The sequence below is a fragment of the Colias croceus genome, chromosome 21 (assembly GCF_905220415.1).
Source record: "Colias croceus chromosome 21, ilColCroc2.1".
In the NCBI taxonomy this organism is placed as follows: domain Eukaryota; kingdom Metazoa; phylum Arthropoda; class Insecta; order Lepidoptera; family Pieridae; genus Colias; species Colias croceus.
This window is the reverse complement of record NC_059557.1, coordinates 5,197,670-5,269,758: the sequence shown is the minus strand read 5'-3', so window position 1 is coordinate 5,269,758 and position 72,089 is coordinate 5,197,670. Positions and strand designations below refer to the sequence as shown.

At 32.1% G+C, this 72,089-nt stretch overlaps 1 protein-coding gene across 2 annotated transcripts; it reads left to right on the top strand.

Moving 5' to 3' along the window:
• Window positions 1-18,081: 18,081 nt before the first annotated feature.
• LOC123701307 (U8-agatoxin-Ao1a-like) lies at window positions 18,082-61,109 on the top strand. Of its 2 annotated transcripts, none has more exons than XM_045648734.1 (4): window positions 18,082-18,190; window positions 58,757-58,865; window positions 59,844-59,922; window positions 60,241-61,109. In XM_045648734.1, the coding sequence occupies exons 2-4, from the start codon at window positions 58,784-58,786 to the stop codon at window positions 60,374-60,376; spliced, it is 297 nt and encodes a 98-aa protein (XP_045504690.1). In that variant the 5' UTR covers window positions 18,082-18,190; window positions 58,757-58,783; the 3' UTR covers window positions 60,377-61,109. The 2 variants fall into 2 exon arrangements, with proteins under 2 accessions (XP_045504690.1, XP_045504689.1); XM_045648733.1 differs by having other exon boundaries at window positions 60,214-61,109.
• Window positions 61,110-72,089: the final 10,980 nt, after the last annotated feature.

The window sequence follows — 72,089 nt, the reverse complement described above, 5'->3', positions numbered from 1 at the left end:
ACATTTTAGATACATCGGAACTCTTCTTCATTTTCACTTTCCCTACAGCCATCACCTGTGTAAATCATTTCATCGATTAATTCAATTCACCTTTAAAAACAAAACCAAGAAGGGTACGTAATAGCAGCTCTATATAATTCCACACAGAGAGAACACGTGCAGTCACCACCAATATTTAAAGACAACTGACGGATTTTTGAGTTTTTTGACTGACAGGCTACCGTCACCTACCGCCCGATTTGTTTTTGATTATGTATGACCGTGAATTGACTTCTATTTCTTTTGAACAAGGTGTAAAATGCAAGTTCGTTGTTTAGGGCTCTTACGATTCAATGATTCGAGTGTCTTTGGAAAAACGACAATTAGCGAAGATTTGCATGTGCATTATTAATTTTGGATTACTGTACATCATATTCGCTACGTTCACTTGCTTTTAATGCGTCGTATTTTCCTCACATTACAACTTTAAATTAAATTCTAACACAGCCATAATTACGCCAATAAAAACGATATAACATTTTCAACCTAATCTCGTAGAATCAGAGTCTAAAAACGGAATACCAAATTAGACCACTTTATATTCCACAATCGAGTTCCTTTTCAAATTTATTTATGAACTAGTATTGATTGAAGCAGTTCGTCAAGATCAAAGGTATTTACGTCGGTTGCAGAAATAGACCGGTCGATGGAAAGTGACCATGAGTGTTCGTGTTTCTGGTAACCAATTTCCATTATTAATTCAGTATTTGTGGATGCGGAACAGTTGTTTGAAAGGTTTGTTATAAGTAGGGGTTATAGGATGGAGGTATAATTATAAAACATATAATTAGTATTGATAAGTTTTCTTCGCAGCTGAAAATGATAAGGACGATGTCCATTGTAAAACAATAATTAATCTATAATAATAATAAAACACGCTCATGAAATTATTGCATTGTCAGCGATCCTATTGAATCTGTCCGTTTTAACGTTACATATTATTATAAACTAACGTTTTTATTAAACATGTCGGTTTCATACAAACATGCAGATGAAGCTATTACTAAACGGGCATGAAAATGGCACCCGCTTCCCGCTTGTTAACAAAATCAATCAGTGAAAGTAATGAATACAATTTCTTATCGAAGTACAGTTAAATTGAGATTTAAAGAGAGAATTTAAAGACTTGGAGAACCTGCACAAATGGTGAATTTATTTGAAAAGAAAGAAAGAAAGAAAGAAAATACATTTAATCCAACACACAAAAATACAAAGCAAAAACAACAAAGTAACTTGCAATGAACAAAAACAATTAAATAAAATTACAATTTATAAAAGAAGTAGGTGTATGGTCTCGTTTGTACAAGTAAAAAAATAAAAATAAAAAAAAAACATAGGTATTATATTATGTGGTTGGCTATAGTATGTGTGTTGGACAGGGATACCACTCAGGAAATCTGTGGCTTAATAGCCGCAGCACTGATTTTCAGTGGTTCCCATATCGCAACTGACGTTTGCAGTGATATTTACAAATACTAAAATAATAAAGTTCCAAATAATACATATCTTACATATAATATTTTAATATATTACACATCCATTACATAAATATGGAATAACAGATACTATATCCATTCAAAAATGCTACATATATGCGTACTATATCTACTATAATACAAGATACTCATATTAATATCATACCATTTACATATATATATATATATAAATATATACAAATATTATTATGAATACGATAAAACATTGAATAAACTGGCAAAAATAAAAAAAAAAACTGATTAGATAAAATAGACTAAAATTTTTTAAAAGACCAACTAAGGTTGGCTGATTTGTCGTTGAATTATTAGTTTTTTTAATTCATTACGAAAGCTCGGCACGCTGCTTTTATTGCGTAATGGTGGGGGCAAATTGTTCCAACACTTAGTTGATCGGTATTTAAAAGCACCTCTGAATGCCATGGTGTGGTGTCGAGGCATAGCCAGACTAAACAAAGACGCCCTTGTTCTGTATACCGTGTCCGAATTTCCCAACCAAGATAGTTTTTCGGAGAGGTATGAAGGTACATTGGACCGTATAACTGCAAACAGTAGAACAGCAAAATGCAGCCTTCGCCGATTTTCCATATTTAAAATCCTGGCATTGTTTAGGTATGGCGATATATGGGATCGGGGGGGCACAGTGGAAGTTCCAAGTTCCTTATGTCGGTTTAAATTGTATTCCTCGGTCACCTAGGTTTTTTGTATTACAAAAATGTTTTAAATTAAGATTCTGTGGGATTTAGTATTGCAAAGTTTACAGATATACATACATACGTACATTTCAGTCACAACAACAGTTATAGAAAGTGCTATATATTTTTAAACTAGCTGCGCTCCGCGGTTTTACCTGTAGTGCTCCGCTCCTGTTGGTCTTAGCGAGATGATAATATATTATAGCCTATCGCCTTCCTCGATAAATGGGTTATCTAACACCGTAAGATTTTTTCAAATCGGACTGTTTAAAGTTTTGGGGAATTTTTCTAAAACATAACTGTTTTTAACAGAGAATTCCAACCTATAATTGCCAATTTTATTAGATGTATAATCAGCTCCGATTCTTTTATATAAAAATAATTATAAACAATCTTACATAAACCGAAAAAGTAACTACAAAAATAGTTTTTTCCTAGAATAACAATTTCCACGAATTAGAAACAATGCACAGTATACATTATTATGTATACTGTCGAAGTGTTAGCATAGCTCCTTAGTCATTTTCTTTCTGAAATATGTCATGAAAGACTCAGTTTTTAAATTGTTTATTAATATAGTAGTATTATACTAGCTTACCGCCCGTTGGATCGAACTGCACATGGTGTGCGAATTTTATTATAATCGATTAAGTGGTTTAGGAGTCCATTGAGGACAAACATTGTGACACGAGATTTATTGTATATTAAGATTATGTGTATTAATAAAGAACTAGCTGGTATTGGCTGGCGTTAATATTATGTGACTATTTAAATATTAAATAGGCATATTTATACACTGTTCTGCGAAGGAAGGAATACTTTTCTGTGAACAAAGGTCTCAAAGGTCAGGAACTCGATAAGCAAAACAAACATTAATTGTTAATCAGCTCCAAACTTAATTTCGGAATGTTTTTGTTTTTAGCAGCTGTGATTACATCTGATATAGGAAAGCAAAAAGAAAAACAATTGTTTAGCTACATTTATGGTAATAAATAAAATTTGAAGCGTATGACTTTCCTAACAAATAAATGAATTTCGACTCTCTACAATGTAGATTTGACCCGCTTTATGCCTAAGCTTAACCATGCCACAGAATACATAATACTAAACGCTACAGAACGGACACTCTCCGCCTCCCGCCAAAATTAAACACTTACCTCACCCCGCACGATCAGACATAAAATGGTCCATATTTTTCTACAGGGACGATACGCAACGAAGAATGACAATATTAATCAAATTGACTTAAAGTAATTTTATTATTTTGGATTTGTAATTATTATCGTTTTTCGTAGAAAATGGTTAGATATTGTGCTGTTTACGGATGTATTTCATCAGAAAAACGCTAATTTTTTTTTACGCTAGTCAAAAATGTGCCAACCATAAAGCGTTAACACACACATTTGCAGTGTCTACAGTGTGACTGTCAAAACGATAATTTTGTATGGAGTGTCCGGGGTGTGACCATGCGTTGCTGTCATGAGACAATGTCGTGTTAGGTGTTCAATCAAGTAATGATTTCAATGCAACATTTTGGAATAGAACATCGAAATACGCGGAATATGTACTATTATTTTCTGTAATTATTAGCTTTAGTAGCTGTTTCAATAGAATACAATTATTTTGTACTAGCGGTCCGCCCCGGCTTCGCCCGTATTTCGCAATAAAAGGTTGCCTATGTTCTATCTCAGGGTCTAAACATTGTCTGCGCCAAATTTCATCAAAATCGGTCCAGTAGTTTATATGCGTGAAAACCATACATACATACATAATTACAAACCTTTCCTTTTCCTCTTTATAATATTAGTATAGATAGATTTCGTGTCATTCGTAGCTAGTACATGTAGTAGTTATGTTAATTAAATATAACATGGGTGTCAGTGTCTAATTGCAATACGAAACTTCAATTACGTCAGTCTTCCGCAAGCACGCTCAAGGTGCATACCTTGTTAACATTTTCAACACATATGCTGCTGCTGATTTGTATTCGAAGCCACAAACTATGTGCATACAAATTTACAAACGTAATATTTAGCATATCTCAGAGTAAAACACATATATAAAGTCACACTTACCGCCGATTTCTGCATTGAGAATTTGACTTTAACTACGTTACCATACTCGTATTTAAATTGTCTAACACAAATAATAATATATTAATTATGTTGCTTTCATAAACTTACACGTTTAACAATATTTAAGTAGTTTTAAAGAAGAGATCTAACGTTTAAGATTGTTAAATAATGTAAAATATAAATGCTTTATTTATTTACTTAAATATTTTCTTGTATTTCACATAAGCTTTCTCAAACCTAAATAAAACAATTCAGAAACCGGTCTATACTGTTTAATTTAAAGTATAAATCTAGCTTCGATTTATTTATATAAAAATATACATTTAACAACAATAACAATGTTCAGGACAGCTATTCTGTGTGAATATTTTACATTCTTTCTACCTGATGCATTCAATAAGTACCTAGCCTCATCGCCAGAGGGTGCTATTGTTTCAATATAGGTTTACCACAGTGTAGCTCATTCTTTTTTAATTATTTTTTTAAATTTTCATTCCAATCCCTTCATTTGTTTTAATTTGACAACCTATGGAAGCGAACGTGTCGATCGGTTTTACAAAAATGGAAAAAGAGCAATATCGTTCGGTGATTCGATTCCTATTTTTGGACGGGAAAGAGCGTATCGAAATCAAAGACCGCTTGGTTGCCGTGTACGGTGACTCTTCTCCATCGATAGCCACCGTCAAGAATTGGTTCAACGAGTTTGCACGTAGCCTTACGTCGCTTTTTCATGAACCATGTCCAGCTGCACAAAAACAGCTGCTACGGAGGAAAACATTAAAAAAATCCATGATCTCGTATTGACAGATCGCTAATTGAAAGTTCGGGAGCTAGCTGAGACTGTAGGCATTTTAGAAGGAACAGTCAATCATATTCTTCACGAGCAACTCGGCATGAGAAAGCGGTCGGCGCGATGGGTGCCGCATTTACTCACACCGGAAACAAGCGCAACCGTGAGTCCACGTCGGAGACGTGTTTGGCGCTGTTTAACCCGCCATTGGTGACGTGAATTTGACTTACACCGTTGGTGACCCCGGTCTCACGCACCGGGGTTTTTGACTACGAGTTTTTCTGTAATTTACAGTTCATGCTACTTTTTATTGGGATAGATATAAAATTTGATGTTTTGTTGTCAATAGAACATAGGTATTTCATAAATCCTCATCATCCGCCAACCCGCACTTGGCCAGCGTGGTGGATTATGGCCTGTACCCTCATAGGAGGCCCGTGTCCCAGCAGTGGGAACGTATATGGGCTGATGATGATGATGATGATGATGATTTCATAAATCAAATATCTTTTATTAGCATAAGACAATATCTTTGAAATAACTAAAATTTTCAAGTATTTTAACAAAGGTTTTTTAAATCTCAAAAAAAAGCAACAATCTTAATTATTTAACAATAAAATTAGGCTTAGTCAGTCTTATGACATTGAAAACATAAAATGAAGTAACATAAATGGTAATATTTCGACAAAAAAAAATTAATATACAATACTAAAATCACTCATCTTCAACAGCCAAACAACTAGAGCAAGTTGGTACCTACTACGTGCGATCTGGTTCGAAATTATCTGGTTCGAAGTCACTTCCAGATTCAATTTCCAATGACGTTTGTAATCTATCCTCATCAGATACTGCTTCTTGCAAAAGAGCCTCGAGACGACGCTGATTTCTTTCGTAAGACATGCTGAGACAATGTTCACAATTTGAACAAAAAACACAGAACTTCTTGTAAAATATCGATCAAATCTAGCAAAACGTTTACTAATAATAGAATTATATGATTAAACTATAAATTAAAACAACAGCTTTATCAAAATGAGTAAAATAAAAAAAAATACACAATAACCATTTGAATTACTTAGTTGGTGACGCCGGTCTCACGCACCGGGTTGGGGCCAAAACTCTGTAACCTGGGCCTGCGTCGCTCTCGCGGGATAGACTAGCGGTAGGGGGCACGAAATTAGGCAGCTACTCGAAACCACAGTGTAATTCGATAAACGATGACAAAAATATTTGGGTTTCTTTAACTGCCCGGTCTCACAGACATATAAGGTCACCAATGGCGGGTTAAGCGGAATCCAGGGGAGTTTTTGCGTCGTTTTGTGACGGTCGATGAAACTTGGATTTACTGGTACACACCAGAGACCAAGGAGCAATCAAAACAATGGATCCAGAGCGGGGAACGTGCTCTAAAGAAGGCGAAAACTGTAAAATCGGCCGGAAAAGTTATGGCCACCGTTTTCTGGGATTCACAAGGAGTTGTCTACATGGATTACCTCGAGAAGGGTAAACCAATTACAGGGCTTTACTATGCCGATTTATTGGACCGATTCGACGCCGAATTAAAGAAAAAGCGACCCCATCTGGCTAAGAAAAAGGTGCTGTTTCACCACGACAACGCACCGGTTCACACGTCTGCCGTTGCCAAGGCCAAATTGGTCGAATTAAGCTACGAATTGCTGCCTCATCCACCGTATTCTCCAGATTTGGGCCCTGGTGACTTCTTTCTGTTTCCTCATCTGAAAAAATCCCTCGCCGGGAATAGATATGGATCAAATGAAGAGGTTATCGCTGCCACGGAGACCTATTTTGCAGAGTTTGAGAAAACCTATTTTTCGGACGGGTTAAAAAAGTTGGAGCATCGCTGGGCTAAGTGTATCGAACTAAAAGGAGACTATGTTGAAAAATAAATTGCCACTTCTCCAAAATTTTCGTATACTTTTTGTAGGCTAAGTATTTATTGAATCGCCCTCGTATCTTGATGTCATGGAATGTAAATCAACGACGACCAACCGTATTTAACGTGTTTTATTGGAAACACGATTAATTCACACGTTAAAATTTCTCGAAATACGTTGATACATCACCAATTCAAAAGGTTACCTAATTATTCATGGTTAAACAATTTTCAGGAATCTGCTTAATTCAAATCCGGCCTTTCGGAACTAACAGTAATCCTTATCAATAGAAGGTTTTGTCCAAATTCATTGTGGTCTCATTTGAATTCACTATATCTCGTATAATTTGTGCTTGAACAAAGCTTTACTAAATGCTGTTAATATCATACGAGTATACAAAATTTTCATTACTTAAAAAAATATATATATATTTTCAACCGTTCATTATGAGCATTTTTTCGTAAGTACCGACTGTAATTTTGAAAAGAAACTAATGCAGTTTAGTTGCAGAATAGTACAACTTTGTTCTTTATTTCACTATGCTCTAACGGCAAGTAAATGTTATTTTATCTGTCTTCCCGTCTCTTTACCTTGCCAGCATATTAGCAGACGTTATATTTTAAATACATTATTGTTATACGTTTATTCTAAAAATTATTTTTGCACAACCTACATACAAAGTTGATTTTAAACGCATTATTCCATCGTTAATGACATCGTACAGGCAGCTGCCATCGCTCAATGTTCCATTAAATCTATGTCATTTTCTCGCAAAATGGTTGAATGCTTGCGCAGTTCTTTCTCGGAATATATCCATATTTTGTTATGACGTCATAGAGTAATCGAATCTGAATAGTTATCTTTGGAACATGTTTTTCCATTTTCATCAAGGTGAACTATTTTGAGAGTACTAGCGAACTATTGATAAAACATGTAACTTAATTAAGAGGTGTCCTTGTATGGATAAGCTTGAGTGTTATTGGAAAAATTCTAGTCCCTTTAAAACTAAGAAAAAGCAATAAAACAGGGCTGGAATGCTTTCTTACTCATAAAGTTAATCTGGCTCATGTCTGATATTAACTTTTTGAGTGGGAAAGCCATATAATATTCCATATTATATGAAGATACAATATTTAAATCGTTAAAAAAGTGTATACCATATTGGGATAGACAAAAGTGAGGTTTCGAATGTCACTTATCGTTAAGCGGGCTACTCACACAATTGCCGCAGGGATAATCGCGGTTGCACGGTAGTTGGAGCAATTAAAAACCCAAAGAGGCCAATTTAAAAATTGCCCCTGCTTACTACACTACTTGATACACATCACATTTAAGGAGGCAATTAAGGGTGCAATTCCAATATTGCCCCTGCAGCAGGTACGTGAGTAGCCGGCTTAACAAAAACAAGAACGAAGAAAGAAATATAACAAAGTCCCAGTACTAAAAGCTATCATATCGCTCACAAGTTATCTCTATTATAGTTAAGTTAACCCTCTTAGGTATGTCATACTACGCTTTATGCCTCTAGCCACTATGAAAGTATAGGTAGGTACTAAAACATTTTTAGTGTTATATTTTCTTTACAGTTCGTTTTTTTCTGTATATAACTGCCATATAACTGATATGTAAAATTTGAGTTTATAAGATTGGAATCAATACAACAAAATAATACATACAATCAAATAAGTTTGAAATACATGTTTCTTTATAGATATATCTTCTTCATATTCCAATACAGTAATTATTTAAAAAACAGAGCTGTTTTTAACCTTTACATAATTATTATTAGTTATATTAAAATAAAAACATCAGTCATTCATTATATTATTCTGTATTATTAATACACACAAAATATGCTTTTAAACGCTGCTATTGAATTTTCAAGTTTACAAATGCATCCACTATTGGTATTAAATCAAACTCGGAGTCGAGTTAAAAGCCTATGATTCGACCTTCAACAGAATTAAACAAGGACTTTATAAAAGCCTTTTATACCGTAATTGATTATGGTGACACATTTAGGTCATTAACCGACTTCAAAAAAGGAGGTTTACACTTTATTTTTATGTGAGCATTGTTTATAGAATCTATTAATATATTGGATATGATAAAGCTCAGTATCAAACAGAGGATAATCAAAAGTTATAATGTGAAGAATTCAATAATTAATAGTTTGTGAAGATTGGAAACACAATTAGTTCGGAATGTACTATAATCTATGGAGTGCCCCAGGGTAGTGTACTAGGCCCAACACTATTTTTAGTGTACATTAATGATCTATGCAACCTATCTATGTCCAATGGTCACGTGGTCAGTTTCGCTGATGATACGGCTCTTGTTTTCACTGGCAGTAATTGGATGAAGGCTAAGCAATCAGCTGAAGCTGGCCTATCCAAAGTTATGACTTGGCTAAATGAAAACGTGCTTACATTAAACTTGGATAAAACCAAATTTATGACCTTTTCTTTATATAAGTCTACACAACCAAAGGACTTCACCATTACAGCACATACGTGTAACACCCACGAAAATAAAGCATGTAACTGCAGACAATTAATACGCACTGCCACCATTAAATATCTGGGTGTACACTTAGATAATCAGCTCAACTGGAAGCACCATATCCAACTACTGTCGTCACGTATTAGAAAACTTATGGTTATATTTAAAAAGCTTCGCTCAATTGCTGACCAAGATGTTTTGAAAAAAGTGTACTATGCAATATGTCAATCAGTGCTTTCTTATTGCATTCAATCGTGGGGTGGGGCGACTAAAACACAAATGCTGAAAGTCGAAAGGGCACAAAGAGCAGTATTAAAAGTAATGTTGAGCAAACCTGTATACTTTCCCACTACAACTCTTTATAATGAGTGCAAAGTTCTCTCCATTAGGAAGCTTTTCATATTAAACTGTCTTGTTGCTACTCATACGCAAGCGAACTGGAATGATCTGAAGACTATAAAAAGGCGTAGGGACAGAGTTTTTAACATACCGTTTGTACACACCGCAGCTGCAAAACGTTTTCACGGTTACTTGGGTCCTTTTCTCTACAACAGAATCAATAAAGTTTTAAACACTCGTAATTTAACACTATCTGATCTGAAGAATAAACTAACAAACTTGTTACTTACCTTAACTTACGCAGAGACTGAGGATCTTATGAAAGCTTAAAGCCTTACATTTTAGAATAACCGCATATCAAATTTATATACACATATTCGTACATACGCACCCTGACACACACACACACACACACACACACACAGCCACGCTCACAATCTCATACTCATACATACATTGCATGCCTAATATTTTATTTAATACGTACCTTGTTTCTAATCCCAGCCTTTGTTTCTTTATTTTTTTTTGTAATTTATAATATTTATTAATGTAGTTATTCAATTTTTGTGCAGTACTATACCGGCTATGTCTTGTGTGAAAGGCGTCGGTCGCCTCTAGCAGGTTTATACCTACTTGAGGCGATCGTCGAGTTCAAATTGTATTGTGTTATGTATTACTTAGTACTAAATAAACGATTTTTATTTTATTTATTTATTTATTATAGTAATAATTATACATAAATTGGTTTGTATTGAAGTTTAGATTTCTTCTTCTGTTATGTTCTTCTGTTATAAGCTGGAGCCATGTTACTACTATTATATAATATAGGTGGCAAAATCTTTAAGAATTAATAAGATTTATAATAAACTAGCTTTCCACACGCAGCTTCACCCGCACAGTCAAACAAAAACAATCACAGTTCCCGTTCCCGTGGGATTTCCGGGATAAAACCTTTCCTATTTCCCGGGGTAAAAAGTAGCCTATGTCCTTTAGTATCAAAATATCTCTATACCAAATTTCATGCAAATTGGTTCAGTATTTAAGGCGTGATCGAGTAACAGACAGACAGACTTACTTTCGCATTTATAATATTAGTATGGATTTATACGACATAACTATTTACATGAATGATTTCATCAACATAATATTTTAACACAGCACGGCGCGGCGCCCTATCAAAAACGGGTTCAGAAAACCGCTGTCAAAAGCTATGATGACGTGAAAAGCGGCCTTTTATTGAAAATATGAATATTATTGTGGCAAGAGACAATGAACTTTAATAACATGAAAATAAGCTCTGAAACGCATTAAGATATACAACACAGAGGTCTGCTTAACTAATTTTGAACCTTATTTCAAAGACTTTAGAGTGATTTTAGATTACGCAGACTCGATTGTTTGTGTTAGTATCATCATGGACAACGAATCTGATACCAGTTATTAATTAAGTGTATTGTAATGTGTTAATAACAAGATATCGATAGATGGCTAACATTATGTTCCCTTAATGTAATTGAATGATACAGAAACTTGAACTAGATATTATTAGGGTACATATACACGTGTATGTGAAGTTTTCTTGTGTATGAAACTCATAACGTTACTAATTTATATATAACACTTTTTTGTACGAAAACGTATGGTAAATTTACAAATTTACAAAAATAAATAACTAAAAGACATTGCTAGTGTATACAAGGCCTTATTCCTTAAGAGCCAGGAAAAATAGTTACGCAAAGGAGAAACAAAGAAGATACATACAATTAATTTCTGCAACTAAAATATTTTGCGGCATTTATCTACAATTCACAAAATACATGTTCAATAGTTAGTGTAACAATTTATTCTGTTCTGAAACAGGACATAAAATAGCCAACCGCATTGAGTATTCATGAATACATTGTAATTAACAATATACTGGACAATTCGTTTCTAGCAATGGAATGTATTTTTTACTTTTACGTTTGTCCACACAAAATATTCACAGTGCTACGAAATTCGTAGCAAATTTCGTAGCTATTGTAGATAGTGAAAAGTGCTACGAGTATTGTAAAAAGGTTATTATTTCTTGTCTATTTGGACACATTATTAAATATTCTGTTAGATATACCTATTGAAATAAATGTGATAATAAAGTTTATTTATTTATATAAGTAAATATTATCGTAAATTATTAAGGAACCATTAAAAATATCTTATAAGTTCCCATTCTTATTACTGTGAAATAAACCGCTTCAGGGATAAAACAACTCAAAATAGACTCGGTTGAAATGGGATTGTAAAAGAAATTCCATAATCCTAGTATAATAAATATATTATTATGTTATAAGCCGCAAATAAAACAATTCTTTTTTCCAACATAATAAACGTATAATAAATGCCGTAGGCCCAAAAGTAATCCTTGTTTTTATTAGAATGGCCTTAATAAATAAAATTTATTTTAATATTAAGAATAGCAATTACCTTTGTATATTTATGTACTTCGAAGTAGACAATGCCGCGGGCGTTTCTTGTTTATCAATATAATATCATTTTAAGGTTAACACCCACATGTGAGCGTGGGTTTTGTTTGTCGAGCCCCTTAATGACATGGCTTTTTCATGTCAATTTTGATGCTATTGTGTTTGAATGGAAGCGAAAATAGATGTTTCTAGAAACGAGTAGTTCAATTGTGTTCTAGTGCAATGTTAAGATTAGTTATTCGTTTGTTTATAGCGATTTAGATATGAGAGCTTTTGGAACATGATTTGATGTTCTAAATATAAAGGTTATTTTTGGCGTAAATACTATTTGTGTATATTTATAGTTTATCAATGGAAATAATGAATACATAGATAGATACATATTCATTCTGTTTTTCTTCATTTTTGGCTAAAAAAAATAGTGTTTTCATTTTGATTATATTCTTCAATATATCCCTTAGTTTGTCGTTCATAAATAAATAAAAATAAGTATCTCCAACATTGCTCGCAGGAATTGACGAAACAAGCCGGTGAAAGAATTATTTCATTTTAACTTCAAAGAATTTTTCAATAGATCTTCAAGAGTTCTGTCTATCTGACTACAATCTTAAGAACTTTGTCGACGTTTTTTTCGTTTATTTGGAAGTAAGCCAATATATTGTTGTCTTGAGGTTCCTTTCAATTCAATTTACTTCATTAACTCTCGTCATTGTAGTGTCTCTCTAGAACGGGACACTAAAAAGTATAAATATCTAAAAAAACTGTAAATTAAGCTTGTAACAAAATACAATATGAAACAGAAGAATTATAAATAATAATATTAATGATGACGACTACTACTACTATCTATATGTAAATCACGTAACATCTGTTGCTTAAACCAAAAATAAGAAGAGTTTTACCATCGATTTTAATTATAGTTTACAACACTAAAAAGAAAGATGTACTTAGATTATAAAAAAATAAATTTGATGTTGTAGTTTTAAGTGATAATAATTCACTCAATTAAGTACTGTTCATTAAATGAAGCCGCTTATTTATTAATAATTGCCGCATCTCTTTATTATATTAATAAGCCTCCCACGTTAGCCACATTGTTCTCAGCTCACACCCACTGCCCATAAACGCCATAAACAACGTAAAGCCTTGAGCAAATACCAAAACGAAATTCTTTTAAATATTCCGTGTACCATAATGTAGTTAAATCATAACAAAATTCTGGTTATGTGACGCAAAATAACTTTATTTAACCCGACAAAGGTTGCGGTACTTTGTGAATTCCCCAAGTTTGCGAGGAATGCGAGGCGCCTGCGTTGTTTTGCTGGATTTACTCAGTAGTCAGTGGCAAAATATGTCACTTAATTTTTCAAAGGAGAATTTTTAGATGAAGAATTTTTCTACCTTGATGTTAAAAGTATGTTTTGGGTTGTTTAAAATGTTAATAAGCACTAAGAATTTATATTCTCCTTGTGTGCGAATCATGGTAGGTGGAATTTGGTTCAAAGATTTTATTACTGTCTCAAAACTGTTCTTCATTTGTGTGAACAAGAAGAAATAGTTTATTCTTTCTTCTTCCTCATATTTGTTCATAATTATATGGTCGAGTATTATATATATTTATAACTCGACAAACGTTGTTCAATCTTCGCCATCTATTGTTTATGATAATCAGTAATTGTTTAGCAAGAAAATATTTATTTTTTTGCCATTCACGAAACATTCCAAAATGATATCGAAAGTATGATTATTGTTATTAAAGTCCCAGTACATCTCTGTAAAACAGTAGCAAATAACATTGTTCAATATCTCATTTCTAGATACCAATAATACGATGAGAACAAATATTACATTGAAATTATTGAAATAATAAAAAACAAATAAAATTGTTATTGCAGTGGAAGTTAATAACGTTCGATTGCTTTCAGATAATTGGATTGCACATCAAACAGTCCAGTTATTATATAAGGCGCGGTGATGCGCAAAATGTCGTGCAAAAGTTATTGAAATAAAAGAATTTTCATTCATATAACTCGCTATGCCACGCGGTTTCACCCGCATTGCTCCGCTTCTGTTGGTCTTAGCGTGATGATATATAGCCTATAGCCTTCCTCGATAAATGAGCTATCTAACACCGAAATAATTTTTCAAATCGGACCAGTAGTTCCCGAGATTAGCGCGTTCAAACAAACAAGCAAACAAACTCTTTAGCTTTATAATATTATAGTATAGATTATATTTTTACTAAAACTAAACCGCTTTGAAATGGTCAGAATATGATAATGTTCAATTGGGACCAATCAGAAATAGCTTTCAAACAAAAAAAGAATCTTCAAAATCGATTTACTATGCCGAAAATTAAAAAAAAGTACAGTCGAATTGAGAAACTTCTCCTTGTAGAAAAGTGATTTTTTTATTTGTTTTAATGTAAATTACTACCGTCTAACAATAAAACTGTATAATGCATCTAAACAGAACACTCTTAGACTTTATGATTTCATAAATACCCTAATTTCGTTGTAAAATTTTAGGGTTAACATTTACACGGATATAGAGATATGAAAACTGAATGCAAAGCGAAGCTACAAACTTGTTCCAAGTGTAGTTGTGGCTAAATATAGAAATTAGAGAGTTTATAATCAACTAAATATGATTAGAACCACCTACATCGAAATATAGCAGGTTTTCAAAACAAACATACCTAATAACTACAGATTAAATTCAAATAAAATTCTTTATTATTATCAATTGTACAAAGTAATAATACAAATTTGTATTTGAGTCTCTAGTACCAATTCCTATACTAATAATATAAATGTGAAAGTTTGTGAGGATGGATGTATGAGTATGTGTATCTTATATATTTGTTACTCTTTCACGCAAATACTACTGAACCGATTACAATGAAATTTAGCACACATATAGAGAGTAACTTGGATTAACACATACGTTTTATCCCGTAAATTCCACGAGAACGGGAACTATGCGAGTTTTTCTTTGAAAAAGCGGGTGAAGCCGCGGGCGGAAAGCTATTAAAAATAAACTACTAGATTACATTTTTCATTTCTTTCTACACGTTGAAATTTAAAACACATTCAGGCTTTCATAAACATAAAAAACGCAGGCATTTTTAATTCGAGGTAAAAAGGGCTCGTAATACCATTACGCTTTAACCCGGAAAGCAATGTCATTTAATAATGAGTTTCCCGCCAAATGGTAATTTTTTAATTGGTTTTATCTGACAGACAGCCTGTCTTTCTGTTTATGATAACAGTTTTTATCATCCTTCTTTTAAATTTGAAAGGAATTAAATAAAGTGGAATGGCATCAGTATATTCATAATGCATGTAGCCGCGTGCACATAGTATGTAACTCCGTTTTGTTTTTATTTTTCTATAAATGTATGTATAGTTATTAAATTCAATGTACGCTTTGGTATAATTACTGTAAGTACAATGAATAATTCTGTTTCAATAAATAAATAAATAAATTCACCAATTATAAAAATATTCTTACAACAATGCAAATTGTATAATTTTTATGTAGGTATAGATATTTTTATCTTCATAATTTCCGTTCAGGAGCGACTATGAACACTGAGAGGCCTTGAGCGTACCCCGGTAATGTTTTTATGTAATTTATTATATTAAGTGGAAATTTTTGTTTTATTTTTTTTTTCTAATTTATTTTAATGTTAGTTTGTATTGTGGTCTATGAAATATATTCATATATTATAGATGGATACATAGTTCCTGTGTGTCATCTATTTGAGGATTAACTTTATATTTCCGTTCAACAACTAGTTCAACTAGGTAGTTAGTATATTACAATGATAGAGAGAAAGTTTTAGAATATCTAAATAGGTTTTGGTATGAGCTGTGATACCTATTATGCAATATTTAATTTATGTGATTTTACAAAATATTATAAAAACTAAATGACCCTAGGCCTTTTGAACTGAAACTTTTTTTTGTTAGACTATTAAAATAGCTTTTCCTAAATACAATCGGTTCTAAAAGCACAGTAAAAACTTATCTACCTTTTCGTTTCAAAACTTTGTAATGCCAAAATTTTACCTTTAACGTTTTTGAATAGAACTTTCCATCCGTGATAAGTACTTAACCCTACTTTACTCCAACACGAGAGGACATTTTTTGTAAAAAAAACCCCTATTAGTTAAGATTCATTTTGATCCAAGAGCTTGAATTTCTGCGTTAGTGGAGCCATTCTACAGAATGGCTTACTACAGTGGGTCGCCGTTGGTTCTTGACTGCTCGAGCCGTCGCTACCAACCGCTCGAGCCGTTGATTTTTTGACTAGTCGCGTCATTGATTTTCAGGGGGAGAGGAAGCCGTCGACGGCTCTAGCGCAGTCAACGGCTCGAGCAGTGAGTGTATGCCTCACGACCGCTCGCGAGCCGTCAACGGCACGATGGAATTTCGTCATGCAGTTGACGGCTTGAAGCGGTCGCGACGGCTCGAGCCGTCACGTGTACGGCGGTGAATGAATGCCTATAGTTCACCGCGCGGTCGCGGCTTCAAGCGGTCGGTCTCAACTCGCTTGAAGCGGTCCGTGTACGGCCGCCCATAGTGTCATTATGAGAGGGGGGCGTGGTACCTTTGTGGATAAAATATTATTACCACTGAACGTTATGTGAATGGAGATCTATTTTCAGGCTTAATTGTCGTCGCTATATCTTGTTTTGTTCACGTTTCAAGTATGTGAATATAACGTGACCTATAAATAAATCATTTTTAATAATACGTCACTTCTATTTGATTCTTATTCATTGGGCCGATTTTTCAATCCATAGTTAAAAATTATCCGCCCAATAAAGTATTACACGATAATATTAAAATGTCACCCGTAAACTGTCATACGGCCAAAGAATACATTTTTGAAATGGTAGTTTAGTATGTTAATCGACGAATAAGTGTTAACCAAGGATTGAAAAATCAGCCCTAAATAAAAGACATAATATCCGTTAATAAAAATAGAACTTCATTATTTCCTTGGTGCATTAAATAGAGAGCTTATACTTATGTATTGAATGAAGATTAATTTCTCAAGCCTACACAGTACCGAAACTCATGAACAATAAAGAAACTCCATGAAAATGTATATTCTTTAACTTAATATAATTTAATTTAATTATCTCTTTATGTGTTCGTATCTTAACATTCATAACAACCTAGTTAAATATCCGTTATTAAAACGCAGTTAAAAACAACAGTATCAAAAGCCCGTAAAAATTCTGCACAAAGCGAATGAAATTAGAAAAAGCATGAAAAAGTCCATCCACTCGAAAACAAACGCTTTCATTACAAGACGAAACCAAGCAATAGCATTCATTAAACGAAGTTTCGAATTTTTCATTTGAAACCCTTTGATATCCGATACGGTTCGAATGAAAAAGTAAAATATCGGTTACAAATGGCATCTTTGTTATGCAGTTTGAGAATTTGCAATTCAGAGGTTAACATTCGTTTCCTTCGCATTTTTCCGCGCGGGCGTGGACGACTAATAACATTTTGTTGACAACCGCCGCTGTGTGACAGGGACGACAGCGGTTCTAATTATATAGAGTTGTTATTAACAATGATTAAAATTTTAACACACTACACTAACAGCACGGAAATTGATTCAGCACCTAAAGAGAAGTGGTACTTAGCATTGTAAAGAATGAGTCGTTAAGTATTGAGTGTTATTATAAACAATTCCCTTATAAAACGTGTTTTGTGTACGTTGTATCAGCTCTATATAATTCCATCCACGGTATCTCGTCGGGGTTGAGGGCGCACGTATAAGGGCGACCGTACGGCTCCTGCATTCATTCGCGCTCTGAACCGCCACCCGACTAGGCGGGGTGGCGTCAAATACACCGTTCGACTACGACCGCGCGCGTATGTATTTTTTTAGTGTTCTTAATTTTAAATGTGGAATTAGAATATAATTTATTTTTTATCTGTGTGTGTGCCTGTCCGGTGAGTTTGAAATTTGAATTTGGAATGGTGAAGTTTTATTAAATTTTAACTTTTACGACGTGTTCAAAAATGGATTGATAAAAAGATAATTACTGTTTTAATTTTATTGCACGAAAAATAAATTGAATAAAAAATATTGCATTATATTACGTTAATGAATTATGTGACAACGCTGAATTTGATATTTTAATTTCACGATTGCTGTTATGAATAATAATTAGAAGGACCATGTTCTGAGTAATGAAATTATATCCTAAGTTTTTATAAAGCTTTTTACATGTTTTTACGGCTCATACAAAAACCTGTTGTTTAAATGTCGTCTTTTCAGTGTAGGTTTTATAAAATCTATTTAGAAAAAATAGAAAATATTTATTTATTCGGCTAAAATACTGATACACTTTATGCCTTCATTTTTTTTTGACCTAAGGAAGCATTTAGCGTATTTTTATTTTCATGTAAATATAGCTAATATAAGGCGTAATTTTACAACTTTTATGTAAAATATTTGTAGGCGAAATCAGCGATTCTTGTTTTATAAAAAACTAGCGGTCCGCCCCGGCTTCGCCCGTGGTACATGTTTACGTTTTCTCTACATAAGAACCATCCTCGTACTTCAAGGAATATAATAAAAAAAGAATTATCGAAATCGGTTCAGCCGTTCTCGAGTTATGGAATTACAACGAAAAGTGGCATTGATTTTTATATATTAGATTGACTAATTATATTATTTATTACCTATATAAAAAGTGTCACATGATACATGCGCCTACCTATCGCTCCTCCATCAGCATTTTCACAAATAAAAGTAATATCAATTGATTCTCCATCTTTAAAAGCAAATAATAATATCCTTATAATATTCAGATTTCAAATAAGAAGAAATATCAAAGAAATGGAACAAGATATTATTGAGGTCAAGGTTTGTTTTGCAATAAACGTGGAATACATAAATATTGGAAATGATACCAGAATATTTTGTAGGCTAATACGGCTTAGATATCCATTATATTGACAAAAAACGTTAAGTATGTCGCCGTAATATTGTAAAAATCGTTACATTAAAAACTAACTCGCGAGAATGCAAGCTGTTGAAAAATTGCGACATGTGTTTGCAATTCAACGCATTTTTTTCTTTAGTTTATAATGAAATTATATTGCAGTTATGTATTATGCCGAGAATTTACTTTTCCCAAACGTTAAGGTGCAGGAGGCGAGCCGACAGACTCCTATTTCTATGTAGTATTTAAATAAACCGAATACATCATAATATCCAAGGCCCATTGAAACAGTTATAATCTACCAAATAATAATCCACCGAAAAATTGTTTAATAGCGTTAAATTGTAAGCATGTAAATCATAATATGTACAATGTACAAATTCATTATTTCATCTCGTTTAAATATAGGGTTGGATCGTATTTATAACGGTAACAATTGCTAACTATAGATAAAATTAATCATGATTTAAGTTATTTTGATATTGGTATGCCCCTATACCAAATATGTAGAATGACAATTTGATAAGATTTTGATTGACAAACACGTCCAAAACTTTAGCAATTACATTATAATCAGGATATAGTAAAATTAATTAAAGTGTAGTAAGCCAGGTGGATAATTCGTAATTATTAAAACTATCCAATTATATGGTTGGAGTTATACTCTGGGGGTTCACTTCTGTTTTGCTAAATTATGTTCACGCGTAGGTACAATTTTGTATTTTAGGATAAAGTTTAATGTTTCGATTTGCATAATTTCAAAAATTTCATTTTATGACGTATGTTTCCTCTCATAACTTAAAAAGCTTGGTGATCGCACATTTTCGTTTATTGAACACTCGTTTTCCGCCCGGGATGTGCCCGTAGCACCCGTAGTGCGAATATTGGTATCAAGGTATTACGTACATAAGTAACGAAAATTTAGCGCGTTTAAACAAACATACAAACGGTCTATATTATTAGTACATACAGTCGTCGTTCGTTAGTGAATCAGAATAGACGTGTATTACTTTTTACTATAAAGTGCTTTGCGATTTTAATAATTATTTACATGATAATAAGAATTCAAGTTGCATAATTAGTGTTTGGTATTTATATCATTTCAATTTACGTTCGAAACACAGCGAGCGTTTCAAGCGGGAGCAAGACAATTGCAATTTTTTGTCCTGCACGCACCGTAGAACGACTCATATTCGTGCACAAATTATCCATTGCGGAGTAAATATGAGTGTACGCAGATCGCCAACACGTTTAACCAGCAGTGGTGCAGTGGGTACTGCCGGTGGATCGCATCCCGATCTATCGAAGCTAAGTTCGTTTTCAACGAGTTCTACGCCAACTGATACTCAAATCACTTACAGAAAACGGAAACAACCGCTAGAACAAGATTGCAGATGTAGTGATGATATGAAGGATATTCGCTCGGAGTTGAGCCGTATTAGTACATTACTTGAAAAATATGTTTGCTCAAACGAACAAATAATAAACAAAATTCATGAAAACATTTCTGAGGTAAAAACACAAATTACCGAAATTAAATCGTCCAACGAACAATCCTTGAATTTAATTCGCCAAAATACGAATCAAATCAATGAAATTAAGTCATCAGCATGTATGATAATTACTGAACAAAACATATTGAAGAGTACTATTTCTCAATTAGAATCCCAGATCAACCAGGGTGAGAGTAAAATAAAATCACTGGAGTTAAATCTTCAATCAATAAATCAGTCATCCAATCCATCGGGTTTTACGTCTAAAAATCAACTACATATAAATGAACACTTAATCAAGGAACTACGAGACAGAAAAAGCCGCGAAAAAAATGTAATTTTTGCTGGTTTCCCAGAATCGACATCTCATCATAACTCAGAGGAGAGGATATCTAAAGACAACTACGAAATTTTAAAAATTACCTCGCTAATAAGTTCAGACCTACCGAAGCCAGTAAAGATATATAGAATTGGCAAGTATTCACCGGGGAAAAATCGTAGAATAAAGGTTTGCTATGACACAATTGAATCTGCTAAAATAATCCTACGTAACAAAAATAAACTACCCAACAATATTAAAGCTTTTAGTGATCAAACGCCAGCTCAGGAAAAATATCTTAAAAGTTTACAGGATGAACTAAACCGTCGCATTGGTGAAGGAGAAACAGATCTCACAATAAAATACGTTAACGGAATGCCTACTATAAAGAAAATTATGTCAAAAAACTAGAAATAAATTTAAAGACAAACAACCAAAATATCAACTCCTACGAAATACTAGACAGCTATGAAAATTTGCAACTCTCCCGATCCAGGCTTAGATTTATATACTTCAATGCGCGAAGCATAAGAAAAAAAGGTAAACTAGATGAAGTAAAATGTATCCTGAGCTCATTAATAAAACCTATCCACGTAATTCTAATTACTGAAACTTGGATAAATTCTGATGCGCAAGCTTCAGAATTAAATATTGATAATTACACACATTATTTTAACTACCGGACTGACGCAAGAGGAGGTGGAGTCTCAGCATACATCCACAACGATTTAAAACACAATCTTATTGAATCACGATACGAGGAAGGGAACAATTACTTATGGATAAGTTTAGAACGATGTAAAATTGATGTAGGCGTTATCTATAAACCGGGCTATACTAACTGTCAAAAATTCCTTGAAGTGTATGAATCGCAATTACAACAAAGGCACAGAGCTATTATTTTTGGAGATTTTAATATCGACTTGTTAACAAAAGATAAAAATACCAAACTATACAAATATACTCTTAAGTGTAATGGACATATATTACTCAATAAACTAACTAAAAAATACAGCACAAGAGACTCCTCAAAAAAATCTATCATTGACCATGTAAGTACGAACCTTCAAAATGATAATTTTCATTTCGCAATAATAAACTCATGTATTTCCGACCATAAGCACATATACGTAGAATTAAAAAAATATTTACCCCCAAAAAGTGTTAAAACTCAATATAAAGCAATTAATTACGAAAGATTATCATCCCTGTCTGACTCCATAGTTGATACTGAAATAAACAAAGATTATACAATATTAGAAAATAAAATTAAATCTATTATAGATAAAAGTAAGATTACTAAAACTAAATTTCTAAATCTGCCCCGAAAAGACTGGATAAACAAAGCAATTTTAACAGAAATTAACGAAAGAAATTTATTATGGTCTCAACTAAAAAACAACCCTAAAAATAAAAACCTTCAAATAAAATTTAACACTCAAAAAATAAAGGTAAAAAAATTTATTCAAGACACAAAAGATTCTTACTATTACCAAGAATTTACAAGGAATATAAAAAAACCCAAGAAATTATGGACTTTAGTAAATAAATTAGCTAATAACAAAACTGTAAAATGTACTTTACCTACTAAATTACTTATAAATTCTGAATATATTACCGAGCCAAATGAAATATGCCAGATATTTAATCAATATTTTTCTACAATAGGATCTCGTCTAGCAAATTTAATACCCCTACAATATCAAACCAACTCTTCCTCAACCTTACCTAAATCACCATCAAAAAAGTACGAATTATCCACTTTTGATCCCTGTACACCTAATGAAATTTTAAAAATTATAAATAACCTTAATTCAAACTGTAGTACAGGTCTTGATGGTATTACCACAAAAGCAATTAAATGCATTAAAGAAAAATTAAATCATACCTTAAGCGATTGTTTCAACCAAGCTATAAGTCAAGGACGTTTTCCGGATTCGTTGAAAATAGCGAAGGTAACTCCTATCTATAAGAGTGGTTCAAAATTTGAACCTGGTAACTATAGGCCAATTTCGGTGTTGCCAGTGTTGTCAAAAATATTAGAGAAAATTTTACACACGAGATTAGAAAAATATTTAGACTCATTTAATTTTATTTCAGTGCGTCAATACGGTTTTAAGCCAAAAAGTAACACTCTGTCAGCGACTATAGACCTGACTACTAAAATAAAACAGAACATTGACGCAAAAAATTTAGTTTTGGGAGTATTTATTGACCTACAAAAGGCCTTCGATACCGTTTCTCACGAACTTTTAATAAAGAAATTAGCATCCATTAACATTACTGGTAAAGCACTAGACATGCTGAAATCATATTTAAAAAATCGATCACAAATCGTTAAAATAGATAACTACAATAGCATTCCCTTACCAATTACGTGTGGCATACCACAAGGTTCGATTTTAGGCCCATTGCTTTTTTTAATTTATATTAATAATTTACAAGATTTAAAACTAAATGGTCATCTAACACTTTATGCGGATGACACCTGTCTGTTTTATTTTGGTCCCTCTATACATGACATGATAAAGCAAGCACAAAATGATTTAAATAAATTAAATAAATGGTTTCAATACAATCTACTAACAATAAATATATCTAAAACGTGTTATATTAAATTCAAAGCTCAGAACAAAATTATTCCACCACACGCTCCACTTAAAATTAATGGTGTTGTATTAGAACATAAAACCCACGAGAAATACCTAGGTTTGCGAATCGACAGCTCTCTAAAATGGAATTATCACATCGACCACCTAAAAAATAAATTATCAGCACTTCTTAGATCTCTGCGTAATATCACTTCTTGCATTCCTCATAAATTACGCCACACCATCTACAACACGTTAGTCAAACCTCACCTAATGTATTTAATAGAAGTATGGGGTAGCGCTTACAAAAATAAATTAGCGCCACTACAAATTTTACAAAATAAAATTATTAAAACCATTTTTAAATATCCTTTTTTAACTTCTACAAATAAAATCTACGACGATACTAAAATAATGAATTTAAAACAATTATACTTTTATAATACGTGTATGTTCATCCACAAAGCGCTACATAAAAACATAAATACAAATATAATATTCTCAACATCAAATCGCCACTATCCTAATAGACGAGCTAGCTATCTTGCCCTCCCGAAGATCCGAACGAATTATGGAAGGCGAACGGCAACATACGAAGGAGCACGTTTCTATAACGGATTGCCAAGCAAATTAAAAAGTGTAAACTCATTCATTGTATTCAAAAAACAATTAGCGAAACACATCCTGGAAGACCACACGCTCAAACTTTGAATGCAATGAATGAGTACCTAACCTAAACTTATGTTTATAGTATGTAACTTACTCTAAATTTTTATCTAACGAATGATATTTTTTATAAATACCTATGTTTAAAATTTAAGTTTCTCATGTAAGTGACTTTATGTCTTAATGGGAATAAATGTCTTTAAACCTTACATGTTTTTTGTCATAGCAGTACTATTAACTTTTCTGTGGTGATAGTTCGTGAGCATTGTTACTAAATCGTTGATAATAATTGAGTAAAAATGAAAAGCTTTATTTTGCACCAAAACTGTTTTGAATATATGAATACAAATTATATAGTTTATTGCCCGCGCCTTCGTTGTTTTACCTTATCACACACTATTTGAAGTTCATTATAATACTAAATATACTAAGTGTTCCCCGCAGTGTCGCCTGATCTTATTCACCCTTTACTCATTTATAATTAAATACATTTATGAACGTTCTATAGTTGAAAGCTTTCATTATTTGAGTTACAATTATTTCGGTAAACATTAATTTAGATATCTCAGAGATAACAAGTGGCTCATTCTAAATAGAAATTAAATTTACTATTATACTATATCAATAACAAGCCTACATCACTATGATACTCGTTTACTCAATGAATATAAATGAAAAGCGAATATATAATAATTATATTCAACTTCTCCGGGGGCTCGTAGGAATTAATACAGCCAAGCCCTATTATTTATTTACTAATGTATTTAGTTCTCTTATTTCGTGTGTCCTTAAGTCGTAATTGGCTGACCTTTAGGCTTCTTATGGTTAAAACATTGGCCCGAATGTAGGTACGGGTTTAATTTTCGAAAGTAAAGAATAATTGTTTTAGGGTTAACTGGAGTTTTAGGATAGTAGTTTAATGAAATGTATGGGTTTTTAGTTAAGGTGGTTCAGAACGTTAATGGGTAGCATAAATTGAATGTAATTGTTATTAAAAAACGTGGTTAACATATTTATTTTAAAACAATAACACTATGTCTTTTAACATCAGTTTTTATCTGCCTTTTTGCTTGCTTTTGCATAAAAAATAGATATTCAAGACTTTTTGAAGGAATTAGAAATGATTTCTGTTAAAACATCTATCCAGAATATTGTTATAAAATGAGTAAGTACCAAAATATATTAGGCATTCAAATTAAACTTTTGAAATTAATAATCGTATCAGACAGGATCATACCACTAGATACCTACTTATTACTCAAATTTTAACACATAAAACATAAGCACATGAGTAAATAACTCATATGGAATAACTGCGCGGCTTTATTATACCTCCATATAAAATAATTCCCTGTCACACACTAAACAGTCCGCCATCTTAACAATATCATTCGGCCATTACGTGGCTGGCTTTACTCACTTTATGAGCATCTGTTGATAATCCTTTATAACTCATCAGTTCTTCAAGTTGTTTTACTAGCATTATAATTGAGGTTTATTAAATTTTTTAATTATCTTTTTCTTTTGGTAAATGAGTTTTAAGATAGGTAACGAGCAAAATTGGAAATCGTTTACAGCTTTATAAAAATAAAAAATAAATAAAAATAAAATTAAATAATCAATTAATTAATTATTAATAAAATTCATTGGATATTGACGGTATTAGGAACATATCATTACTAATATCTAAAGATTTTACTATTGCTGTAAGGGTATGAACTGGTATGAACCTATATATTAGGGGTATTTTTAACGACAATGCCAGTATTTTAGGGAAAATTCGATTGATGTCAGGCTGTACACTGTACAGTGTACAGTATACTGATAAATTGCGTTTAAAATCCGCCGAAGCTCTTGAATTTATATCTTCCATGATTTAACAATTCAATAATAAAGAGCGACATGTTCTATAATAAATTAATTAAATTCCAAGCTTCATTACCAAAGTTAAAATGCAGTTTAAGTTGTGGAGCACAAAGTCGAAAATTAATTAATCTCCAACTGTTATAAACAAGAGAATTCTCCTGTGGTTTATAGTGGATAGATTTAACTCGGGTTTAATCCTCTGACAGATCACTGTTAGCAAGTTTACAAAGTTGTACTTCGAGAAACTAAAGTCTAGTCTTACGTCTAGTTGGCTGTATAAAACGCTGATTAACTATATTCTATGAACAAAGTTGGGTATATGCAGTACTCGTAAACTTTACCTCAAAAGTATAACACTATTTTGCTCGGCAATTTGATACAGACAGTATTATATCGATATCAAACGTTTATATATTCTAATTTGTGTATTTTAAATAGTTACACAAATAAATAAAACATTTTTATATACTATCTACTATAACAGAAGGTTAGCTAATTATATTATATGTATAAACTATCTGTGGTTAGCTATACAACAACAGCAAAAGCTTTCAACTACGGACTTCTTAAATTATGATTTCCATTGTTAACACAGAACTGAAATTTTATTCCACAGAATCTCAACACCATCAAATCTAACTATTAAAAACCATAGAAACTATGAAAATAATACACATATTTACACGACATCGCGATCATTCCCGCTACTATACAAGGTATCGAATTTTTCTATCCTTTTATCTATCAAGGACATCTTCGAATAACATGATATTTTTAACAAGGCACACAATGTTATTTTAACGTACTTTAACTTCCATTATTAAGGAACATATTTATAAAATATTGTGACTGATAAAATTTTGAACTTTTAGAGTCTATTTGTTGTACTCGTGGTCCTTAATAGAAAATAAATTGTTACCCAGTTGTTTGATCTGCGGAAAAATTTTGACCAATTTTTACTTCAAAGACAGCTAATGTTTTTTAAAAGTACTTTTAAGTCTATAGGTACTTCCTTTTTATGAGAGTTCCACAATATACATGTTGATATACATCTAATATATATTATAAAGGCGAAAGTTTGTAAGGATGTATGGATGTATGGATGTATGGATGTTTGTTACTCTTTCACGTAAAAACTACTGAACCGATTACAATGAAATTTAGCACACATATAGAGGGTAACTTGGATTAACACATAGGATAGTTTTTATCCCGGAAATCCCACGGGAACGGGAACTATGCGGGTTTTCCTTTGCAAACGCGGGCGAAGCCGCGGGCGGAAATCTAGTATACAATATTAAATGGTAGCCGTTGACCCAACAAACATATTTGACAAAAAAAATACTTTCATCTCTTTACTTTTAATATAATGGTTAGAACATATTGTATGACGTCACTTTAACACTCCAATCGCTACTCAAATACAGTGTGATCGATCCGATCATAAAACTGTTATCCAGGTGTAGTTTCACAAACTAATAATAGATATCACAATAACCTACATACAACTTTTATTGTTGTTCATAAGTTGATGGATAGAGTAGTAACGCGTAGTTAACGCGTTAACTTTCCTATATAAATATAGAAGTCTAGTTTTAGCACGCGGCTTGTTAAAAAGTAGCCATTTTTTTAATGGGAATGGATCTTAGTCGTGTGCCTAATTTCATACGGCTTTGATGAACCATTTTTCATGAACTTTCGCATATTACTTTTACATTCGATGTTTAATTTTCTGATCCGCCTGCTCAGTATTCATTGAATTTGATCCACGGTGGTGACATAAGAAATTCAAACAAGTCGATGATCGGTAAAGTTTTTTCTCTTTAACCCAAATAATAATATTTTACTCCACCGGGAAATATCGTTATTTTCAGTTACAATCTTCAAAAGAATTATATCAAAGAAACATTTATATGTAACAGTTCACAGGAATCCATTACATAAATACCTATGCCGAAAAAAAATAATGAAATTCACACCTCCACAAACGTCATATAAAGGGCCTTGGAATGTATTTGAAAGAAACCGCTATGTAGGTTTAAATTCTTTGTACACGTGTACGGTACTCTTTATTTATTTTACTTCGTGTTAAATTCTGAGAATCCAGTCATTCAACGAATAATATGGTAATGAAATGTCACCACATCAGTACCTTCTTATTTCTACCTATGTAATTATAGTAATATGTAATTATATTGTATTCCGAATACAGAATGATTGAAACAATACTTCAAATATATGACAATATAAATAAGGTACAAAAACAAAACCTAATAATAAAATTACGCTACGAATTCAGCACTTCATCTATTCAAATTTTAGTCTAAGTTCTTATTGTTTTAAAGTTTATTTAGACCTAAGAAGACTTGGGTTTGACGCTGATTTCAATAGCCTAAAGTTTATAAACAAAGATCCTTCCTACAACCAAAGCTACCCTCTTCAAACTACTTGATTCAATCGACTCGGATTGGATACAATTGAAGCATGGTGTAAACAATGTTGATTCGTTTGTAGATGACAATGTACATCTAGGTTAGGTCAATACTTGAAACAGCAATGCAAGTGAACTTTTATTAACATCGTTAAGACTTCAATGTAATTTGGCAGCAAGTTTTTGGCAGAACAAGGTACTGTCCAAACACTGACAAGTCACACTTAAATTGTACAATTTTTATTAACATAAGCTTAATGTTTATATGTTTGTTAATTATTACCTACGTTGTGTTTAACTTGTATATTTAATGTTATATTTAATTTATTAATACCAAAGTTATTATTAATATCTTTGGTATTAATTTGATATCTATCCTATCCTATTACGTAAACGTCTTTATTATACCAGAGTCCTTTTAAAATCAACTCATCAACGCTTTTGAAAAATTGAATTAATATTCGCTTCAAAAACTTTAATTTAGAATGAAGTTATATTAAAGTAGACGTATAAAATATTCACAGTACTTTCCACTAACGCAGTTCTCAATTTAATCACGTTATAGAGTGCTCATTTTAATTTATGCCACTAAAATTATAACGGTATTTTAAAGTAAAGAGTTAATTAAGTTCTATCGAAAATTCGTAGAGCTTGACATGTTTAAAGGCGACGTTAGTTGACCCACCAATATGGTTATTTAGGTCAAACATACACGTACTTATATAAACTATACGAGACTATGGCCATAGTATAAAGAGAGAAGTAAGTAATTTTGAACAAAGGTACATCGCGCTGTTTGTATGAGCGTGTTTGCGCGAGGAACGCTTGGCCATGCCCCCGGTTTATGTACGTACGCAAGCTTGACGCACGCACACAACGCCGCTCGGTTCCAACTCTGGGACCGGTGTCGTGCGTCCGCGCTATTGCTGTGAGCGACCGGTGTTTGTATATTATATACAATTATTTAAAATATCAATGTGACAAAACCCTGTGCCTCGCGAGTTTAGGTAGGTACCGTGCGCTCCTAAACGCCGCGAGTTAGCCTACTTCTTTCTTTATACTATGTTATGGAGATAGTTTGCGTGCGTGCCAAATTGTATTTGAAAATATAACTTTGAAAACAATATAGCTGAACTTTTGTATTTCCTGCTATAATACTCGCATTGAGACTGTTTCACCTACTTTGCATTCGTGGGTTATGAGCTGTGAATGTGTTGTATTTTATCTCAATTTTGTCTCGTAAAATGATTCTAAGAAATTTACTATTGTAAAGAATTTTCTCACAACTTTATGATAACACAAAGATAAAGAAAGACAAATATATTTTTATTCAGTTAATATAACCTTTACTATGTCTAGAGGTCTATTTTGTTTTTTCTTTTAAATACACTTCAGTAAATTTATTACTATTCTGAATATATGAAAAGAAATTTATGTAGCAATAACCTTACCTTTTTAAATGATTAAAATCTCGGAAAAAAGTAAAATAATATTTATAGAGATATTAAAATATAACGGTTTCGGTAATAGCTAATAGCTTTCTATTATTTTATTATTAGGTATTCTTTTAATATTTAATGTTTCAAGTGTTCCATTACAGAATGAGCTTTTGATAAGCGTTACGAAAATTTATATCCATTTTCGTATACATAAAAGAGTATCAGTTTCTTCATAAATTTACTTAGTGTTAGGAAAATCAGCTGAAAGTGGATTACCTCCCTAGGGTCGGAACTTTAAAGGGAAAACGTAAAAATGCTCTGGGACCAGATGTTACTTTTATGCTAAATTATTTCGACAGCTCGTGTGAGTTATAACTTAGAAAGTGAGAAGTCTCTTAGGCCGCAATTAAGGTCATATATAGACACATTAGGAACTACTAAAAGGGTCACATTTTGCGTGAAAGCTATTTTTTCTAATTCGCTGTGTTGGTTCCGTATTAGGAATATTTAAACTGACCACTGAACTTCAATTACACACAAATTTAAGATAATATAATGAACGAAATATTTTGTGTATTTAGAAAAGTTTATTGGTCTTAATTTTAACTTATATTTCGTAAACTAGAAAATATTGAACCGCATTTCACAATTCTCAACAAAGGAAGATATTAGTCTCTTAGACGATTTTCATTATAACCGGCAAGATCTACCATTCCTGTTCCAATCTCTCTAATGTCTACAAACAAATGTAACTTGGAACAAACATTCAGCTTTAAGTTTTAATTAAATTCTGCTAAAAGTATGCAAATGACCTGTTATTAGCATATTACATACAAGATTTAATTGAACTTCTTGATTTTGGCTCCCTTCCCGACGCATGTTTGATTTACTCTCATTAATGTAGGTACCAAATATGGTGCAATCCATGAAGTTATTATTATTATACATATATCAATCGAATCACGAATGTTAATTATTAATACTTATATAATTCATTATTCTACTTTAAGACGAAGAGTCGGTAAAATACGAAAGAAGGTTACGTATAAATTTCTTCAAATACTAAGTAGCAATTAAACAAATAGGTATATTCAGTATTCACACATAAAAAATAAAACACTAGTTGACTAGTCTAATAGTACAAAACTACAGCTCTATAAAATGAAGACCTAAACACGAATCCCATAAAATAATACTTAATATTCGTTATATTCTAGATAAAAATTTCCTCATTGTCCTCTAAAAACCTAGAAACATTCTATTATCTATACCACTGCATAGCAACGAACCGACGATCAATAAGCTAGATGCGTTTTCCAATCCGTAATATTCCTTTACGTAATATTCACGTTCAAACGAATGCTATCCCAAAATTTATAGAAGCCGGGACAAACGTACTTAAGTACTACTCTAGTCCTTGAGAGTCATTGTTTAGCAAACAATAGCGACCGTTACAATGATGTCTTGTAGCAGTATTACTTCCAGTGCGGGAGAGAGATGGCGCTAGACGACCTATATAGTGCTGTCTTTTTTCCACCCTGGAAATAATACTGCTTTAAGACGTACAGGGGCAGGTTTCTGGTACTAACTTGAAATTGGGAGCTTGTTTTAACTTCGTCAATGATCAAGCCGAGTGCTAGATCAACAGAAATAAATGGATTTTCTAGCATCTTCAATATTTTCAGCGGCAATTTTTTTTCAAGCTCTTTTTAAAGCCTCCTTATGAAAATAGCATACCTACATTGATCAGGCAAAATGAAGATCATATTTTAATGCAAGCAAAAAATACTTATATTTGCATATATATGTATTTTAAAATTTGGAAGAATAAAAGGTATTTCTAGTGATGAAGCCAGAAATTATATATTCCATTCTGACTGTAAGAAAAATATGCGGTATATAGATATAGGTAGCGGTATATATATATAGATATGCGGTATATATATATATATAGATATAGGTAGTTATCTAACGTAGATAAATTACCCAGTTAAGTTCATATGAAATATCGGGTTTAATTTGCTTCCGTGGGTTAAGAAAGTCCTTAATGTATGTCATTTATCTCCATGATTATATCGTTTTGTGTAAAAATAGTAGGTAAGATTAAAAATACGTTTATCCTTTGTTTTATATTCATTTTTTAATTTTAAAGAAAAAGGTTTTCAGTGTTCCAAAATTTGAAGTTAGAATTTTTGGATATCACAAAAATCGTTTATCAAATCCGTACCGATCGATACCGGTATTGTTCAACCGCAACGGTATACAGATAATAACGATTCCACAGACTATAAAATAATCCCCATACCGAAAGGCGGTTATTAGCTACCTGAAAAAGGTATTTACGGTATCTACATTACTTTGTGGCGAAATTATGAAGTCTATAACGACGCTTTTAACCGAAGCGCGGACTTTTAGCTAAGTGCTTCTCAGACTAATTACACTTGATAGTTACTTTGTAGTTTTATGAAAAATATTTTATAACTGGCAATACTTGTAGCATGAAAAGGGATACGGATGAGACATCTGTTGAAGAAATCTTTTCTATTCCTTTCATTTTCTTGACGTTAATTTTTTTTTACTTAAAAGTATATAATTATATAATAGTTTTTCCATCCACTGTGTCCAAACTGTGTCAAATAAACCTCACAGTTTGAAACTATTTTCTTTTAATAAAACGAAATTGAGAATATACTAATATATTACGATACTATTTAATTTTAAAGAGTTTGCAATATTATGGTTATATTTTAACACCCGTTCAATTTTCAATAGTTGTTCTTAAACAATAGATAGTAATTGATAGATTAATGGTATTAAGGCACCTAAATATTATGTATATTAATAAGTATATCATATAACCATTAATTATTATTTCTACAAATATAATTACTTTTATTGCTGAGTTCATTTCACATTAATTATTATTAATTAATGTTTTAATTATAATGAGTTCATGTCCCTCACAAGTCAATTAATACTGGTGTTTTTACTTCTGGTAATTCGATTCCAGGGCAACTGCCGGTAATAAAATATTATTCAACCACTTTATTAGATATTTAAATAAAAATGATCAGATTTAACGACATAAATCCGAGAAATTCCATACGTTCAACTAGGTTGTAATAAAATTTGTCTTCAACTTTATCCATTACCAAAACCGTTGTACTTTGAACTTTATTCCTAACGTTTTTAGGGTAATTTTTATTTGATATTCAAAGTCGTTACATGCTTTACGAGGTATCATTCAATCCAGATCTTTTGGAGTCAGCGCTGGGAGCAAATAGCTCAAGATATTTGTGTCAAGACGGTTCGACTGACGTTTTATTATTCTTTTGCAGTTGTTATGAGAAAAATTTTAAAGGAAAACATTATTCTTTTCAATAGGTACACGTGTCTTTATCTAAAAGAAAAATACGGATGAAATTACAGAACAAATAATAAGCTCTTAAGACAGTTGTTATATTTTCTATATAAAAATACTATAGATATAAACTTCGTTTTGACTAGGCGAGTCTAAATTATGTAGTTCACCACATCGATCGTAAGCAAGACTATTTAAATAAATGTATCTATGTAATAACTAGCTTACCACCCGCGGCTTCGCCCGCTTTCTCTAAAACGATTTGAAATTTAAACTATCCTGTCTCTCAAGTTGGATCGAACTGCACATGGTGTGCGAATTTTATTATAATCGGTTAAGTGGTTTAGGAGTCCATTGAAGACAAACATTGTGACACGAGATTTATATATATTATGATTAATAGATCGATACTGTGGAAATTATTCATGTCGTCTATTAAGGGGGGTCTATTAATACCTATGTATTTTTGATTTTATACGAATTATTATCGTAAAATACGGTTGTAATGAGCACTTATATGATATTTTTGAGGTAACTTCAGGATTTTTTGTTATCGAGCATAATTTTTCCAATCGTGTTTTGGAAACAGTCATCCCATATTCCCATCACACATACGTTCTGTAAATACATATTAGAAATTTCAGTGCGAAAAAACTTCAATATTTTCAATTATAGCTCATAGAAAACAGTCCATTTTGACGTTTTCACCTACTAAGGGCCCTTAAGAAAATATGCGATATATGGCATATCATTAATAAAAAATATGTCAGAATTAACAGCATGACGAGTGCGTCTGCAACGCGCAATGGGAATCTAGAAATATGAGCATTTTTTCACTGGATAATGCCGGGCGAAAGATTTAAAATATTGTTGAGCTTTTAGGAAATTAAATTTGTAATAAAATGTTAAGAAAATTTATTTAAAATTGCGAACCTTACTCAACTTCAAACGCACTACTTTAACAAATTGTGTCGCAAAATATTAATTAAAAACGTTGCTTTACAAAACCAGTAATTATAAACTTTATTCATTTTGCATATACTTAAAAAAATAGTGAAACGCAGTGAGCGTTAAGAAAATATAATATTAAAGAAACAAGTGGCGTAGTTGAAACTATGTGGCTTTGCAACTAGGACGCTTTTGACACACTCGTTTTTTGTTTAGATTTTTTGTACAGAACACTTAAAGTGTTCAAAGCTTGTTCAAAGACGCTGAAATATGTAGCTCGCTGCAAAGAAGTGACATTAGACAGTAGTAGAACATTGTTCTTATGCAGTACTAGGTTTCCGCCCGCGGCTTCGCCCGCGCAGCAGTTCGGTAGTTCCCGTTCCCATGGGATTTCCAGGATTGCGTCATTTTCCCGGGTTAAAAAGTAGTCTATGTCCTTTCTCGGGTATCAAAATATCTCCATACCAAATTTCATGAAAATGGTTCAGTTGTTTAGGCGTGATTGAGTAACAGACAGACAGACAGAGTTACTTTCGCATTTATAATATTAGTATGGATTCTTAACAAAACAGAAAACTATTTTCTTCAGAGCGCTAAAATATCGATATGTACAATGTTCATTGATATACATAACGGCTCTTGTGCGATTATAATATATTTCTTTTCAACAAGACAGCAAAACTTTAACTGTTAAATAGCCCCTCTACTCTACAGATCTATTCGGTTTCACCCGCATTACTCCGCTCCTGTAGACTCATCAGTCATCACGCTTATATCATCATATAATATAGCCTTTCTCAATAAATGGGCTATCTAACATCGAAAGAATTTTTCAAATCGGACCAGTAGTTCCCGAGATTAGCGCGTTCAAACAAACTCTTCAGCTTTATAATATTAAGTACCTACCTATAGATATGTATACTCTGTATACATATAGGCATAAATAAGTATATAGGCTGTATAGGAAACACCATTGATAGGGAAATGTCGGCTTCTAATCCACGACAATTAATTGCCAATTTAAAATGGAATTTGCAATCAGGTTGGGGTTTAGGATTGAAAGGGAAATTGCCATCACCACTTATCGTACACAAACATAAATATTCAGTTTACATGTCTAAAAGTTAGGTTACAATTTGCCCTATAAATTTCTCTTTTAAATACCTTAAAATAAATGTACACGATCCATCATATTATGTGAAAAATGCAACCTGAAAACTAGTCAAGAGTGTCATAGTACTAAATATACCTCGTTATTTATACTTTAATGTTAATTAATGTTATATTGAGTAAAATGAAATCACACTTCATATAATTTGATTGAAACCAAAACTGAATTTTACAAATTAATTAAATAAACGTTCGCTCTCCAACGCAATTAATAACTTCAGAGTAAATATGTTTTGGGGTATCGATATTAATTAGTAGGCAATAATTACTTTTAATTTAATTATGAAAACAATCAAACCACTAATTAAGTTACTTTTTACATATTAACCTATACTAACTAATATTATAAAGCTGAAAAGTTTGTTTGCTTGAGCGCGCTAATCTCAGGAACCATGGGTTCGATTTGAAAAAAAATTCACTGTTAGATAGTCCATTTATCGCGGTAGCAGAGTAATGTGAGTAAAACCGCGCAACACATCTAGTTAACATATTTTGCATAACACTTTAACCTTTAAAATACACATCTATGTGTGAAAGAAAATGCATGCTTATGTAATGCATGGGTTTACATTATTATGTATATGCTTATGCTCTTCTTTTGTTATTACAAAAGAAGAGCTGATAAAATCCCCAAGAGATTTCTCAAGGAAAGAATCTTCCGGAAATTCTAAGAATCCAATAAAAAATTATTCACCGCGATAATGTGATCAGTTTTTCTTTATTTTAGCGGATTAATAGAAGGTTATTGGACATTATTTCGACGCCTCCAATAACCGAATATTCTTTATGAGGCGATAAAGTGTTATATTACTTTGAGTTTTATGAATGTAGCAATTTATTTGCATTTTTTATCACCTTTTGAAGACACCTAGGTAACAGTGTTGTGTTTATGAAAAGCTACCATTTTTCTCTGCTTGATTTGTACAACTCAACTTCAGATCACTTCTTAAATTGGACTGTGTCTATTTTTAACAACGCCTGCTACTCATGTCATCTTAAAATGTCAATTATCAACTTCTCCCTTCTTCGTAACATGATAATATAATAAAAATATCTAACTATATTGACGCCTCGCTTCTGTTAGCGTCACTACAGATCCTAAACTTGGCACAAAATCCGTCCAATTCACGTTTCTTGAAGATGAAGTTTCTGCTGACCAAAACATAATATTAACAATTGCTTAAAAAGATTTGATAAAGCTTTGGCATTGTTAAATTTCGTACCATCAATAACCTTGTAATAAATAACTATTTGTTTTTGTATACTTCTATACTATCATGTGACATTGATGCCCAACTTACTTTTATTTCAAAAGCAATGACCTATTATTTTATATATCATAGTTCAAAAGGAGATAACTATTTTTGAATAGATAATACTCGTGTTCAATGTGGTGAGTGAAATCGAAATCTACCTAGTCTATCAAGCATTTCGAGTTTCAACCGCTTATTGAACATTTTTAAATAACTATTAGGTACTTTTATACACCCATTTATACTCATTTAACATTTTCAACTTTTACCTAGTAGGTACTAAATAAAGTACATATTTATGATATACAACAATTCTAACTTCCCTTTAACAATCATAATGACCCGATAACCGCTATCTACGAAATTAAACAAAGGTAATTCACAACAAATCCCCCGAGCACGTCCAAGGTTGACGATAATGCGAGTATAAGCCTCTTTGAATTCATTAATTTATGTTCACCTATCTACGTCGTATAGATATGCAAATATATCATATTGGAACGTGACGTTAACTAGATCGTGTAGATTACATGTGATTTTAATTAACTTCAAGATTTACGTATTTAGAGGGTGTATATTGTTAATATTACGAACATCTATGATACGTTTTCGTTGGTTGATATAAAATAATATATTATAGTCTAGTGAAATGGTATCATTTCGGTGGTAATATTAAAAATATGTAATTACGATTCAAAAGTGCTTCTCGAAGAAGTCTAATTGATTAAATAAATATTTGAGTTTGAGTTTCAGAACAGTAATAAAGTCCATTTTTTATTAATTTAAATATTCAAATTAATAAGATGTCATAGTTAAACCACAGTATTATAAGTACTCTACGCTCTAAATGTAAACAAAACTGAATATTTACAAATACTTCCAAATTCACTACGATTAAGACAAAATGGCGCCAACCCTGGCATGTATTACACACACAAGTACGGATAGTCACATACACGTAAAGGCTTATTAGAATTTAGTAGGTACGCGTTTATTTCATACATTTTGTCGCGAGTGTCCGGGGTGTGTTAAACCACAATTAATCTTTTTTTAGCACACAGCCAATATAAAAATATATTATAATGATTGTATTGTATTATTTCTCTCATTCCTAAAATCAATTATTCGTCCGCAATAATAATTACCTCTTCAAACAAAAAGAGACTGTATTAATTTTGGCTTCATTAAGGGGTTATATTGGATTAATAAATTAACATATAAAACAAATGTATTGTATAAAAATATAATGGACAGATGCATCGTTTCATCATTTTAATACACTCGCGTTTTAATCAATTAAAAAAGACAGTAAATACATTTATCAAATTATCATATCTGTATTGGTCAGTAATCTGTTTCAATGAATTCATTTCTATTTACTTTATTTTGTTTACCTAAAATGAACTTTTACAATGTATACCAAGAAAACTAATAAAGTAACGTTTTGTAAGTAATATTACACTACTATTTATTATATTTTGTTATCCACTAAAAACAATCAGACATTCAAATCTTTCATTTTTATAATATTTAAATAAGTCACTGTCTATTTCAAAGTCTAAATACGCAATGCATTAGCATAGTTAGCGATTTTTTGAGCACAAAACAAGCTAATTTTCCATGTTTACTATGTTCCTCCTAACATCTTTCATTGCTAAAAAGGTCTGTTATATTTGACATCTTTAAACAAAAATGTGTTGCAGGTAACTTTAATAATAATTAGTATTTACATTTAATTAGTGAGCCTCTCTTTAATCCGAGACTAAAATAAACAATGTTTAAGCGTTTCCTTGTTTCGTACCGTTTCTCTTTATACTATGGTTTTGACTCCACTTAAAGCTAAATTGTCTTTATTCATGTAAAATTATACGACAATATTTTAAATTTAATGCTCGATTTCGTAGAGCGAGACGTTTTTAAATATAATATTTCTGTGTAATTTATTTTATGGAATACTTAATGCCCTTAATTTCGCCTACGTTACTTTCAATTTCGTTTATTTAAAACTAGCTTTCCGCCCGCGGCTTCGCCCGCGTTTTCAAAGAAAAACCCGCATAGTTCCCGTTCCCGTGGGATTTCAGGGATAAAACCTAGCCTATGTTACTCGTGGATAATGTAGCTTTCGAATGGTGAAAGAATTTTTCAAATCTGCCAAGTAGTTTCGGAGCCTATTCAATTCATACAAACAAACAAACAAAAAATCAAACCTTTCCTCTTTATAATATTTGTATAGATATTTCATTAACGTTGTAGTGTTCGTACTATAATTAGTATTAGGGATGTAACGATACCGATACCGATACCGATACATCGGCCGATATAATCGGCAAGCCGATATATCGGTATCGCCGATAATAAAACAACCGATACCGATATCAAACAATTCAAAAAACCGCGCCCACTGAACGATTCGGGAGGACGCCCGCGCGTGCGCACTTTGTTTTCTGAAAAAAGTCTACCAATAGTAAACTTTTATTAGGTACTGATTGTATGTGTATTACTTAAAGTTTCTGACTTTGTAAAATAATAATACTAAAATAAATGGTTTTGTTGTTTTTTGATTTGGCATTTTTATTTAAAAGAATACGATTAACAGTTGAGTCTCTGTTAAATGTTGGTAACTTTTTATGAATAATTCACTATTTATTTTTCTACCAAGCCATCGATATCGGTATCGGTATCGGTATCGCCGATACATTACTACAAATATCGGTATCGGTATCGTATCGGCAAAATCATGTATCGTTACATCCCTAATTAGTATTATGTAATGATAGGAATAAAATACTAGAGAGAACACAGTCTCACTTGTAGCTTCTATAATTAAAACTAGCTTTCCGCCGGCGGCTCCGCCCGCGGTTTCAAAGAAAAACTCGCATAGTTTCCGTTCCCGTGGAATTTCCGGGATAAAACCTATCCTAATGTAGCTTTCGAATGGTGAAAGAATTTTTAAAATCGGTCCAGTAGTTTATGAGCCTATTCATAACAATCAAACAAACAAAGTTTTCCTCTTTATAATATTAGTGTAGAAAAATATCTTCATGATGCTGAAAAAAAAAAATCCGGTGGGCAAATGAAACAAATACGGCATATTGTGCTATATGACATATGACATAATACTTATAGTCGCGGAATTGAGCCAAAGTTGTCGAAAATTTCGGCCACAAACACTAAAAGATTATTACACCATCGGAAAATTTAACAGAAAAATAATAAAGAATATTTATGAGACGGTAAGCTCATCGAGAAAGCTATATTCATACAAATGAATATTGATTGGCCATCATGTAAAGTAGCCCTCCATATTTTATAACATGGCGGTATTCCATGAAATTTCATGCCATTCTGAAGAGATATTTGTACAATTTATCAGTTGGTTTTATCTTCGTGACGGAGGAATAATTGCTTTTCATTTTATATAGGCACATATTTTGGTATCAAAACTTTTCATGATAAATTTTATTTCTAGAATCGTGCGCTGAACGAATCCATTGTCGCCTGTGTTGCACGTATCGAGATAAGATATTACATTTAACAATTAGAATACATTCGATAATAAGCATTATAATGCGAAAATAACCATGTTTATGTTCAGAGAATACACGAAAATATAAAGTTGAATCATTCCAATAATAAACCTCGGCTTACATGAGCTTTTAACTTATTATAATTTGAATAAACGACTGCCTTGCAAATTATTCATATAACCATTGTCTCTGTGAATTCCTTCTTCGACAAACTTCGTATTAACATACACAACAACTTTTAAGGCAACATTGAGTTTAACTTTAGAAGAACGACGGTATAAAATACAGCCGAGTATTTTACATTCAATTTATTTCAAGTCTCAAGAGACATTATTCCATTTACGATTTTTTTACTATTCTTAAAGGATACAAGAATACTTTTTTAGTATATTTTGAGCTTTTGCTACATCACGTAAGAACGTGAATATACATTCAAACTCAAACAGTTATTTATTCAATAAGACTTCTTCTAGAAGCACTTTTAAAACGTCATAACTCATAACATTTACCAATAACTTTTTACTAATTACTACCGATTCGGAATATATAATAATTTACTACTACATAGATAGATAGATAATTCTTTATTGCGCACACACAAGATTTACAAAAAAAAAACAGAAAAAGACAAATAGATGCAAGTATGTACAAATGGCAGCCTTATCGCTAGGCAGCGATCTCTTCCAGGCTACCATATTAACAGTATTCTACATTCAGAAAATACATTATTAAATACCATAAATACGGTAAGACTGGAAATGAAACTGAATTTATTGATATTTTAAGACCTTTCTTTGGTTAATTAATGCATTATTTCATTTAAATGAATTCGGCAATAACGGAAAACGATAACAAACAAGCCCCGGTGTTACTTATTTTACAATAAATCGGGATTTTATTCCTTGTGCCTGGTTATAGCTGTAATAAAAGTGAAGCCAATTAAGGGTGCCATCAGACAGACTGCATCGCAGCAACTGCGCGCGGTCGATATATATAACTGCAAGCAGTTGTGTGTTCGACTTCATGCTGTCATGATATCAACTGCACGCAGTCGGCTGCAGTCGAGTGAAGTCAATATCAACTGCATACAGTCGCGCGTTCAACTTCGCGCGGTCGGCTGAAGTCGGGTAGCGTCGCCGCATGCTGTCCACCGCTACTGCATACAGTTAGTGTGCAGTCAGTCAAAGAACCGAACGCAAAATAATAGCAAAATAATATTCCGTATGGCAAAATAATGGCAAAGGATCAATCCACATTCGTGGTGTATCCTACATGCTTGGTTTCGACTGCGTGAAGTCGGACCCGACTGCAGACAACTGCGTGCAGTTGAGTATAGCAACTGCGTGCGGTTACTAATGCGACTTCGTGCGGTTGTTGTGTTGCAGTCTGTCTGATGGCAGCCTAAGGGCAATACCGTCCATTTGAATTACTTTGCAATTTCTTAGCCAAGTTAAATATGTATATTGAAACAAAAAACATTGTTTTTCGTTAATAAGTTTGGAAATTAAATCTAAAGAAATTATGCCAATCAAACGAGGTTTCATTTAACATAAATTATTGTAAAAGATGTTGAGGAGTGGTTTATAAGCTTTAGACACAATTAAATATAATTTCCCCCAATTTTCAAAATCAATTTGCTTACTTTTAGTGTGATTCTAATATTTATTTAGTTAATTAGGATTTTTATTGCTGTTTGTGTTTAAACATTTAATAGTGGTAAGACGTATAAAATTTCTACAACGGCATACATTACACAAATACCATCATGGTACATTTCAATTCAGTCGCGTGCTGAAACCAGCATAAAACATATCTTGATACTTTAACAGAAAAATAACAGAGAACGTTATCTTAGAAATGATTTATTTAATCTCCAAATGTAGAGACTTGGAAGTTAATTAGTATCAAACTCTGGGGTAAATTTGTTCTTCGGATAACCGTATCTACTCGTGTTAAGATGGGAATATATTTGGTAATAAATGTCAAGGTAAGGTTCAGTGTAAATTTAACTCCTCTAATAATAATTTAAATTGTTAGGACTGTTAGGAGATTTCTAATTCAAAGATATTCAATTATTATGTACTAGCGGTCCGCCCCGGCTTCGCCCGTGGTACATATTTCGCAATAAAAGGTAGCCTATGTTCTTTCTCAGGGTCTAAAGATTGTCTGTGCCAAATTTCATCAAATTCGGTCCAGTAGTTTATGCGTGAAAACCATACTTACATAATTACAAACCTTTCCTCTTTATAATATTAGTATAGGTAGATTAGGACGTTTGTGTTGAACATTTGAAATATAGTATAACTTTATATCGAAACATACTATTAACTAGTATTTAAGGTACATAGTGTAATCATCATCAGTTTTATTTCTATTAATTTTCCTTTTGCCACCGTCGGGGAGCAACAGATTTACCAAAATTATTATTATCTTGATACACAAAAAACAAATATGCCGCTGGCTATAATACCTTAACAACAAGAAATTATGTTTCATCTTCAAAAAAAAAATAAGTCGCCTTTTTTTCATTGTTTCACATTTATTGTTTTCTTATAAGCCCACCCTAGTTCTCTAAATTGGATATAAATTAACTAAGTTGTTCTACGTTATACAATCATGACTTTTTTGTGTACTAAACGCGATACCTATCGGCAAGTAGAAACAAATGACCTAATTTGTGCCTAAACATGTTCGACCTTCAAAAACCTAGGCTTAAATAAATTACGAAAACGATTAAATCTAATGTAGTACATAATTTCTTTTGTTTTATTTTATCGAGTATTATACATTCATAAATCTAATATAACCGCCCTTATGCCCTTTAAAATGTAAATGGACAACTTAATAAATGTTCCTATATTTTGTTCATATTATTTGACTTAAAATAAATTTACTAATGAATGTCTTACTTAGTCTTCGGATTTTAGTGTTCAAGCTAAAACCACACAATTTGTAAAAACTATTTGAATTAATTCAGTCTTAATGAGGAGTCATCGAGATTGACGAGATAATGTTCTTGAAGCTTGAAGGTTTTACAGGTTAAGTTTTATCTTACATATAACACGTTTAAAGGGTACGCTATAAAGGTTTAAGTTAATCGCGGGTTCGATGGTTTGAACGGTAACAGATAGAAATCTGTGGATTCAAAGGTTGGAATCAAGGATCATGTTAACTAGATACAGCAAATCTATTTGTATGAATGAAGAGTTGACTTATATAGGAAAGTATTTTTATTTATTTATTTATTATTATTAGTATTATTATTTTACAAAGTCAAAAACTTTAAGTAATACACATACAATCAGTACCTAATAAAAGTATACTATTGGTAGATTTTTTTCAGAAAACAAAGTGCGCACGCGCGGGCGTCCTCCCGCATCGTTCAGTGGGCGCGGTTTTTTGAATTGTTTGATATCGGTATCGGTTGTTTTATGATCGGCGATACCGATATATCGGCTTGCCGATTATATCGGCCGATGTATCGGTATCGGTATCGGTATCGTTACATCCCTACATCAAATGTTACGGAAATTCTAATTAATCAATAACACGATATTGTTGAAGTGAAACTTCTTTGGGCGCGTTGAAAGTAAAATTGCAAGGTAGCTTCATAGATATACCGTCACGTCTTGGAGTAAGGCGAAGATTTTGATATCTTTGAATCTTGTCAAAGAAGTTTCACTTCTGACACGTTTGCTCGGCACACACGCTCTTTTTACTACATTAATTAACATCTGCGGAAACATTGGAGCATTTCAACTTACAACAGCTTATAACTCATCAACGAACACGATTAGTATCCCTACGCTATCCAGTAAAACTAAATCCGTGTAAAGTCCAAATTCCAATCAAAAGCAATGTATGCATACGAGCTAATCGCAATTCGGTATGTAGTGATCCGTGAAATCGTCTGTCTTAGACTTCGTGATGAGATGCTGATGAGATATACTGGATTGTAATTAACATTTTAGTTCGGTCTTGTAGCACTGGAACTTTTGAGCCTAATACTAAAGGATATTTTGTTAAAAATAGCTTCTATATTTCTATATAACATTTACCTATGTTCCTACGTTACAGTTCAAGGTAGGGGAACTATAGAATTAATGAATATTGTGTTAAAACAAACATATATGTTACTTTACCAACATACACCGTAATATGTTCCGTAATAGGCGGGTCCACACAGAGCGAGTAGTCTCGTGAAGCAATTGCTGTACAAAACAACTCAGTCATTGTGGACCCGCCTAATAAAAATCGATGCAAATACTTGATATTTTATTTGTGTAACAACCTACATTATAAGACTACAAAAAGTGTATAATTCAATGTTTTATTCGTGTGTTTACCTTATTAGTCTATCTTTAGTCAAGAAATCACGGCGTCACTTCTTAAATCAGTTGGAACATAACATTATTTGGAATTACCTCTTCACGGTAGTTTATTTCGCTGTTTTGGTTATTCCAAGCTCTTAAATGTAATGAGCTTTAAATATAAACGACTGCTTTGTGCGCGTTTCCCGTTCTGGGATCAATTTTAATGGCCATTTGTCTTCCCTTGGCTGTTATTTTGCCGTAAACTCGACTTTTAGTTCTTTATGAGTTTTATTTAAATTTCCTTGTAGACGGCATTGTAAATGTTTGGAATCGGTTAAGGTGTAAAAACTAAATGATTAAATAAAGGTATTTGAAATGCCTATAGTACGTAGATATAAATATAGATAAATATTTATTGCAAAATATTTCACTCAACTATTTTTAAACGACGGACTAATTACAGAAACTTGATTGTGTTAAATGAATAAATAAACACTATTGACAAATGTGAGCTACACACTATTTTACAACACTGTTATAGAATGAAAAATGAAATATATACATATATAAAATAAATGAGGGTATGTAAAGAATTCCAAGAAATTATAAATAAACATTGACTGCAAGGGGTTGAATATTTTCTATTTGTAATATTATTTTATAATGCACATATCTAATTCAATTACCATTGTGCATATGAACTTTACATGGATTTTATGAAGAACATTTGGCACATATTTCGGCAAAACCATTACCATAGCAAAGTATAAAACGCGGCACCGCTGACGATGTTTTGGCTTCACTCCCGCTTGTTATTTTTGGGACCCCGTACATAAATGTTGAAAGAGAACGTCGTTTTATCTTAAATATATTAACATCTTTGAAGTTAAGGATGAATTCTGAAGCTATGGCTTTAAATCAAATTACGTAGCTATCTGTAATTTGGTCCAGCTTAAGTCTTTTGTACTGCAAGGATATCGTGTGAAGCCGGGGCATGACACTTGTAAACTAAAGCCTTTTAAAGATTTATCGACTTTCATAAAACTAGGTATACCCAAACACAAAACTTAAATTACGTCAATGCAAGTTTTAATTTTTTTAACTAACTTTAAGAAAGATACAATCAGGTATAATTTGTTAATACTTCGTATATTAATTTTACAGCCATCAAAACTTTTTACGAACAGATGGTATTACAGATATCTACTTATAGAAACAAATCTAAAGAAATTCCACCAGCATTATATATTTTTATAGTCTTCCAGAAGCTTCGAAGTTCGCTAATTTGTTACGTGCCTCGAATACATTACGGGAATGCGTAAAATTATTGCAAAATTGTTTCACTTTCACCAAAATTTGTAGACTTTGTTATGTATTTTTAATGTTTGTTACAATGTGTATTAATGTGATGGATCGTCTTCTTGTACGTGTTTTAGAGTTCTCTCTACATATCACAATATATTAATCTTTTTTTGTATTAATAGATGGTTTATATGTGAATTGCGGTACATGTAGCCGACATCAGAACGTATGGTTGGTATGGTTGAGTCTTTCGATTGAAAAGATCGAACGACTATGCAGATCGTAGCAGTCGAAAATGAATATTGAAATATGTATGAGTACCTATCTTAAAAACTTGTTTAAATAATGAACAAGTCTTATCTTATATTATAATAAAGATGAATCCCCATATCTTGCTCAGCGCAAAAGTGGTAAAATTCGAAAACGGTTGAACTGATCTCGTTAATCCTTTTTAAGCTATTGCATAGCTTCTATCGCGGGCCTTGAGCGCGGGGACCGAATCGAGAAATTCCGTAACGAAAAAACCTCACGCTCCCCACTCCGACGGGTGGAGGTGTGGCTTGAAGGCATAGCATGCAATAGGTTTACCGCGGCAGTCCCCGAGTGCCACACGTCGTTTTTTAATATTACTTGAAGTAAGGATGGCACTTATGTAGAGAAAACGTATACATGTATCACAGGCGAACCCGGGGCGGACTGCTAGTAGTATAAACTAACATCCATAAATATAATTTTCGTGCTAAATCTGCTTTAGCAAAACTCATAAACACGGGTGTTGAGTAAATTTCACTTTGAATTGCTTTAATTACATTGCACATGACAACTTCCGAAACAAAATCTCTTAGTTTACTCACTGTGCACAATCACGTCATATGAAGATTAATCCAATATAATAATATATATTATGAACTACTGCTTCGTTTGCTATTATTTTCGTTTATTATTACTTACAATTGTATTTTATAGGTCTGATAAAATATTATCTCAAAAAATGACATAAATACGAATAGACAGAGAAACTTTATTTTGAATTATTATATTTCTAGAGGGCTTGAATTTCTACTACAAGTAGGTACAGTAAGATAGTGAAATAGAAAAATAGTGTTATAAATGGTAAATGGTATTGTATAATGTATTATTGAGATTGTAACAAAATTCCGTACCTACCTATTTTTCGTGAGTTGTTACTAACAACATTGTTAGCCCTTTCACGAGGTCACGATATTTAGTAATACATAATTTGTTAGCACAAGAGATATACAGGGTGGAAAATTATGATCATTCAATAAGATTTCAAAGGCATAGTTGCACTATCTATTGTCACTAAAATCGATTCCTAAGACTTGCTACATTTTATAGCTTGGAACACTCTTCCCGTAAATATAACACCCTGTATACGCACAGTGTGTAACTGAAGACAGTGCAAACCATATTAATTAGTACAACGTCTGGCTAGTTAGCATTGTGGTGACGTCATAATCACCGACCCTTTGTTCCTCGCCTGGTTTGGAGAGGTTAATCATTTTTCGCAATCCACGTTTTCCCCTTTCGTTTTAAACCGTTCATGCTATTTCCTTGTTCTTATTGCATTGGCGTAGTACTTGAAATTGAAATGTTCTTTGCAAATTGATTATGTATGGATGTTGGGATTCAATTTTATTCAATGACAAAGCTGCTATTGGCCAGATAGCTCTGTTAATTTTACATGAAGCCTACATTGTAAGGGAAAGTTCAACAGCTGACGAATATTATAAAATTTTATGACATAAATAAAAATAATATCTTCAAGCATTAATTTCATAAACTTCGCCACGAATTACGAAATTACTCAGGAGAAATTACACCACATTACACCTTAATGTACATGTTAATTGGAAGCTTATTAACAAATATGATCGCATGTGCTTCTTAAGCTACGAAATTTAATAACCCGCAACAGTCGAGTTGTATTACCTACATAAGTAAGTTGTATTACCTACATAATAGTGGTGTAATAGAAACAAGTCTAAACGTAGTTAAATTAGATGTGATTTCTACAATAATTATACTTACCTGAGTCCTGAATATTGTTTGTTTTTTCTACTTTACATCTAAACTGCAAATATTCAAACAAAATACCTATGTATAAAACACTATGCGCGCCTAATACCTCATCGTATATAAATATAAAGTGAATTATATAATTATTGTTTTTGCATTATTTGTTGATGTAAAAATTCTGTACAAGCGGATTATTATGTAAATAATTCATGGAAAAGATCACTGGCGAATGAATAAGTATAAATAAACTAATGTTTGTATAGGAACCAGTTTCAAACAAACCGAATTCGAAATTCAGATGCTGTGGAATGAACGAATCTATAAATTTTGTTAATATTTGTATAAAACCATACTTAGAAATACCTTCGAAATTCAAATTCAGTTAAATTAACAAGATTTTAAAGTAGAAGTAATTTGTACATAATTCACTAGTTCGATTAAAAAGTATACATATTTTTTTTATTATAATTACATACTAATTAGTTCAACTGTATACCCTGCAGTAGATCTCATATTATATCGTAAACGTACCTTAAAACATGCGAGACGAATCCACGTGCGTATCTTAAGCTCCATAGATCGACGGCAATACAAGTTTTAATTCCCCAAAGGCCAATAAGCGATATAACTTCCATGATGAGATTACGATTTCTCAGTACAAACTTCCATGGTTGGTGTTCAGTTCGATGTTTGAAGTAATAATAAGATTTAAATGAGTTTTACAGGATATTCTTTTTCCCTATGTTGATGACTCCAATAGACGAACTTCATCAATATTCAGTATAAGTCAGAGAGTCAGGATGTAGCTAAGAACATTTCTTTTTTTAACTGCACACAAAAAATAAACATTCTTCATCTTCTCTTTGTTCATGACTCCAACCAATGGCGGGAAAGTATGGAGTGAGATAAAACTTGTACCTTAGGTAGGTATTTGCATTTTGACAACTGAAGTTTTTATAGTCTGTGTTCGATCATAGACAATATTCATCAGTTGATTTTGATATCCTAATGAAACATTTGATTATAATTCGAATATGTTTTTGCATTGTTTAAAATGGATATTAATTGAAGCAAGAGTTGATTATTTTTAAGTAATTAATCTTTAATTTTTTTAACGACATTTAGAATTAGATAAGAAAGTTTTATTTTTCGTTTTTATTCGTCTGGTAACACTTTTTCTTTTTTTACTTTTTTATACATGCAGATTAAAAAATAATATGAACACACGAATGTTTACTAAGTATTAAAATATTTTATTATATTATATCCGTTTAATTATTAGCCTAACAGTGTGACAAAATCACAAAATTTTATAAAATCCGTTTATTATTACGTTATAGTTTCACGCTCCGCCGCGGCCGCTTGATAATATAGTTTATTTAATGCTGTTATTTTATTATTATATTTATGATATTAATATTATGAAGCCTGGAACGTGTAGGTACCCCTAAAATACATTTCTTTTATTTAGTTATAAAGCTGATACAGATTTTTTATATTATTTTGTACATGCTTTTTAGGAAAATTTAATTTTCTTTTTTGTATTGTCTATGGACTTTAAAAAAAACTATCTTCTACAATTTTCTAGACGCGGGTAATTTTAAAGTGTCATTCTATTATTATATTATTTGGGAGATCAAAATCATTTAGTTTTTAATTTAAGTCACAAATAAGCACGTTGTGTAAAGTTGTGCTTAGTGTTGGAGCTGGTACTTCGAGGTATGTAAAATTATTTTTACTTATTCACGTTACATACAGTAGAGAAGGTAATATACCTTTTGCAACACTTATTGTAGGTATTATTAACTATTGCAGAAAGCATAAGCAAAGTCTAGGTATTGTTGAAAGAGTTATTCATTATTTATTCAGCGTTTATTTAAACTATTTACATTGAAGTAGGACTGGACCCATTAGGTACCCCAAATAAACCAAAGATGAACAAATATTTAGCCTCCATTTTAGAAATAGCAACATTCTGTAGACACAGTTAGGTATTTCAAGTCATTGAGATATTTTAAATCTTGTTCTAGTCCTTAACTCCAATTATACTAAAAGTTTAGGAAACTCCTTTCGTTTAGGTTTTTTACGTTCACATAAAACGGCAATATTAAACGACTAAATAAGCGTAACTTTTAGTGTAGTTTAGTGTCATTTGTCACGAAGAAATAATTCTCATATCATCAATGGAACATAAGATAATTAATTCTTTACAACACTCCGTGCTCGTCATCAGTAGTTGAAAGCAAAGTAAATCAAATAAACACGTACTGTCGAGCTTTCTTCCAACTTGTTCCCAAGACACAAAATAAATACTACTTAGTAGTTTAAATTCCACAAAATAACATTTATTTTACCTCCAAGATCAGCATACTCTGGTTTCACAGATCGATCGTCTTCAGTTGCTCTATTCTTAAGCGAATTTCTTTGTGAAAAGCTGCGACTGATATTTCGAATTGGTGAAGAAATTTTTCGATACTTTATGTAAAATGGAATTTATTAATTTTATCATAATTTTATGCCGTATCTATTTCTGATAACAAATTCATGAGTAAAATACCCTTTTATTCTTCAAAGTACAATACAATATAAAATAAAAAAATATTCAGGACAATTTTTCACACACGGCACGATCCCATACTAAGCTTTCGCTTGTGTTATGCAAACCAGATGGCTGATAAATATATAATTATAATTTTATATACTTATATAGATAACATATAAATACTTATCTTCCGTTATATACAGCAATAATAGAACCTTTTTTAAGTCCGTTTGTAAAACTCGATATAAAAGCCACAATTTAATGGCTTAGCAAGAGAGACTCGAATTTTTCTTTCAATTCCACGGCCGCGGCGTGGTCGTGCGAAGATAAAAGTTATTATGAGTCGTGGGCAAAACTAATTATTACAAGCCAACTGAATGTCGGTTACAATGTTAATCTTACTCTACAAAAAGCGATATTATGTTTTGTCTTTACTCTTATTGTATATATTATAGTAGCTGTGCCCCGCGGTTTTACCCTCATTGTTCCGGTCTTAGGGTACGATGATATTATAAAGCATAAAGCTCAATAAATGGACTATCTAATACTGAAATATTTTTCGAATCGGACTCGTGGTTTCTGCGATAAGCGCGTTCAAGCAAACAAACAAGTCTTCAGTTTTGTAATCTTAATATATATAAATCTCGTGTCACAATGTTTGTCCTCAATGGACTCCTAAACCACTTAACCGATTATAATAAAATTCGCACACCATGTGCAGTTCGATCCAACTTGAGAGATAGGATAGTTTAAACATGTAGGTACCACGGGCGAAGCCGGGGCGGACCGCTAGTATTTGTATAAATTGATCTTGTTCTGTTTAATATGGTGTAAACATTATTGTTTGCAATGCAATATTTGAATGCGTATACCTATTATAGTTTGGTGTATAAATAATACATATAGCGAATAAGTAAATGTATTCCTATCTGTATTTTGGGAAGGTGGCCAATTAAATTAAAGGCTAGACAACTAAGCAAGATGTTATGTTTTGCAAATGTGTAAATTTCATGTTACTCTATTTCACAACTTTTCAGTAGTACTCTTATATACCATTAAATCGAATACGGCAGTGTAAAAGTAGTATTCTGAAGTATAATATTTGGGAAATTTTCATCACGTTTGATACGTTAATATAAGTAAAACATATAAAAATAATGACTTTATTTAATTGTAACAAAACATGAGTAATATGAATAATAAGTTTATGACTCAACTTCGAAAACATTATGAAAACTTAGATCGTAATGTTTCCCCTTTCATTTTATATTTAAAGTACTTACCTACTTATAAAAGTTAATTCTCTGAACCTAAAGTTCCTTGTAGGTAAATTATACATTTAAATGTCTGTAATTTGTCGCGACATTTAAAAACTGAAGTACATCGTTTAAAAACGTTAATTAGAAAGGTTCTTTGTATTTTTTTTCCTTTTCTAACATTCAGTAAATTAATTATATGATTCAAATTATTTGTAATTATACCTGAATACCTACTTACTATTAACTACTTATAAAACATTAATCATTTTATTTTATTGAATACTAGCTGCGCTCCGCGGTTTCAGCTACAGGTAGTCTTAGGGTGATGATAATATTTATCCAATAGCCTTCCTCTATGAATGCGGGCTATCTAAAACCGAAAGAATTTTTCAAATCGTCGCAGTAGTTCCTGAGATAAGCGCGTTCAAACAAACAAACAAACTCTTCAGATTTATAAAATAAGTATAGAATATAGATAATAAACAACATTTTTTTAGTTATATCCATTATGCGCATACCTATACAGGTTAAATGTTTATATTTTAAAGTTGTTTTTGTAGGCTAAAATAATCCCAAGAAATTGTGATAATATTATAAGAAAACACAAGTTTAAGTGAAGAGTGGCCTAAAATATATAGGCTGTAAGATAAGCTTGACCGGGCTGAGTCAACACGATAGAATTATCTACAAAAGGTCCCGCTAAATATTATTTACCTTATAAATTTTCTTGTATAAATTTAACACCCGGTTTCACCACTTTTTCATAATGTCCTTGATATCTTATTTGATACTTCTTGACTTTATTTTCATACATTATTTGTAGTTTTATCTGACAAATAATATAAAGACGTTTTCGAAAGACGAAAGTAATATTTCTATGACGAATTGAAGTGAATTTTGCAGAGAAAGCAAAGGTTATATATAACTTTTCATGTCCTAAATGAAAATATAATTTCCCTGGAATAGCTAGTAATAGGGAATATTTTGGGATGTTATAATATACTTCTCAGTATTTTGTGTACATATAGGTGTAAGTAGATTGTACTGTGATACCGTCTAAAATAAGAAAAATCATATATTGTAACAAATATAAATCCTTTTTACGTAAAGGTCAAATCTAGCCTTTTTAAAACAATGTTTTTTTTTTACAATTTTATAATTATATTTACATTGTTATTCTTATCAATTTTCTCATTCTTCGACTTTCGAGCTTTCAGGCCCCTTTTTATTAATTTTAGTTATCTATGAGTTTCTAAATTGTAACATAATATAACCGAATTTTTTAAGAAAATTTTAAGACTTAAGTTGCCTGAAAAGATATTTGATACGTAACAGAAAGTGAGCTTAAATATTATTTTTAACAAAATAACTTAGGAACAACGACGCCATATTTTTAAAAGTTAACAAGATAACAAGATACCTGTTTAAATTCGTTTTTATTAAGACAGGATACATGCAAAGCGAAGTACCACAGATATATTATAAAGCACGAGTAGACAAATCTGTAACAATTTATTTTACGGATTTTCATACAATTTCGAAATTTTTTGCTATTAGTCATATTTCTTTTAAAATATTAAATATCCCAAATCCAAAGATAGATTCAACACGACCAGAAGAAAATCATATTTATTATTCAATTAACGTAAACAGTAATGTTATTTCATTTATTAAAACGGCAGGTTCGCAAACTTTCTCGCAAGCGTTATCGAGTGATATTCATGAATCTTTACATAGTAACAAAGTTGCTGTCACAGTCTGATGAAACCCGTGTTATTTTATAATTGAAAAGGGTAAGGAAATGTCCCATCTCTTTATCCTGTAGAATCAAAGCTTTAGAGCGTTTGTCCACAGCCAATGTTAGATGTTCGAGGTGAATTTTGTGTAGTCAAATATTTATTCAAACTACAAATATTAGATCTATGTTTATCTGAATCAATGCTTGGATAGTCGGAATTTATTTTGATATTGTAGTTATAGCTTTTGATATTATTATATTCCTGAACTACATTTAGGGCTGATTTTTCAATCCTTGGTTAAAACTTATCCGTCCAATAATGTATTTCACGATAATATTAAAATGCCGCCTGTAAACTGTCAAATGCAAGTAATTAGAATATATTTTTGAAATGGTAGTTAGGTTCGTTATTCAACGAATAAGTTTTAACCAAGGATTGAAAAATCAGCCCTTAGTTAATTAGTTTGTTTATAAATAGCCTTTCATCTGAATCATATCTTAGTCACTCAGAAATATCAAAGCTTTCAGATAGCAAAAGATTTTCAAAATTGGTTAAGTAATTTGAGTTTATCCTTATTCGAGATATTATCTTTCCTTCTGTTATTAGTATCGATATTATAATATATAGTATGGATATTGCTTTATCCTCAATCCCAAAGGTCCATAGTGGTGAAAGGGCCTTATTCCAAATTGAGTTTCGTTAAACACGCTTATGTTTATAGTTACTTCAATTACAACTTACTTAATTTGTCTCGGGTTGTTTAATGCGAATAATTTCACGTCGTATGGAAGTAAGTTCAGAGTTGATTTATTTTATTATGCGTGTCTAGTTTTTGTTCGTAATTAGCTTGTAAGTTGTTGCATATTTACTTGAAGTGCAGTAACAGCGGTTTATAAAGTAAGTAATAATAATTTCTTTACATTTAAATTTTACATACATAAAAAAAAATCCAGGAATTGGTGGTACATCGAAACGTGTTTCTTTCAAGCTATTAATTGTTTTATCAACATTAAAGTAATGATAATTTCCGAACAATTTCCTTGATTAACGATATAATCGAATTCACATAGTAATTCGCCCAAATACTTCCAGAATAGTTAGATTCATGTTCACCTTATTAAACCACAGAGTACTTCAAACGTAACCGCAATCATGCGGATTGGAACTTGTCTTACAAGTTTGATTGCTTTCACAGATTGATTATAGCGCACCCTAGAATGTTCTGGATGAATATAAGGAGTTTGGGTACTTTTGTATGGGCTAGTAGCGTCGTGATGACATTTCGCGGCCAGTGATGAAACTTGGATATTTTATATTATTTATATATCCAACTACATATATTTAGTAATCTGTGCCTATTTAGTATGTTAATTAATCCTGATTTATTTAAAACTATGACAGAATATCGTATCAGTGCAACTCTATTTATTATCTCAAAATATTATTCTGTGTAAATTTTTAGCATGAGGATACATTTCATTGTACATCACAGTATTTACATCACAGTATTTACACATAATTTGCAATAATCAAAATAACAAAAACAATCTTTAGTACCTACCTAATTGTCAATTTTTTTTTAAATCTGTGACTCAAAGCGTCTCACAGAATCGTCTAAAGCCTCCTCAACGAGGTCAAAGCTACTTAAAAAAGCTCCAAACGCCAAATTAATGTTTCATAAGAGTAAATCAATAACTCTCAGTACTTTTTACTTTCAGATTTTGTTTACAGATCAAAGAAATAAGAATGTAAAAATAATCAGTTGCTATGATAAATTAGTATTTGTTTGACACAAATTGTATTGAACCTAACTTTATATATAAAATAGTGTTTCATTAAACTACTTATAAAAGGTCACGTTTTAATAATATGATAATTGATAGCATTCAGAAAGGACAGTTTGAGTATACAGTATTGACCAATCTCGCGATGTTTAATTTATTTAAAGAGCTTTCAATTCCAAACAACCTCTTTCGTCGAGTTCTATTATAAAAATACAATTATTTTTATTTTAAACCACAGAAAATACACTTACATTAATAAACAGTAAAAACCAACGCACATGAAATTAAATATGAAACTGTTCTATTCGCTACAAGATTTAGAACGCTAAAAGTACATTGATAAATATTAACATTTACAATCCGCAAACTTACAAGCGTAACTTAGAGTTAACAACTTCACCCTAGACTTAACTTGTTTAGTTAACTTTGAGTATCGATCTAGACCTTTCTAAAATACACACTTTCCTTATAACTTTGAATGTAATTTACCCAAATGTAATTTGTAGACTTGACTATTGTCCTTCTAAAGCCGTCTACTCACGTACTTGCCGCAGGGGCAATATTGGAACAATCTCGGTTGCACGGCGGTCGGAGCATTTTCAGCTGTTCTCCAAATTGCTCCTGCTTGCCTATACACATCGCAATTAAGGAGCCAATTAAGGGAGCAATTCCAATATTGCCCCTGCGGCAGGTACGTGAGAAGCCGGCTTAAATATTCAAATTCATTTATTATCAAAGTGATTGTTATTACATTATTATTTGTTTATATTATAATATTTATAAAAGCTTTTACATACTCGTATTTTCACGCGTAAAATATTTTTATCTATGTATCTATAATTAATTTAGTAATTGCTTTCATAAATATGATTTTCGTTTAATTTATTCAATGTGGGGTTAAAGTTAACATCATAGTTCATATTATTATGACTAAGGTCATCATTTTTTAGTTTATAGCAGTACATTGTTCAAATAAACTAATTAAGTATTTTTAATATATTTTATTTTCATTTTTTTAGAATATTTTAACAATTTTATTCACAATTAAAACACATAGAAGTATAAATAAAAATAAACATAATATATCTCATCAAACTTTTCATGCGCCCTACGTATCCCTTATTTTGCAATAGCTTAAAGCAATCGAAGCTCAAAGCTTTTGAATGTAATTATAGCAGCATTAAACAAAACGTCTTATAATACAAATCCTTTCTCGCCTTGGCATCTGACCCAATTTATTTCAACCAAGCGAAACTCGATAAACCCCTAGCAATAAAGTTTTCTTTCATATTAATCCCCGTATCTACCGCTGTCAGTAATCGTGTCAATACTATCGTTTTCCTCAAACTATCACTTACTGCCCCCATCTTACAGCAGTATTATTACCAGAGTGGAAACAGGACAGAGCACAGACATATTATGGACAGAGCTATATAGGTCGTCTAGTGCCATCACTTTCGCACATTGAAAATAATACTGCTATAAAACATGGTGTTATAATAGATTGGTTTATAAATATTGAGTTTTTCCTTGTTCAGTGGGAGCGTTAAAAGGTTACTTTAATTGATATCGAATGACAGCAAAGGATTGATGTTTTTCTTTTAGTGTGATTATAATTTACTTTGCTAAGTGTTTGATATAACAGCTGTTTGGCACAAAACATAATCCTTACTGGCCAATAAGAATATTTATTACTTAAACGGAATAAAACCGGATGGATCCCAATTGCGTTTCTTCACTACATACTATAAAACAAAGTCGCTTTCTCTGCCCCTATGTCCCTTTGTATGCTTAAATCTTTAAAACTACGCAACGGATTTTGATGCGGTTTTTTTTAATAGATATAGTGATTCAAGAGGAAGGTTTTAGTATATAATTTATTAGGTTTTAGACAAAGCGGGCGAAGCCGCGGGCGGTAAGCTAGTTTATATTAATTTAAGAAAATTAGTAAAATGATAACAGAACAATAATTAAAACAAATAGGTAGACTCAATTAATATTTTTGTATTCTTTACCTGTTTTGAATTATTTACAGTACACGTATTTTACACCGAAATCCAAATTCATTAATAAATAGATACTATATCAAAAAGATATTAATACGTAATTCATTCATTTTCTTCTTACGACATTAATATGGTCAAATATCATAATATGAAGAGATAAGTAAAATGTTTGGTAAATAAATATTTTTCTTGGAGCATCATAAATTATAACAAGATAGAGATTGCTCTATTCAGAACGAAACGTGAATGGCAAAATATAGCTGAAGTGGCCATATTGAAGATATTTTCTCGTCAACAAAGAACTATTTTAATATTTGCACTGTATTTCTGTCCAATTATTAACATTGTATAGCAAAAGTATAATTTTTTTTTTAATTCCATAATATTTTTTTAATAGATTTTGTGTTTAAATTTTTTTTTCAATTAGGCAATAAATTTTATTGTGAAGTGAATTGATATAATGACAACTATGTATTGCAGAAAATACAATATATAAATACATAAGTTTTATACAGTTATATTATTTATAAGGTATACCTTTAACAACTTTATCTTAAAATAATGACGTAGGTAACATAAACTATCCCAATATTCGCTTTCGAAATAAGGTTCAGAGTTATTTTTAATAAAGATTTATATTAACAAAGTTTGGAACCTAACTTTTCTTCCAGTCTATAAAGACTGACGTTTAATTTGGCCTTTTTTATTATTGATTGGAATAATGTAATAGGAGGATTGAAAAGAAGAGATTTACCAACTGTACATAAGATTAAATGAGTTTGTATGAAGTCTTATTTTTCTGAAAACCATTTTTACTTAAATTTCAAACCAATCAATCAGTGACACACACAGAGAAACACACTCTCTACTTTTACTAAAGTAGGTAGATAAGCAAGATGACGTTAATTATTATTATCAACAATAATTAATCTGATATCCCGCCTATCAGATTATGAAAGACATCTAAAATATCCGTATAGATCTCTTCAACACAACAAGCTCGAGCTTGTTGTTTGGAATTGCATCGTCTATCTGTCAGTTCAAGTCCCGCCAAAATCGGTCCAGTCGTTTCAGAGATAAGCCAGAACAGACAGACAGACAAAAATTGTAAAAAATACTATTTTGGTACATGTACCGTGTCCGTGTATGCATATGAATATGCATCCTACTTCGTTCCTACTTAATATTATAATTTATAAATGCGAAAGTTTGTGAGGATGTGTGTGTGTTTGTTACTTTTTCACACAAATACTACTGAACCGATTACAATGAAATTAGCACACATATAGAGGATAACTTGGCTTAACACATAGGATAGGTTTTATCCCGCAAATCCCACGGGAACGGGAACTATGCGGGTTTTTCTTTGAAACGCGGGCGAAGCCGCGGGTGGAAGGTAGTTTAGTATAAAGCGGTTTAAATGTATATTTTTGAACAGATAAGCAGCGGTTGGCGCGAGAGCAAGATGCGGCGCGCAAGCGCAATCTTGCTGATGCTAGCGGCCATCGTGCTAGCTCAGCAGTCACGAGCTTCGTACATTGATCCCGGTGAGTTATTTATTGTACTATAGATTCGTTAAATCTGCGAAAAGAAAGCAAGTATAGAAATATATCATTTCAACGCGTATCTAAACATTTTTGGTTTGTATCTTTAAAATTCTGATCCAATTTTATAATGATAGTGAGTTTAAAACTTCATTTTTAGGTGATATAATTAGGAACAAAAGCTAATTTAAAAAGGTGAGCTAATTTGATAGTTACAAAGAAAACTAACATAATTAACAACAACTAAAACATACACTGATCAGTAGATTCAAATTCACAACATAACACAACTACCACTAATTTACAAAGCAATTCAATTAACCAAATTTTAAAATTGTACAAAGGTCATAATTAGCTTACCACGGCCCGATACGTGAAACATACTACATATTATAACTGGATTTCCGAACGAAGCATAGAACGATATTAAAACTATAATATATTTAATTTTAAGAATTACAAGCTGCGAAATTTCGCACGTATAATCCCCTTGTCTAGAGCAAACTCCAGTTAAACCGATTACAGAATACATTAGCGTCGCGAATGTATTTACCGAGTGCGACTTTTAAATATTAACACGCATTATTTATTTAAATATAATCTACCTTGTAACGTGTGAATAAGGGGAAGTCAGGAATTTTCTACTTTTTTATTTTGGGGTGTTGCTATAAAATATTCTGTCAATTTATGTATGTATTTCTTTCAAAATCGATTTCTCACGTCTTGTAGAGTAGAGTCACAGGTAGAGTGGTGATTAAACTGCACAATGATTAATGCAGTGCAAGTATTTTGACAGTCAATACAACATTACGTAATATTATTTCGATTATCGATTAACCATTATTTCATCCTTAACATTACTCAAACATAAAACATAGCACGCAATTACAATTATAATATGGATAGTTATATGTATAATAAACATAAAAATCTGCGTTCCTGCATCAATGACTGGTTATATTAATTCTGTGTATATTTCAGGCGACGACGACATCGAAATGACTGGCCCCGAGTATGTAGACGACCCCAACGACCTGCAGGTGCTTCAAGATGTTGGCAAGTGAGTAACGCGGTTATGCATATGAGTTAACAAATGCCTTGATGTAGCCATATTAAAAGAAGAATAATGATTTGATCTTATTTTGACCAATATTTGATCTTGAATCTTGAATTAAGGCCAAGGTTAGTTACGCAGCATTAATTCAAAGATGCAGTTTGGGTTTTAGAACTATTTAGTTTATCTTTGTACACTTCAAAAGTTTCCTTGATTGTAGTTTTTAGTTTTAGAGTCGTAGTATGAAATCGTTCCGCAGTGGATCGATCCTTAGGCTAGACGGTGATATGGTTTCAGACGTTCGTCGCTGATCTACGTTTTCAGGCGGGCGTGCATCCGCCGCGGCGGCAACTGCGACCACCGCCCCGGCGACTGCTGCCACTCCTCGTCGTGTCGCTGCAATCTCTGGGGCTCCAACTGCCGCTGCCAGCGCATGGGCCTCTTCCAGAAATGGGGCTAACACCACGACGACCCGACCGCCGCTTTTTAACTGGACCCGTTGCGTTTTTCATATCTTTCCGATTCAAAACAGGGATGTCGATTTTATTTCGGATTTTGGACCACTATATGACGTTCTGTTCTCTCACCGTCTCTAATTGAGCCGAGTGTCCGCTTACTTGGTTGGGCAATCACCCAGCCTTATTGCCTAATCAGTACGCCACGACGCTAAGCTCGGCCAATTAGCCGCGGACTGCGGGCAGCGCGGGTTCTTGGTGCCTTTTCAGTTATTTATTTTTCACCAACGTACCCGGCTACTTGCAGTCCATTCTATCGCTATGTATGTATGTAGAGTTAAGTATATGTAGATCTGCTAATTGGTGGTAAACTTATGTCAATAGAAGAGTAGCATAAATATAGACACTTTAACTTTTAAATGTTCTAGTCATATAAGAGACTTAAAACTTGGTGAAGGACGCTATCGTAAGCCTTTATAATATCGCCATTTGTATTTGCGATTGGCAACTTAGATTTTTAAAATATCTATAAATGTGTCAAAATATAATTCTTATAATTAATGAACGAATCTTTAATGTACTTGCGACTCTCGGACAGGGGGTAATATAGAATTGCAGCGTAGACGAATCTTCTGTATGTAGATTCCTAATTTATATGTTGCTCTATCGGGTGACCCTAATGATAAGAATATGAAATATGGAAAATGATATATTATACTAATAAATGTTTATGGAGAAGCTTCGTTTGTTTATTTGTGTACCATTTCCCTTAGATATATTACTGCAATCATAGTAAGGACCAAAGTTATATCAAATAGTAGATCCGACAAACATCTTAGTTATAAATTAATCAATACCCAATCCTCGGGTCACTTCCTGACTTCAAAGAAAAAAGAAACAGGAGCGTTATTGCTACGTGCTTGTTTAGAAAACGGAATCCTGGTTTATAAAGAAAAGGATGTTTTTATAGATCATTTCGATGTATTAAAACTTTGTTCTTTGAACTTAAGCTACTTGACTGATTTATTTGTTTATATTAACAATATTCATCTTATATCAATTAAAGGATTAAGCATTAATTAAACAACACAAACGGAACGGATTTAGATGCTTTTTTTAAGATTTTTTTTTTTTTTTTTAAGACTGGTTATCGAGAAAAAGTTTTAGTATATAATTTATTTGTTTGAGACTGCGTCTAAAGTCTAAACTAGGTAGAAAAATCTATTTATCACGTAATCATTCCTTTCTATACTGAACCAATTTTCAGAATACTTAAATTGTATGGATAAGAACTATAAAAAGAGATACAAAAATGATTTCCATATCAAATACCACGAATATGTACATTCGATACACTTTTAAAGAATAAAAGAAAACGCACATTTTTACAAAATAAAGATTGACGTACCAAAGTCTAGCATGAAATATTAACCTAAGTAAAACATGATTTGTAGGCTTGTGAGAAAGTTTAACACAGTTTTGATCTAAAAGGTCGACTATACTGTGAAATCCATACTAATATTATAAATGCGAAAGTAACTCTGTCTGTCTGTCTGTTACTAAATCACGCAGTCATCTTCAGTCATAAAAGAGACGTGCCTAACACCCCTACTCAATAGGCTATACTAATGCAAAACACCAATAACAAATAAAATACAAAACACACAACTTTAAGGTATTGCCTTTATATCCATGGCATCATAAATGTCGTACGTGCCGTCTCTCACGTAAAATTTTCCAGATCTTTACATGCAAATTTATTCCTGGAAATATCGCTGTATCGTGTCTATAAAATGTGCATGGTACATGGCTTTTATCTAGAGGTTTCGATAAATAATGCAGTAATATAGTATATGAAGGTAGAACGATAGAGTACAATGAGTGCTTTCAAACCCTTGAAATGGATTTGTTGTAGAATAAGAGATACTGGATGGAAACAAACAAACTAAGCTATTAAGTGAATTAGATTTTTCTGTAGTAGTAGTATTAATTTGTATATAAATAAACAACATAATCCCTACTAATATTATAAATGCGAAAGTAACTCAGTCTGTCTGTCTGTTCAGTCTCAGTCTCTCTACCGATTTTGATAAAATTTGTCACAGGCAATTTTTAGACCCTGTGAAAGAACATAGGCTTTTTATTGCGAAATATGTACCACGGGCGAAGCCGAGGCGGACCGCTAGTCTACATCTACACTAATATTATAAAGAGGAAAACTTTGTTTGTTTGATTGTAATGAATAGGCTCATAAACTACTGGACCGATTTTAAAAATTCTTTCACCATTCGAAAGCTACATTATCCAAGTTTAATATAGGATAGGTTTTATCCCGTAAATTCCACGGGAACGGGAACTATGCGAGTTTTTCTTTGAAACCGCGGGCGGAGCCGCCGGCGGAAAGCTAGTATAATATAATAATAGACTCCTATGCCGGTGTCGTCAGGGTTGACCCATAAGCAAATTTAAACTTAGCATATAATATGTCACTCAGTAAATACGTAGATGTACGCAGAAATACATATAAAACAAACTGAAGAACATATCAGACGGTTTTGTCGCGAAGATGATGATTTCTAACCAACGGCCATGGAATATGTTTAGTTAAATACAAATATATTGGTTGGATCACGATGTGAGTTTTTTCGTGTTTCACTAGATCTTTAAAGTGTCAAAATCTTTGGTTTAAAATTAATTAGACAAAGCTAGCTTTTCGTCCCTTTATACATAACATAGAGTCAACCCATATTATGTTACGAGTACATAAAAGTTATTGGCTCGTAAGAACGTATTTACTCAACTGATATTAAAAACTACTATCACTGATATAAAGTTGCAGAGGCTGAGCACTAATGCACAATATTGACGTTTCCATTAACAGAATGAGGGACTGAAGATATATATGAGTAAACTTTTATATAAAATGACAAATGAATTTCTATTTTGGAAAATTACTAAATAAATAACATGAGAATGAGCCTGTTTTGCTTTCTTGGCTAAATGAGAAGTTAATGAAGTTTTGGTAGATATTTGAAGTTAAAACATGAGACAAAAACCATAATATAAAAACATCCCCTACTTATATATTAGGAACTACTTCATCATACATTCATCAGCCCTATTAAAAAGTTACTTATAAAATGTACGAGTGATATATTGTTATTTTGAGTGATAATGAATATATTAAATGCCATACAAAGTTAAATTATTAATTATTGATATTCACGCTTCCTGTTTAATAGGGGTTCCTGAGATTTGAGCTGCTATTCTTTTTGCCTATCATTCGCATACGTAAAAATGAACGTACATTTTTCTCTCTAAGTAGTTGTAGGTACACTAACTACTTTTTCGTACAATATAAAAACATCCTAAACTTCGCAATAAGAACTTCATTCGTTACAATCATGAAATTGATAAATGACCATACATAAAACAAAACTATCCATGTTCATAGATAAGTATACATTGGGCGCCAACGAAGCGTGAACCAACATGGAGCAAAGGTCTTATTATTCTGAACATCTTTCTTACAATCTATTAACTTTTGACCAAAAACCATTTGGAGGCTATATTGATTGTTTTCAGTTAAGTCCTGCACATAAAACGTGAATCAGTTAGGCTAATTTACTTTTATTTATTTCTTACACTTCATTGTTCATCATCATCACTACATAGTATAAAACAAAGTCGCTTTCTCTGTCCCTATGTCCCTTTGTATGCTTAAATCTTTAAAACTACGCAACGGATTTTGATGCGGTTTTTTTTAATAGATAGAGTGATTCAAGGGGGAGGTTTTAGTATATAATTTATTAGGTTTTAGACAATGCGGGCGAAGCCGCGGGCGGTAAGCTAGTACACTATAAAAAAAATTGATTCAATAATTATGTTGATGACGATAATTAGCGGCCTTATCACTAAGCAGTGACGTCTGCCAAGCAACCACTGGGAGAAGGTAAAAAAACGAATGCATTATGAAACTTTTAAATTTAAAATAATTTACTTTTATATGTAATGAATATGTAATGAAGTTTAAACCAGTTTTACTTTATTTCTTACACGAATAAAATAGAAAATTCAAATCTAGAGGGACACATTTTATGGAGGCTATTTATTTAAACCCTTTTACCACTTTATAATGAGGGGACGGAAACATGAAGTAGGTAGTAATTCATCACCTAAATTTGTCAGTGTTTTTTGTATTTGACACTTTTTATAAACACCTTATTTTTACATACATAGCCTTTTTTAAGTAACGAAACTGAAAACGAATTTTTAATTTCCTTGTTTAAACTGAAAAACGTGAAAACGTCCTAATAAATTAATATCCTAATATTAACTATAAAGCTGAAGAGTTTGTTTGTAAATCTCAGGAACCACGGGTCCGATTTGAAAATATGTTTTTGGTACGTTTATTTCTGTAAAGAATTTTATGAATGACCGATGGAAGCGTGAACAAACAAACAAATCCACTTACACATTTCTAAAATGATGTATAGGTTAATCTATAGGAATTTGATTCGCTGAAACGAAAACCATGCTTCGACATTAAGAAATGAGGAAAATCAAAACAAGAGCTATAAGAAATATCAGGAAAATCGCAAAATATAATTTACTTTCTTAATGCCCGCGGCTTTGTTTGCAAGTTACATTTACGTATGTTATTCAACAGTCGTTCTTCAAACAATATTCATTCGGTTATTTCTTGTCTTCGTGTTTTAGAAAGAAGAAAGAAAAGAAAATTTATAACGTTTCGTAGATATTAAAATAGTGCACAGTTTTAACTTGAAAGTGAAAGTTAAAACCATTTTTTTTGAACATTTTAGTTTCGAGCTAGATCTTACAAGAGAAGAAATTATTACCGTAGTTTAGTCCCTACTAGTCAATAAACAGTGTGTCCTCAAACTTCTACATCTCTAACTACAGTTCTTTTAGACACACTTTTTACTGTTGTTGTTTGAGTTTAATATGACTATATTAAACTCAAACATTTATTTATTCAAATAGATTTCTTATAAAACTTTCGAATCGTCATTACATTTTTCAACATTTACCACCGATTCGGAAAGCATCTATTACATAACAAGTTCCCCTTCAAGGCATTACTTCCGTTCTTTATAAAACAAAGCTACATACTTATAACCATAACACAATCGGTCAAACTCAGTTCAGTGAGCTTCAGATATCAGCGGAGAGTAAACCAATATTAAGATTATTCCGGGAACGCTTAAATCTGTATAATTCGTAACATCTTCCATTTGGTATTCCATTAAGTGTCATGACCTGAATCTGGGGGTCTGGGGGCACGGTAGTGCCCCCGCCAAGACGAACCAAGCGAAAGCGAAGCGCACGGGCACTACCTACCTTTTCTCGAAGCGCTTCGACGTTTTTTTGAACCCTTATAACTTGGGTTTGGATTATGCTAGATCAATATCGGGATATATTGTCGATAGCGGACTTATTGAATATATTAAGTTTTAATTACATTAGCTTTTATACTTCAGATTTTATTTATATCTAAAAAACGCTAATTTCGTCACTGACTCACTGATGATCATCAAAATTCTTAAGGTATTTCCTAATGTCCTAGAAAGCTGAAATTTTGTATGTAAGCTAGTATTAGCACACAAACAACAAAAAAATTATAAAACTTGTAACTTTCATCCCCCAACCCCTTAAACTAGGGGATGGGAGTTTGTATTAGACCTGTAATTTTAAATTAAATTTTGATGACGCTAGAGGTCTAATCTAATAATCTAAAACTTGGTTCCCCTAGATATATATATGTATGGGTACTCCTTGTTAAAAAAAATTAAAAAATTAATCGACATAATATATTGAGACATATACTTCAGATCAGATCATATAAATATAAATATGAGTGTTGCGAACGTCTCCTGCCTCTTACGTCCACACAGTAGCTAAAAATAAAAAATAAATTGTCCTTGACAAGAGAATGGGCTATAAAAAAGGCGTCTCTGATGTGCAAGAAATACACCCCAAAAAAAGAAGAAAAAAAAAAAAAAATTTTGTTACTTAACAACTTACAAAAAGAAATGAAATCCCACCAAAAACATTTTCATGTAAAATGTTGCCAAGACGAGCCTATATGACTCGCACTGTCAAAAAGTTATCAGATCTCATGTAGAGCCAAGCTTCTAACACTACACGCCCTAACTCTACAAGGCCTAACTTCACAAACTCTACACCTTAGTCAAAATATGTGGCTTGGCCGTTCGTTACTGCAAGAACTATTGTATAACACAAAAGTAATGAACAGTGAATTAATTTTTCACCTTACGCCGCGCCGATGTGAATGTAGCGAAATGGCCAAGCCACATATTTTGACTAAGGTGTAGAGTTTGTGAAGTTAGGCCTTGTAGAGTTAGGGCGTGTAGTGTTAGAAGCTTGGCTCTACATGAGATCTGATAACTTTTTGACAGTGCGAGTCATATAGGCTCGTCTTGGCAACATTTTACATGAAAATGTTTTTGGTGGGATAAAATCATATTTCGAATGGCAATGTTGAACTTAACTCTTATTGTAATATGTTAGTAAGATGGTTTTGGAATGCATTTTTAATAAGAATATGAGCTTTTAAAGATTGTAGAAGTAAATGGAATCTATTTACTTTAGAGAATAAGCCAACATGACGTGACTTTTATCATTATACTAGCTGTGCTCCGCGGTTTTACCCGCAGTGTTCCGCTCCTGTTAGTCAGCGAGATGATGTATAATAAATATAGCCTTCCTCGATAAATGGGCTATCTAACACCGAAATAATTTTTAAATCAGACGAGTAGTTCCCGAGATTAGCGCGTTCAAACAAACAAACTCTTCAGCTTTATAACATTAGTATAGATTCAACCACACCATACCAACTGAATGGTTTTGAATATAATTTTATTTAAGCAATAAAATAGAAAGGAGAAAGAAAGAAAAAAAATTCAACAACGCATTTCAATAAAATACATTTAAAAAATAATGTGATCCTAAAAAGTAGCTAATCAGCATACACTTTATGTGAAACTGATTGTCACTACCCATTTACTATTACATTTACACACGGTATGGTTAATATAGTACTAGTTTTCCGCCCGCGGCTTCGCACGTGTTTTCAGAGAAAAACCCGTTCCCGTAGGATTTCCGGGATAAAACCTATCCTATGTCCTTTCTCGGATATCAAAATATCTCTATACCAAATTTCATGCAAATTGGTTTGGCGTGATTGAGTAACAGGCAGACAGACAGAGTTACTTTCACATTCATAATATTAGTATGGATTTTCGACTATGCATAAATCATGAATCTAATGTAGGCTAAATATCTCGCCATGCTTGAAAATACACCGCGAATATTGTTCAAAATAATAATATTTACACTTTATTTACATAATAAATTATACAGCCTCATAAAATAGAAAGGTTAACGCAATGGCCGAAATATGATGTGTCAGATACTGACCAGCTATTCATTTTAATATTTGTTGGCATGCATAACGTATCATTTTATTTCATTACCACGTCATAATATGATACAATAAATGTAGTAAACTTGCTGAAAAAAAGATTTCATCGCGTATGTTCGAATGTAGAAATTACTTGTCTTAAAAAAATGTTGTGTGGTTTTATGAAACCACGGTAAAAGTGAAACTTTTTTTCACACTATAGACATTTAACTAAAAATTATCGTATTTGTACGATAATTATCGTACGTATCGTGCGTCACGCGACATGCGCTACACAGACCAAAAAGTTTGAGACGATGTAATAAAAGTTTTACTTTAAAAACGTAAATACAGAAAGCAAAAGCTTATATTTACTGCTGTTCTAAAAAAGAATTAAAAAAAAGCTACGGCTTACTGTGTAGATTACAGTAATAAAAAATAAAAACGTGTACCGAAATCATCACAGTAATAAAAAATATAAAAAAAACAAGCTCGATAAAGCCTTTGATTAAATCCAAGGTACCTATGTACTTTTGTGCCGAATTTCCAAACGCACCCAAATATAAATTTAAATTGCCCTAAAAATGGAAACATTTTATAATTATCTATACTAATATTATAAAGCTGAAGAGTTTGTTTGTTTGTTTGTTTGAACGCGCTAATCTCGGGAACTGCTGGGCCGATTTGAAAAATTCTTTCGGTGTTAGATAGCCCATTTATCGAGAAAGGCTATAATATATTATTACGCTAAGACCAACAGGAGCAGAGCACTACGGGTAAAACCGCGGAGCACAGCTAGTTTAAAATAAAGCCGGAATTCTAACTAAACGACATAAAATAAATCATTTAGGTTTTCGAAAAGCCCAGTCAGTTCAAATTACACAAAGCTTTATTAAAATCCGATATCCTCTCAGTATTATATTCACCCGAATGTACCAAAATCGCTCAACTCTAAATGGGTTAATAGGATCATATTTAATCACCAATCAATTTATTTTGTTCAAAATTTATATTTTTATCCTCTTTTCATACAAAAATAAAGTAACAAATCTAATAACAAAGGAAAAGGCAAAATTACAATTCGTTTGTAAAAGCTAGGTCTTTGTTAGTCTTAACTTAATAAAATCAGGAAGCTTTGTACTGAAATAAATCAGAAGAATCATTTCTATACAAAGCTTCCCTTTGCGATGTTCAACGGTTCTATAGTACAGTGGTAAGCGAATTATTAAAATAGGTACTGAGTTTGTTGAATAATATTAATTGAATATAAATTAAATAAAAGCATCATTCTGGCCACATAATTCAACTATTTGTCAATGAAAAAATACTGATAATGTACTTTTATTGCAATCATCAATAAATTAATAAACGAAAAAAATTTACAAAATATTTACCTGCGAAAAAAAGAACATAAGCGAGTACGCTAGGGCCTAGGAGCTAGTAAGCTTCTACCGTGTATTTAATAGAAAAAAAATAAAGATATACAACGATTAAAAAGATTATTCAATTTCACAAGTTTTAGAGAATACTCCAAAAGGTATGTGAAATTGATCTCGCAAATCATAACTGTGACGTCAGAGCTGTGAGCGTGGGTGTCGCGATCCTGTTGCATTGAGAACATGTAGGCGGCCATATTGTAAGCTAGGGTAAACATAATGCAATTGTATTTAATAAAGGTCATTGAAATATTCCAATTTATGAATTTAGTGCTAAGCTGAAAATAGATGTACAAAGGCTATCTCATTACCGAATGAATAATACAATTTGAATATAATGAATCATTGTAGGCTTTCCAGGGATTTATTGTATTTACATGTTAGTTATAGCATGCAACAAATCATCCACGAGATTTTACTCAAAACTATGGTTAATTAAAAAAATTAAGAAAACAAAATAATTACCTGAATGCCTGTTTACCGCTCGATAATCTGTCCTTTAGTTAACATAGTTGTTTCGACTTAAAAAGGAAATAATATACCAGATGGATATTAAAATAAACATAAACATACCTATATGTTATCCCGGATCTTGAGAAAAACAAAGCAAACAGCCGAATGTAAATCTACTGAGATGTCGGAATTCCATTAACTCCGTTCTTGCATGTCACTTTTGTTTCCCTCTCATTCATCAAACCCCGTCAATTTTGAGTATTTATGATTTACTAGCTGTGCTCCGCGGTTTTACCCGCAATGCTCAGCTCCCATTTGGTCCTAACGAGATTATATATAGCCTTCCTCGATAAATGGGTTCTCTAACACCGAAAGAATTTTTCAAATCGTACTAGTAGATCCCGAGATTAGCGCGTTCAAACAAACAAACTCTTCACCTTTATAATATTAGTATAGATAAGCTTACATACATATAGCTAGCTTTATAACCGCAGCTTCGCTCTTTTCGCGTCTTTCGCTTCCACAAATACAATCAACATTATGAAAGATAGAAAAACAGATGGACTTTTACACAGACTGTGCTATTACCGCTTCGGGATTGATTATTATTAAAAACATAATTTATCTACACTCGAATGCTGTAAAACCAAAAAAATATATCAAAAAGAATCAAAAAGAGCAATGAAACTTATCCGCTAAATTCCCGATTCATGGTCAACCCAAAAGGTGCGCTATATTCTCTTTTAAAATGATTTAAAGCTCAATATTTTCCTATTGAATTCCTAGAAATATTTCCATGAATATTCACAACAAACATATTTTATTTATAGCATCGATCTAACATTTCAATCAAATACCACACTGAAACGTGTCGAGAATGAAAAAGGCTTTCATGAAAAACGCATTCAATTTATATAAATGTCATTCATATGAAACGATCTAATAGAAGCTAGCATTCATTTTATTCTATGGACATGCCATCGATTTAGATTTATAAGCAAACCTCTGTGTATGGAAGTTTAGTACCAACTTATAATGAAACCCTATATGCACATTCATTTTGTAATATGGGTGTACTATCGATGTAGATTTGTTAACAAATTTCTGTATATCCCTATACAGAAATTTGTTAAGTTTAGTACCTACTTATAATTAAATCGTATATGCACATTCATTTTGTATTATGGGTATACTATTGATGTAGATTATTAGCGAACCTCTGTATAACTACTTCTTAAGGTGTATCTAGACACGCGGCAGCGTGTCAAGCCGAGTTCAAGCGAAGAGAACTGGCGAGCAGCAGCCGTGTGTATATTTACACGAACCATTTCGAGCCACTTTTCACCTCCTTATAACTCGAAAACTATTTAAGTTATATAAACCAAATTTGGTACATATCAAGAGGACCTCAAGATAAACAAGAACCTTAAATTTCATAAATACAGATTAAACAGTTGCGTAGATATTAATATCCAAAAATCGCAATTTTTAAGACTGACTGACTTATAGACATATACAAAACCTAACCCACGTCCAGATGACCTAGAAAGTTCAAATTTTGTAATCAACTAGGTAATAGTGAGTGTACAAAGGAAAAAATCAGAAAATACTGAATTTATTTGTATTTAATTTTTTTTTCAATGACATAAATTTTGTTTGTATGGAAAAATGGAAAAGTTTAAAAAAAAAGAAAATAGTATATTCACCTTACTAGTCTTAAAAAATAGATCAAAACTAATCAGTGGCCGAAAAAAATTTTGAAATCCATCAATAAATGACTGAGATATAGATTATTGAAGTTTACATATTTTAGGACGAAACATCTGTAGATTCGAAGCGCCTCTGACATCACACTCACTCGCGCTAGTATCGCTAGGGCGGATTACTTCGATTGCATGATTTCTTTATTCAAAACTGTTATTAAACGTAAAATAAAAGAAAATTGTAATAAAAAATATTGCCTTTATTGCTCATACAGTTAAAAATAATATATAATTTTACATATTCACATTTATTTATTCTTTATATAAGAGTGTTTAGTTTAGTTTTAATTTCAGTGTAAATAAATAAATAAAATCTTTATTTTGCTTTAAACATGGTATTCAATGGTGATACAATTATATTAATAAAGCACAAACATGTTCAGCCAATACAAGCATGCAAAAATAATTACCATAAATGGTGTAATTGAAGAAGGCTTCGTCGAAGGTCGAAATGATTTAATTTGCGTAATATTAATATGAGTGAAACATGCGCGTTTAGAGTAAAATTTCAAGATCGCGTCATGGCAATACCGTAACGTCATGGAGTAAGGCGACGATTCTTCTACAACGATCTTTGCATCTTGGTAATAGTGTGTGTACAAATTCACGCTGGATGTTTAGA

Bases quoted from the DNA above. Each gene is read 5' to 3' on its own strand.
- LOC123701307 (XM_045648733.1), top strand. From the start codon at position 58,784: ATGCGGCGCGCAAGCGCAATCTTGCTGATGCTAGCGGCCATCGTGCTA. The intron at 58,866-59,843 runs GTGAGTTATTTA...TGTATATTTCAG, and splicing joins AGCTTCGTACATTGATCCCG to GCGACGACGACATCGAAATG. The intron at 59,923-60,213 runs GTGAGTAACGCG...ATATGGTTTCAG, and splicing joins GTGCTTCAAGATGTTGGCAA to ACGTTCGTCGCTGATCTACG.